Source organism: Triticum aestivum, chromosome 1A (genome assembly GCF_018294505.1).
Source record: "Triticum aestivum cultivar Chinese Spring chromosome 1A, IWGSC CS RefSeq v2.1, whole genome shotgun sequence".
Taxonomy (NCBI): Eukaryota; Viridiplantae; Streptophyta; class Magnoliopsida; order Poales; family Poaceae; genus Triticum; species Triticum aestivum.
In genome coordinates, this window is record NC_057794.1 from 571,127,739 (window position 1) to 571,197,237 (window position 69,499).

Genomic DNA, 69,499 nt, shown 5'->3' on the forward strand with positions numbered 1-69,499 from the left:
TAATGTTACTGTCTACAAAGCTTGACTTGTCGCAAAAGGTTTTCGACAAGTTCAAGGGGTTGACTACGATGAGACTTTCTCACCCGTAGCGATGCTTAAGTCTGTCCGAATCATGTTAGCGATTGCCGCATTTTATGATTATGAAATTTGGCAGATGGATGTCAAAACTGCATTCCTGAATGGATTTCTGGAAGAAGAGTTGTATATGATGCAACCGGAAGGTTTTGTCGATCCAAAGGGAGCTAACAAAGTATGCAAGCTCCAGCGATCCATTTATGGACTGGTGCAAGCCTCTCGGAGTTGGAATAAACGCTTTGATAGTGTGATCAAAGCATTTGGTTTTATACAGACTTTCGGAGAAACCTGTATTTACAAGAAAGTGAGTGGGAGCTCTGTAGCATTTCTGATATTATATGTGGATGACATATTACTGATTGGAAATGATATAGAATTTCTGGATAGCAGAAAGGGATACTTGAATAAGAGTTTTTCAATGAAATACTCAGGTTAAACTTGACGAGCCTAGCATATGCAGATATGGCCTCGGAACACGGAGACCGAAAGGTCGAGCGTGAATCATATAGTAGATATGATCAACATAACGATGTTCACCATTGAAAACTACTCAATCTCACGTGATGATCGGTTATGGTTTAGTTGATTTGGATCACGTGATCACTTAGAGGATTAGAGAGATGTCTATCTAAGTGGGAGTTCTTAAGTAATTTGATTAATTGAACTTAAACTTATCGTCAACTTAGTACCTGATAGTATCTTACTTGCTTATGTTGATTGTAGATAGATGGCTCGTGCTGTTGTTCCGTTGAATTCTAATGCGTTCCTTGAGAAAGCAAAGTTGAAAGATGATGGTAGCAATTACACGGACTGGGTCCGTAACTTGAGGATTATCCTCATTGCTGCTCAGAAGAATTACGTCCTGGAAGCACCGCTGGGTGCCAGGCCTGCTGCTGGAGCAACACCAGATGTTATGAACATCTGGCAGAGCAAAGCTGATGACTACTCGATAGTTCAGTGTGCCATGCTTTACGGCTTAGAATCGGGACTTCAACAAAGTTTTGAACGTCATGGAGCATATGAGATGTTCCAGGAGTTGAAGTTAATATTTCAAGCAAATGCCCGGATTGAGAGATATGAAGTCTCCAATAAGTTCTATAGCTGCAAGATGGAGGAGAACAGTTATGTCAGTGAGCATATACTCAAAATGTCTGGGTATAATAATCACTTGATTCAGATGGGAGTTAATCTTCCAGATGATTGCGTCATTGATAGAATTCTCCAATCACTGCCACCGAGCTACAAGAGCTTCGTGATGAACTATAATATGCAAGGGATGAACAAGACTATTCCCGAGCTCTTCGCAATGTTGAAAGCTGCGGAGGTAGAAATCAAGAAGGAGCATCAAGTGTTGATGGTTAACAAGACCACTAGTTTCAAGAAAAAGGGCAAAGGGAAGAAGAAGGGGAACTTCAAGAAGAATGGCAAGCAAGTTGTTGCTCAGGAGAAGAAACCCAAGTCTGGACCTAAGCCTGAAACTGAGTGCTTCTACTGCAAGCAGACTGGTCACTAGAAGCGGAACTGCCCCAAGTATTTGGCGGATAAGAAGGATGGCAAGGTGAACAAAGGTATATGTGATATACATGTTATTGATGTGTACCTTACTAGAGCTCGTAGTAGCACCTGGGTATTTGATACCGGTTCAGTTGCTAATATTTGCAACTCGAAACAGGGACTACGGATTAAGCGAACACTGGCAAAGGACGAGGTGACGATGCGCGTGGGAAACGGTTCCAAAGTCGATGTGATCGCGTTCGGCACGCTACCTCTACATCTACCTTCGGGATTAATATTAGACCTAAATAATTGTTATTTGGTGCCAGCGTTGAGCATGAACATTATATCTGGATCTTGTTTGATGCGAGACGGTTATTCATTTAAATCAGAGAATAATGGTTGTTCTATTTATATGAGTAATATCTTTTATGGTCATGCACCTTTGAAGAGTGGTCTATTTTTGATGAATCTCGATAGTAGTAACACACATATTCATAATGTTGAAGCCAAAAGATGCAGAGTTGATAATGATAGTGCAACTTATTTGTGGCACTACCGTTTAGGTCATATCGGTATAAAGCACATGAAGAAACTCCATACTGATGGACTTTTGGAACCACTTGATTATGAATCACTTGGTACTTGCGAACCATGCCTCATGGGCAAGATGACTAAAACGCCGTTCTCCGGTACTATGGAGAGAGCAACAGATTTATTGGAATTCATACATACCGATGTATGTGGTCCGATAAATATTGAGGCTCGTGGCGGATATCGTTATTTTCTCACCTTCACAGATGACTTAAGCAGATATGGGTATATCTACTTAATGAAACACAAGTCTGAAACATTTGAAAAGTTCAAAGAATTTCAGAGTGAAGTTGAAAATCATCGTAACAAGAAAATAAAGTTTCTACGATCTGATCGTGGAGGAGAATATTTGAGTTACGAGTTTGGTGTACATTTGAAACAATGCGGAATAGTTTCGCAACTCACGCCACCCGGAACACCACAGCGTAATGGTGTGTTCGAACGTCGTAATCGTACTTTACTAGATATGGTGCGATCTATGATGTCTCTTACTGATTTACCGCTATCGTTTTGGGGTTATGCTTTAGAGACGGCCGCATTCACGTTAAATAGGGCACCATCAAAATCCGTTGAGACGACGCCTTATGAACTATGGTTTGGCAAGAAACCAAAGTTGTCGTTTCTTAAATTTTGGGGCTGCGATGCTTATGTGAAAAAGCTTCAACCTGATAAGCTCGAGCCCAAATCGGAGAAATGTGTCTTCATAGGATACCCAAAGGAGACTGTTGGGTACACCTTCTATCACAGATCCGAAGGCAAGACTCGTTGCTAAGAATGGATCCTTTCTAAAGAAGGAGTTTCTCTCGAAAGAAGTAAGTGGGAGGAAAGTAGAACTTGACGAGGTAACTGTACCTGCTCCCTTATTGGAAAGTAGTACATCACAGAAAACTGTTTCTGCGACACCTATACCAATTAGTGAGGAAGCTAATGATGATGATCATGAAACTTCAGGACAAGATACTACTGAACCTCGTAGATCAACCAGAGCGAGATCTGCACCAGAGTGGTACGGTAATCCTGTTCTAGAAATCATGCTGCTAGATCATGATGAACCTACGAACTATGAAGAAGCGATGGTGAGCCCAGATTCCACAAAATGGCTTGAAGCCATGAAATCTGAGATGGGATCCATGTATGAGAACAAAGTATGGACTTTGGTTGACTTGCCCGATGATCGGCAAGCAATTGAGAATAAATGGATCTTCAAGAAGAAGACTGACGCTGATGGTAATGTTACTGTCTACAAAGCTTGACTTGTCGCAAAAGGTTTTCGACAAGTTCAAGGGGTTGACTACGATGAGACTTTCTCACCCGTAGCGATGCTTAAGTCTGTCCGAATCATGTTAGCGATTGCCGCATTTTATGATTATGAAATTTGGCAGATGGATGTCAAAACTGCATTCCTGAATGGATTTCTGGAAGAAGAGTTGTATATGATGCAACCGGAAGGTTTTGTCGATCCAAAGGGAGCTAACAAAGTATGCAAGCTCCAGCGATCCATTTATGGACTGGTGCAAGCCTCTCGGAGTTGGAATAAACGCTTTGATAGTGTTATCAAAGCATTTGGTTTTATACAGACTTTCGGAGAAGCCTGTATTTACAAGAAAGTGAGTGGGAGCTCTGTAGCATTTCTGATATTATATGTGGATGACATATTACTGATTGGAAATGATATAGAATTTCTGGATAGCGGAAAGGGATACTTGAATAAGAGTTTTTCAATGAAAGACCTCGGTGAAGCTGCTTACATGTTAGGCATAAAGATCTATAGAGATAGATCAAGGCGCTTAATTGGACTTTCACAAAGCACATATCTTGACAAGATTTTGAAGAAGTTCAAAATGGATCAAGCAAAGAAAGGGTTCTTGCCTGTGTTACAAGGTGTGAAGTTGAGTCAGACTCAATGCCCGACCACTGCAGAAGATAGAGAGAAAATGAAAGATGTTCCCTATGCTTCAGCAATAGGCTCTATCATGTATGCAATGCTGTGTACCAGACCTGATGTGTGCCTTGCTATAAGCTTAGCAGGGAGGTACCAAAGTAATCCAGGAGTGGATCACTGGACAGCGGTCAAGAACATCCTGAAATACCTGAAAAGGACTAAGGATATGTTTTTCGTATATGGAGGTGACAAAGAGCTCACCGTAAGAGGTTACGTTGATGCAAGCTTTAACACTGATCCGGACGATTCTAAATCGCAAACCGGATACATGTTTACATTAAACAGTGGAGCTGTCAGTTGGTGCAGTTCTAAACAAAGCGTCGTAGCGGGATCTACATGTGAAGCGGAGTACATAGCTGCTTCGGAAGCAGCGAACGAAGGAGTCTGGATGAAGGAGTTTATATCCGATCTAGGTGTCATACCTAGTGCATCGGGTTCAATGAAAATCTTTTGTGACAATACTGGTGCAATTGCCTTGGCAAAGGAATCCAGATTTCACAAGAGGACCAAGCACATCAAGAGACGCTTCAATTCCATCCGGGATCTAGTCCAGGTGGGAGACATAGAGATTTGCAAGATACATACGGATCTGAATGTTGCAGACCCGTTGACTAAGCCTCTTCCACGAGCAAAACATGATCAGCACCAAGGCTCCATGGGTGTTAGAATCATTACTGTGTAATCTTGATTATTGACTCTAGTGCAAGTGGGAGACTGAAGGAAATATGCCCTAGAGGCAATAATAAAGTTATTATTTATTTCCTTAAATCATGATAAATGTTTATTATTCATGCTAGAATTGTATTAACCGGAAACATAATACATGTGTGAATACATAGACAAACTTAGTGTCACTAGTATGCCTCTACTTGACTAGCTCGTTAATCAAAGATGGTTATGTTTCCTAACCATGAACAAAGTGTTGTTATTTGATTAACGAGGTCACATCATTAGTTGAATGATCTGATTGACATGACCCATTCCATTAGCTTAGCACCCGATCGTTTAGTATGTTGCTATTGCTTTCTTCATGACTTATACATGTTCCTATGACTATGAGATTATGCAACTCCCGTTTGCTGGAGGAACACTTTGTGTGCTACCAAACATCACAACGTAACTGGGTGATTATAAAGGAGCTCTACAGGTGTCTCCAATGGTAGATGTTGGGTTGGCGTATTTCGAGAATAGGATTTGTCACTCCGATTGTCAGAGAGGTATCTCTAGGCCCTCTCAGGTAATGCACATCACATAAGCCTTGCAAGCATTGCAACTAATGAGTTAGTTGCAGGATGATGTATTACGGAACGAGTAAAGAGACTTGCCGGTAACGAGATTGAACTAGGTATAGAATACCGACGATCGAATCTCGGGCAAGTAACATACCAATGACAAAGGGAACAACGTATGTTGTTATGCGGTCTGACCGATAAAGATCTTCGTAGAATATGTAGGAGCCAATATGGGCATCCAGGTCCCGCTATTGGTTATTGACCGGAGACGTGTCTCGGTCATGTCTACATTGTTCTCGAACCGTAGGGTCCGCACGCTTAACGTTACGATGACAGTTATTATGAGTTTATGCATTTTGATGTACTGAAGATTGTTCGGAGTCCCGGATGTGATCATGGACATGACGAGGAGTCTCGAAATGGTCGAGACATAAAGATTGATATATTGGAAGCCTATGTTTGGATATCGGAAGTGTTCCGGGTGAAATCGGGATTTTACCGGAGTACCGGGAGGTTACCGGAACCCCCCGGGAGCTATATGGGCCTTAGTGGGCTTTAGTGGAAAGGAGAAAGGGGCAGCCCAAGGTGGGCCGCGCGCCTCCCCCCTCCCCTAGTCCTATTAGGACAAGGAAAGGTGGCCGGCCCCCTCTCTCTCTTTCCCCCCTCGAGGAATCCTATTCCAACTAGGATTGGGAGGGGGGAATCCTACTCCCAGAGGGAGTAGGACTCCCTTGGCACGCCCTCCTTGGCCGGCCGCCCCTCCCCCTTGGCTCCTTTATATACGGAGGCAGGGGCACCCTAGGACACACAAGTTGATCCTTGAGATCGTTCCTTAGCCGTGTGCAGTGCCCCCTGCCACCATATTCCACCTCGATCATATTGTAGCGGTGCTTAGGCGAAGCCCTGCGACAGTAGAACATCAAGATCGTCACCACGCCGTCGTGCTAACGGAACTCCTCCCCGAAGCTTTGCTGGATGTTGTTGTATTTGGGGTCCTCTTGGCTTACCTCTGTATGTTCCCCAACAATTTGTATGCACATATCAAGTTTTTTCACGTTCGTGAGTAGTCTGTATGTTGTTGTATTTGGGGTCCTCTTGGCTTACCTCTCAAAAAAATGCCTCGTGTAAATTTTTTTGAACATAGTACAAGCGTAGACGCTCATGTATACGCACATACAATCACACTTATGAACACACGCACGCACACCCAACCCATATGAGCCTCTCTGAGAGACTGGGCCAGCACATCGTCTTAAGATTGAGAAAGTTCCCACAGGCACCTCGTAGTCGATGAGAACGTCTCCTCCCACTGAACGAATAAATTGAGGGTGAATAGCTCCTGTGCGACGTTTTTGATGTGAATTGGAAGGTGTGCGACGTTGTTGGAATGAATGGCTGTGATGTGACACATTTGAGCGTGTAAATAGCCCAGGGCCACATGGGGTGTTAAATGTGGTTAAATTGGTCGTCAACCAAGCCCGCCCGTTTATGTTAGGACATGTGGGTCCAACTTAATTATTCCTCAAAAAAGCTGACCGTGCCCTGCCGCCCGATCGTACCGGGCCCGCCACTCTGACCCCCTCCCTTCTTCTCCGGTGGCGGCGGATCTTGCGTTCTCGGTGGCGACGGCGGAGCCCTCGTTCTCAACGGTGGCGGAGCCTTCGTCCTTAGAAAATGGTGAGTGAATTCGAACCCTGGTCGCCCTCCCGTTCCTCTCTCGGGCCCGTTGATACGTCTCCAACGTATCTATAATTTTTGATTGCTTCATGCTATATTATCTACTATTTTGGACTATCTTCGGCTTTATTTTCCACTTTTATATTACTTTTGGGACTAACCTATTAACCGGAGGCCCAGCCCAGAATTGATGTTTTTTGTCTATTTCAGTGTTTCAAAGAAAAGGAATATCAAACGGAGTCCAAAAGACCTGAAACTCCACGGAACCTGTTTTTGGACCAGAAGAAGCCCATGGAGTACCGGAAGCTCACCAGGGGAGTCCCGGGCTGGCCACGAGGGTGGGGGCGTGCCCACCCCCCTGGGGCGCGCCCCCCTACCTCGTGGCCAGCCCGGAAGTCCACCGGCGTACCTCCTGCACCCATATATACTCTCATGACCTAAAACTTCCAGAACAGAGATTGGATCAGAAGTTCCTCCGCCGCAAGCCTCTGTAGCCACGAAAAACCAACCGGGGCCCTCTCCAGAACCCTGCCGGAGGGAGCCATCATCACCGGTGTCCATGGAGGAGTATCACGGAGGGGTCTTCATCACCATGAAGGCCAAGGACCAGAAGGTGGAGGCCATGGAGGAAGAAGCACAAGGGGGAGAACCTCTCCTCCTCTCTTCTGGTGGCGCCGGAGTGCCATCGGGAGGGGAATCATCGCCACGGTGATCGTCTTCATCAACATCAGCATCACCATCACCATCCTCATCTGTTTTACGCGGTCCACTCTCCCGCACACCGCTGTAATCCCCTACTTGAACATGGTGCTTTATGCCACATATTATGATCCAATGATGTGTTTCCATCCTATGATGTTTTGAGTAGACATCTTTTGTCTTTGGGTTGATTGATGATCTAGATTGGTATGACTTGTATGTTTTACTTTGGTGATGTCCTATGATGCCCTCCGTGTCGCGTAAGCGTGAGGGATTCCCGCTGTAGGGTGTTGCAATACGTTCATGATTCGCTTATGGTGGGTTGGTGAGTGACTGAAACACAAACCCGAGTAAGAGGGATTGTTGCGTATGGGAATAAAGAGGACTTGATGCTTTAATGCTATGGTTGGGTTTTACGTTAATGATCTTTAGTAGTTGCGGATGCTTGCTAGAGTTCCAATCATAAGTGCATATGATCCAAGTAGAGAAAGTATGTTAGCTTATGCCTCTCCCTCATATGAAACTGCAATAGTGATCACCGGTCTTGTTAACAATTGCCTAGGACAATTCCGCACACCGATCCACCATTATTCCACACTCGCTATTTATAATACTAAGTAATATATTCTAACTTTGTGATAACAGCACCTACTTTTATGTTCTAGCTCTCCGTTACCTTGCAAAGTTATCCCCTTCATACCCACAACGTAGTTTTATTTCTCGTTGCCAGTTGGAAGCAAACGTCCGGTGCACGTAGAGTCGTATCAGTGGCAGATAGGGCTTGAGAGAATATTGATCTTACCTTTAGCTCCTTGTGGGTTCGACACTCCATACTTATCACTTCACCTTTGGAAATTGCTACGATGATTCCTTGCACTTGGGGATTATCAAGCTCTTTTCTGGCGCCGTTGCCGAGGAGCAATAGCGTGGGGTTGATATTCTCGTGTGTGCTTATTTGCTTTCTTCACTTAGTAGATTTTGTTTTTCCTTTTTGTTTCTGTTTAGTTGTGGGTGAAACATACAAAAAAATTAAAAATGAAAATACAAAAAATTTATTACTTGCCTTTCATGCCTAAAAAGTTTTTCAAAAAGAGAAGTGATTGGAAGGTTTTGCATTGAAGAAGTGAGGGTCGACCTTGAGCACTTGTGCTCATGCTCACGGAAACAATGTAGAATTTTTCATGGAAGTTTCTCTGTAAATAATTATCCCCTTGTATATATTTTTAACTGGAAAGTCAAATGGTTCTGATTCTTTTTGCACATTACTTCTGTACAAATTGTTCAAATTGTAAAATGTATTTTATATTTTTAGGAGTTACAGAAGTTTGCCAAACTTCCAGATTACTACAGACTGTTCTGTTTTTAACAGATTCTATTTTGCATGTGTTGTTTGCTTATTTTGATGAATCTATGGCTAGTATCGGAGGGTATGAACCATAGAGAACTTGGAATACAGTAGGTTTAACACCAATACAAATAAAGAATGAGTTCATTACAGTACCTAAAGGTAGTGATTTGCTTTATTACACTAACGGATCTCACAAGTTTTTGTTACAGTTTTGTGTGTCCGAAGGTCGAGGAGCTATCAATATGAGAAGAATAAAGAGAGGCAAGAGTTCAAGCCTGGGGATGCCCAAGGCACCCCAAGTAAATATTTCAAAGTATACTCAAGCATCTAAGCTTGGGGATGCCCCGGTTGGCATCCCATCTTTCTTCTTCAACGATTATCGGTATACCTCGGTTTTTGTTTTGTTCACATGATTTGTGTCCTTTGTGTTTTTCTTTTTCTTCAAGAACCATGCTAGCATGAGATAGCCCTTCATTGGTTTATAGAATACTTCATGTGCTTCACTTAAATCTTTTAAGTATGATCTTATAGAATTGCTCCTTGTGCTTCACTTAAATCTTTTGAGTATAGTTTTATAGAATGCGTCATGTGCTTCACTTATATATTTTAAGCTTGAATATTAGTTAGTTGTAGAATGCTCCATGAACTTCACTTATATCTTTCGGAGTATGAATAATACTATCATTTAAAGTAGGTTGGAAGAGTGTCAACTTTAGGAATTAGTGATCCCACTATTTTGGAAGAGGTTGAATCTTAGTGTGATATTTATGAAAGTGGATTTGGAAGAGTGTCAACTTTAGCTAGTAATAATTCCACTATTTCGTAAGAGGTTCCAATTGAGTATGAGAACAAAGTTGCTATCCATGATGCCTCTGAAAATTATTATGAGGGAGGAATACATGCTTGTAGGAGTTGTATTAATATCAAGTTTCCTCCCTATGTGCTTAAAGTTTTAAAGTTATACTTGTGTTGCCTTCCTATGCTAGTTGATTCTTGCTCCCATAAGTGTGTACTCACAAAATCCCTAGGCATAGGAAGAAGGTTATATTTAAATGTGCTAGTCATATTCTTCAAGATGCTCTCTTTGTGTTGCAATTCTTATCTTTTATGTGAACATCATTGAAATCATCATGCCTAGCTAAAAGGCATTAAAGAAAAGCGCTTGTTGGGAGACAACCCAATATTTACCCTTACTGTTTTTGTGTGTATACATGATTAAGCTACTGTAGTAATCATGTTTTATAGCTTTTGTTTCAATAAAGTGCCAAGTAAGACCTTTGGGAAGACTTGGGTGAAACTTAATGTGATCTTGCTGTAAAAAACAGAAACTTTGCACTCACGAGAATAGATGTCATTTTTTACAGAAGAGTGATTTTGAGTTGATTCTTTTTGCAGAAGATTAATAGACAAATTCCTCACGTCCACCAATTTATTTCATAATTTTTGGAGTAGCAGAAGTACGGTTATTGTTCAGATCATTACAGATTGTTCTGTTTCTGACAGATTCTGTTTTCATTGCATAGTTTGCTTGTTTTCTAGTTTCTACGACTTATATTCCTCAATATAATTTGTAGAAATGATATGTTACAGTAGGCATTGTGTGAAAATAATTATGAACCTTGTCTTTGTCAGTACCAAAGTGAATGGTTTGCTCTTTATCATACTAACCTATCTCACGAAGTTTGGCTAAGTTTTGTGTGATTGAAGTTTTCAAGTTTTGGGTGAGATATCGATATGAGGAGAATAAGGAGTGGAAGGACCCTAAGCTTGGGGATGCCCAAGGAACCCCAAGGTAATATTAGAGGAAGACTCAAGCGCCTAAGCTTGGGGATTCCCCGGAAGGCATCCCCTCTTTCGTCTTCAAAACTATCGGTATACTTTACTCGGAGCTATATTTTTATTCATCACATGATATGTGTTTTGCTCGGAGCGTGTTTGAAATTTTAATTGCTGTTTGAATAAAATCATTGGATCTGAATTACTAAATGAAAAAATAATCCTCCCATGGCTAGTTAATTATTTGACTACTCAATGTTCTTCACTCATATCTTTTGGAGTAGTTTGTCATTCGCCCATGTGCTTCATGTATATCCTATGAGTAAATGGTTGAATAAATTGAATATCATAAATCTGAATTTTATAAGTTTCGTATGCTTATAACATGGGGAGTAATGGCTTCACACATAATAAGTATAGGTAGTAAACTTATTGGAAGTTAGCAAACGTAGAATTGGTTACTTTAACAATTCATGAAAGAATATTGAAGGAAGAGAGGTTTCACATATAGATATACTATTATTGACATCTTTTATGATTGGGAGCACTCATTAAAATATGACATGCTAAAGAGTTGATGTTGGACAAGGAAGACAACGTAATGAGTTATGTTTTCTTATATCTGAGATAAAGTATGTTGTCATGGATCCTCTAACGTGTTGAGCTTGCCTTTCCCCCTCATGCTAGCCAAAATTCTCAGTACCAAGTAGAGATACTACTTGTGCTTCCAAAATCCTTAAACTTGTTTTGCCATGAGAGTCCACCATATCTACCTATGGATTGAGTAAGATCCTTCAAGTAAGTTGTCATCGGCGCAAAGCAATAAAATTTGCTCTAAATATGTATGATTGATTGGTGTGGGAGAAAAAAGCTTTGTACGATCTTGTGATGTGGAAGTAATAAAAGCGATGACTGCATAATAAAGGTTCATATCACAAGGGGCAATATAAAGTGACATTCTTTCACATTGAGATTTTATGCATCCAACCATAAAAAGCGCATGGCAACCTCTGCTTCCCTCTGCGAAGGGCCTATCTTTTATTATTATCTTCTACCTTATGCAAGAGTCATGGTGATCTTCACCTTTCCTTTTTCATTTTATCCTTTGGCAAGCCCAGCATGTTGGAAAGAACATGATATCTAATTGGATGTAGGGGAGCATGAGTTATTATTGTTGACATTACCCTTGAGGTAAAAGGTTGTGGGGCCAAACTATAAGCCCCTATCTTTCTCTGTGTCCGATTAAAACTCCATAACCACAAGTATTGCGTGAGTGTTAGCAATTGTGAAAGATTAAATGATAGTTGAGTATGTGAAGTTTGCTGAATTAAAGCTCTGACATAGACTCTTCCCGAAAATAGGATGAATTGCAATTGTTTGATGATTGATAATATTGTTTGTTAGTTTTCAAGAAAGTTTATGATCCATACTTTAAACTTATGACTTGCTTGTTACTTGATCATGAAAAGTTTTATGAGATGAGCTATTGTTGTGATATGTAATGATGCTAGAAAAAGTGATGAGAATTATCATTGATCAAACTTAAGCACTTACTAGCATTCCACATCAAAAATTATCTTTTTTATCATTTACCTACTCGAGGATGAGCAGGAATTAAGCTTGGGGATGCGTGATATGTCTCCAATGTATCTATAATTTTTGATTGCTCCATGCTATATTATCTACTGTTTTGGACTATCTTTGGCTTTATTTTCCACTTTTATATTACTTTTGGGACTAACCTATTAACCGGAGGCCCAGCCCAGAATTGCTGTTTTTTGTCTATTTCAGTGTTTCGAAGAAAAGGAATATCAAATGGAGTCCAAAAGACTTGAAACTCCACGGAACCTATTTTTGGACCAGAAGAAGCCCATGGAGTACCGGAAGCTCACCAGGGGAGTCCCGGGCTGCCCACGAGGGTGGGGCCGCGCCCACCCCCTGGGGCGCGCTACCCTACCTTGTGGCCAGTCCGGAAGTCCACCGACGTACCTCCTGCACCCATATAAACTCTCGTGACCTAAAACTTCAAGAACAGAGATTGGATCAGAAGTTCCACCGCCGCAAGCCTCTGTAGCCATGAAAAACCAATCGGGGCCCTCTCCGGCACCCTGCCGGAGGGGGCCATCATCACCGGTGGCCATGGAGGAGTATCCCGGAGGGGTCTTCATCACCATGAAGGCCAAGGACCATAAGGTGGAGGCCATGGAGGAAGAAGCACAAGGGGAAGAACCTCTCATCCTCTCTTCCGGTGGCGCCGGAGTGCCATCGGGAGGGGAATCATCGCCACGGTGATCGTCTTCATCAACATCACCATCATCATCACCATCCTCATCTGTTTTACGCGGTCCACTCTCCCGCACACCGTTGTAATCCCCTACTTGAACATGGTGCTTTATGCCACATATTATGATCCAATGATGTGTTGCCATCCTATGATGTTTTGAGTAGACATCTTTTGTCTTTGGGTTGATTGATGATATAGATTGGTATGAGTTGTATGTTTTACTTTGGTGCTGTCCTATGGTGCCCTCCGTGTTGCGCAAGCGTGAGGGATTCCCACTGTAGGGTGTTGCAATACATTCATGATTCACTTATAGTGGGTTGGTGAGTGACTGAAACACAAACCCGAGTAAGAGGGATTGTTGCGTATGGGAATAAAGAGGAGTTGATGCTTTAATGCTATGGTTGGGTTTTACCTTAATGATCTTTAGTAGTTGCGGATGCTTGCTAGAGTTCCAAACATAAGTGCATATGATCCAAGTAGAGAAAGTATGTTAGCTTATGCCTCTCCCTCATATGAAACTGCAATAGTGATCACCGGTCTTGTTAACAATTGCCTAGGACAATTCCGCACACCGATCCACCATTATTCCACACTCGCTATTTATAATACTAAGTAATATATTCTAACTTTATGATAACTGCACCTACTTTTATGTTCTAGCTCTCCGTTACCTTGCAAAGTTATCCCCTTCATACCCACAACGTAGTTTTATTTCTCGTTGCTAGTTGGAAGCAAACGTCCGGTGCACGTAGAGTCGTATCAGTGGCAGATAGGGCTTGAGAGAATATTGATCTTACCTTTAGCTCCTTGTGGGTTCGACACTCCATACTTATCACTTCCACCTTTGGAAAGTGCTACGATGATTCCTTGCACTTGGGGATTATCATCCGTAGATCTCAGCTCGTTTCCTCTGTTTTCGCTTGTTGAATCGATAGGTTGTGAGGGGAGCCCGTGGGCATACTAAGATGGAGCCGCCAGATTCAACTTCGAATAGGTAATGCGCCTCTCTCCGATCCAATTTTGCATGCAATTAGGGCCTCTTCTGCTCTTTCTCACGGGCTCACACTGTCAGCCACTGACAGAGGGGATGCTGCCGCTCGGACCTTCGAATTGACAGTCAATTTCTTTCCATCAAAGGCAAAATTAGTTGATGGTAGCATACAGAACATTGAGAGAGACACAATTGTTAAATGGGAGGTTGAGTTTACAGAGATTGATCCACAAGTTCTACAGAACATGGGAGAGACGATAGTGAAGAAATGGGTGGAAAAAATTGGGGAGAATATTATTTGGGGTCCAGAGCAAGAAGTATCACTGTTGCGGTTTGATGATTGGAAAGGAGAGTATGTGAGAATAGAAGATGGTGAACAGATTGTTGAAGAAATCGATCGGCAAAACGGCTGGACAAGCAAACGGGCTAATTTTTTTGCTGAGCTCGTTGATCTGAACATTTTTTCGAAGGTTGGATATGTGCCATCACAATTGGCTGCTCAGATGGTAGATGATGATTGGGCTACACAGAGGCCATTGATTCCCATGTGTATTGAACTTACAGTAATAGCCGAAGAGGGACAGGTGACTGGAACTGAAACTAAAACTGCAGCAACTGTTGATTGGAATGTAGTTGAATTAGATGAACCTACTGATTTGGTCATTGCACCAATGCCTGACATTGAGATGGCCAAACTTTTTGGCATTCCAGTCGATGACAGAGATAAGCAGGAGAGGGCGAATCTAGTTTGCCTGCTAATGCTGATGAAGAAGTAGATGGACAGTTGATGGAACAAGCTACAGATGAAGTAGATGATGCACATGATGATGAGCTGATGTATGTGTATGACAAAGAAAACCCTGTCATTGAAGTAGGCAAGTTGTTCCCAAGCATGAAGGAGTTTAGGATGTGTTTCAAGACTTATGCAGTGAAACATGAGTTTGATGCCAAGACTGTTTGGACTGGTAGAAAGAAGTTTTATGCGAGGTGCTGAGGATTTGATGGTAGTGTGAAGCCTTGCAAGTGGTACATATCTGCTAGACTGCAACCTGATGGAAGTACTGTCAGGGTTAACCAAATCCCCAATCAACATACTTGTATTACAAGTTCACAGAGAGTATCAACCATGACATCACAACTTTGGGTTGCAGAAAAGATCACCCCAATTTTAGCCAAAACACCAAACACTACTGCCAAGAAACTCAAAGTAGACTTGGAAAAGATGTACCCCATTAAACTGAAATATACCACAGTGTGGAAGGCAAAACAAAGGGCAATGAAAAATTTATATGGTGATTGGGCAAATACATTTAGGATGCTTTACAACTTCAAAGCAGAGGTGGAAAAGAGGTCACCTGGCAGTGTTGTGGAGATAGATACAGAGGTATCAGCCGAAGGTGAAGTCAAGTTCTCCAAGTTTTTTATGGCTTTGAAGCCTTGCATCGATGGGTTCAAAGCAGGGTGCCGTCCATATTTGAGCATAGACTCATCATTTTTGACAGGCAAGTGGAATGGTCAGTTGGCAGCATGCAATGCTCTAGATGGACACAACTGGATGTTTCCTATTGTTGTTGGCTTGTTTCAGTCAGAAACAGAGGCTTCATGGACATGGTTCATGATCCAGTTGAAAAGATGCCTAGGGCCAGTGTCACCTTTGGCTATACACACAGATGCATGTAAGGGGCTTGAAAATTCAGTGAAAAATGTTTTCCCACATGCTGAGCAGAGGGAGTGCTTCGGTCATTTGTGGATGAATTTGATCAAAAAATTTAGAGGAGAAGAATTTGGGCGCATGTGGCCAGCAGCAAGATCTTACACTAGACAGACACACAAATATCATCTTGATAAGATAATGGCAACATGTGATGAGTTTGGTCCATGGCTGAACACCTACCATTCTTTGTTATGGTAAAGGTCAGCATTCAACACTGCCATCAAGTGTGACCACATCAACAACAATTTGGCAGAGAGTTTCAAACAAGGTGAAGGAGTTAAAAGATTTGCCTGTGCATGACATGGTTGACCAAATCAGGATCATGCTCATGCGGTTGTGGGAATTGAGAAGAAGGATAGGTGATTGTCTGCAAGGTGATAAGCTTCCAGTAGTGGTACAACAGGTGGTCAATAGGAGCAGATGTCTTTCACATTTGTTTGTTGAAAAATCTTCACCTTGGGGTGCTGAAGTTAGAGATAAAAAACTGGAAGGAGACATGTTGTTAACACTGAATTGCATGATTGCACTTGCCTCGAGTGGCAACACACTAGTAAACCATGTGAGCATGCCATTCTTTTCTTAGCATCCCAACCGAAGATAAACATGCACCCATATTTGCATGAATATTATTCGGTAGCAAGATTCAAAGCTGCATATGCTACTCCAATTCCAGCACTTACAGATCAGTCTCAGTGGCCTGAAGTGGACATTGAAGTTTCCACGTGTCCTCCCTTGACGAAAAGAAAGGCTGGCAGGCCTAAACAGAGTAGATTCAAGGCATGGTTTGAGAAAGGTGGGAGTAGTAAGAAGGGAAAGAAAGATGGAAATCCAAAAAAGGGCCCAAAAAGGTAACAAAAACAGATGCAAGTTGTGCCAGGAACTTGGGCATAGAGTGGGATCTGTCAAATACTGTTACACTCCTGATAAGCCAAAGTATGTTCTTATTTATTTGTCTGCGTTTTGATTTGGTGCTTTTTTCCAATTACTATATCTATAACATTTTCTCAATGGCCAGGAGGAAGCGAGCAAGTCAGCCCCTTGTTGTTGAACAGTGTTGGCCAACAAAAAAAGCAAGAGTCAATGGCGGTAGAAAGAAGAGAAGTGTGCCTGAGCCTGAGCAGACTGAAGAAAATCCTGCTGCAGTTAACATTCAGACTGAAGAAACTGATGTGGAGGTGCACACCGAAGAAACTGAAATTGCAGTCAACATTCAGACTGAAGAAACTGCTCTCGAGGTTGAAACTGAACCTGAGCGTGTCGAGGTTCAGACTGAAGAAACCCATGTTGAGGTACACACCGAAGAAACTGAAACTGCTGTCAACATTGAGACTGAAGACACTGATCACGAGGGTGTTGGTGAGGTGTTGAAAAGACCAGTGAAGAAAACCAAGATGATCAGTGAACTTGTGTGTGTAGTAGAACCAAAAACAAGAAGTGCTAAGGCGAAGAAGGGCACACGACGTGGTAGGAAGAGGTAGAACAGAGAACAGTTTGAAAATTTGGGGCATGTAATAATATTTGTAACTTGGTGCATACTAGTAGTCACTATGTATCCCCGTATTTCTATTCGAACTTGTTTGTTGGTACCTTGTCTAAACCAGCCAAATAAAATTCAAATTTAAATTCAAATTTGGGCTCAAATTTGAATTAGGGATGGGGTATTGATGTTTTAATGCTATATAAAGTACCTCAACTGAAATATGTTTGCTTGCTGATCATTCTGAGCCCTTTTGGTAAGTTGAACTCATAGTTATGAAAAGTGTGTCTCAAATGACCTGCAAAGGTAAGGTAAACGGCCTCATATTTAAGCAAGTTTTTTGGCACCTTGTCTAAACCAGCCAAATAATTTTTCTACACATCTATTCTACCTATATAGTGTAAATCTAAAGTCTCACTATTTATTGAATTAATTTTCTATTATTTTCTTTTCTTTTTGAAAAAATAAGGTTTAATAGAAAATTATATATATAACAAGTTTAAAACATGAAAATGAGCAAAGTAAGTTAAGATCTTTCTTAGTTAATCCAAAATAAAGTTTTGGTGAGGTTTTCACACTTCTCATTTTCAAAACCCCACCTACTCTCGGGTGCCCACTACTCTCTCCCTTGAACTCCATACTACATTGTTCGAGGAATGACAATTTTGTGAAGGATTTTTCGTAAAAATGTATGTAAACCATATTTATATTTTTTTCTCGTTACTATACGACATAATAAGACTGTGCGCAAGTTTTATAATTTTTTTTGATTTTTTTGAATTAGTTATGCTCAACCCTAATCAGTCAAAACCCCTCAAAACCTCTCAAAACCCCTCAAAACCCCGCACACTACCGGGTCGTCGATCGTTGTGCGTGGACAGTTGAGATCAGGCGCTAGGGTTAGCTACAGTGTGCATCGATCCGCATGAGACGCGCTGATTGGTTGAATCAGTGTGCATCGATCCGCATGAGACGCGCTGATTGGTTGAATCGGTGGGGTTTGGATCAGCCTCTCTCGTTGGGGCATCGGGACCATTCATTTGAATCCAAAGGCAAGAGTTGACGTGGTGCATGGACCAAACCTATGCAGTGCCCTTTCCATCGTTGCATGCGTGCCCGTGCCTACCCGCAGCATGCATGCCCACCCGCGGAACTGCGCCCGTGCGTTGCATGCATGCCCTCGACATAGCCCTGCTCCGCCACCCCTATCGATGCAGTAAGCTGTCGCATGCCTACCATTAGAACCGATGTAGCGTCGCATCAAAGCATGCACCCGGCCACAATGCAGCAGCCCGATGAAGACAACCAAAAAGTCAACGTTGCATGGCGTGTTGTACATGGTGTGCTCCTCTTTGAGGATGCAATACTGGCATGGGGTATCGATGTGGGTATTGATGCAGTTCAAATGGCGTGCTGCCCGTTACAAGATGGGCAAATGAAGGCGTCCATTATTGTCACGTCTCCCATCGACCGAACGTTGCCCTCTAGCCAGGCCCTAGCAAGATAGGCAAATTAATGGGCTACGGCATGAATGCACGGGCGGCACACGCATAGAACCCGGGGCATGCGTGTCCCCTTGACCCACGACGGCACAGACGCGTGCATGAGCCCGTCCCCCTTGACCCGCGACCGGTGGCACAGAAGGATCGCAGCCAGTTTCCTACGCTCGTGTACACACTTTCATGGGGCGCCACCAAACGCCGCCCGCCCCCTTAATTCTATGGGGTGAAACCATGTCGCACTTGGGCTATTTAAGCCGGGCACTATCGTCTTCCTCTCCCTCCTCATCCACACCCCATCCTCTGCCTCCTCTGCCCTTCTTCTTCCTTCTTCTCCATCAAACCCGATCGAGCCCTCGAGCCACCCCGCCACCATGCAGTACAACGCCCCCACCTGCCGCTTTCCCCCAACCGTACCGGAAAGTCTCTACCTGGCCGGAGTGTATGTAGAGAGAACCCTTAGGGTTTGGGCAATCTCGAGGTGGAGGGGCGCAAGGGAGTTAACGGAGTTCTTCCTTGCGGCCGGCTTTCGCCACCTCCCCCGCGGCTCTCCTCGGATGTACCATCTTGAGGAGGTCAACCACAACGGCATTGTGGTTGGGCTCCTCGCCACGTTCACTAACCCTTTTGATGCTTTCCATCTCCTCGGGCGAGCGTATTGGGTTGGTTGTGAGTTCATAGCTTTCACCACCTACAATATCTTCACCGACTTCAACAGCATCTTCCCCAACAATGGCGTTATGCACATGCTTCCGTACCCCATCAACAACGGGGAGGAGTGAAGGGCGGCGCCCGGAGGAGAGAGGGCCCGAGGAGCGAGGTGGCCCCGGAGGAGGAGGAGAAGAAGAACCCGAAGAAGAACCAGTGTTTGGTGCCCCCCGATCTATCTAGCTTGTTATAGATCTATCGTATTAGTTTTTTTAAGTTGTAATCATTATGCTACTATTATTAAGTTTTATTAGTACTTTAAGTTGTAAGGCTATCATGGAGTTGTAAGGCTATCGTGGAACTATGGGTTGCAAACATTATGCTTCTATATAATCGTTATGCTACTATATATATTGTGTGTTTCGTGCTATTATTTGTGGATTGCTATGGGTTGTTCTTGCTTATTATTCGTGTATTGCTATGGGTTGCTACGGGCCCGGGTTGCTACACCCCAATCACCACACACACCATCTTCAAAATATTGGCCAAACCATGGACATGCAACTAGGAGCCCCATGCAAACCCACTATGGACATGCAACTAGGAAATGCAAACTAATTTACTTTGGGCACTTCATGCAAGCATGTAGCTCATTTAGTTCATGGAACCGTAGACATGCATAAAAACAATTAACATTTAGTTTTAGTACATCAAAAAATGACCCATCACAAAATTTAGTGCAAGAAAAAGGCCAAAGTAAAAACAAGTAACATTTTATTGGGCTCCATTTTATTTGCGACGTTAGAGGTGGGCTGGTGCCCCTACGCGGGTGGGCTGGTCTTGGGCATGGTTATTTTCTCAGGGCCCATTTTCTCACGGCCCAACATCTATTCGGCAGCCCAGTTTTGTTTTTTACTAGAAACTGAATTTGGGTGTGTACTCTGTTAACTGAAGAACAAAAACAGAGGAAACAGAGCATGAACACTGAATAGGGCCCCTGAGAATATCATTACAATAATTCAAGCAAGTTTTGCTTCACACAAATTCAAATTCATCTAACAAATGATCCCTGGCTAACTCAAACTACTGGGCACCCCTGAAACTAGCTGACACACTAACTGAAACTCTAACAAATTCTAGCGATTGATGAACATCAAGTAAAATAAACCCATAGCAATGACACAACCATAAAATGCTCCAGCCATCATATTTGCTTGCTGCTTCAAATCGATCAGATGCTTTAGTTGCTTGCCAATTTTCTTCAATTCACACTTCAGTTCTGCACTGTGCATCATCGGATCGGCTCTGTCCGCCAAATTGGGGGCTTGTTCCACGGCAAGCCGCCCCCCAAAATTGAGCTCTTGGGTTCGGGTTGATCCCTCCAATTTCAACCTTTCAACATAGTCATCGAGCCACTCAAAATGCCCACATTTCTTCAGAACCTGAAAAACAGGGGGCCGGCGGCGCATGAATCCTAGATCCACCACCCAGATCCACCGCCCTAATTCGAGGAAAAAAGAAAGAAATCGGGAGAAATTAGACCATAGGATTGGTCAAGAACACAGATCTAACCTGCCCCGGCTGTGGCTTGCTCAAGCATTTCACAAACTCGCGCCCACGGTTGCCATTTTCTTCCCTCACACAAGTCAAACGCTTCAGAGGCTCCATGCGCGGGCAATCGGGGCATCTTGTCAACGGCGGTGGACCGTACTGCGTCCATGATTGGCGGGAGGCCGAAGTCGAGCTAGACATCACTCGTCGGCGGCGCGCTTCGTTGCCGGAGCAGAGGAAGAAGAAGGTGGGAAAGGAAAGGGGCAGGGCAAGCAATGGAGGGCGGGGGGGAGGGGGTGGGCTGGCTCGGGCTCGTGGCTGGCTCGGGTCGGGGCACGCTGATGAGCACGGGCATGCTTGCGTGGATAAGTTGTGGGTCCCACCCGCACGCGAGTAACTGCTAGGTCCCGCGTGTCATAACTCGAATCGCTAACCCCTCGTGTTTTTCATTTCATGGTTAAACAGAGCCATGTCGCATTGGAGCTATTGTTTGCTTCTAAAACGTCGCATCGCAACTATTCATTCCAACAACGTCGCACTCCTTCCAATTCGCATGAAAAACGTCGCACAGGAGCTATTGGCCCATAAATTAAGGAAAATGCGAGCACCAATGCTAAGTTTAGAACTTGGAACATCTGAGCAAGGCTCGGTTCACTCTTTTCTTCTAATTGAATGGAGCTCTTACCGGTTACTCAAAAGAAAAATCATGACCAGAAGTAGATACTTCTGGACACAAATTTAATTGTATTAATTTTATATCGGAAAAAGTATATTCTAATGTGTAACAATTGTTTTTTAACGCAATACAATTGCAAATGCCCACATACACTCACGATGTGTAATAATTGTTGAAAAGCTTGTCCTAAAAAAATACAAGAGAGAAGTGCATATTACACCCCTCAACTCTAGCCCTAGTCTAATATACACCCCCCAACTCCAATACCATCTACTTTACACCCCCAACTCTCAAAACCAGGCGGAATTCAACCCTCCCCTCCCCGTTGACCGGTTTTAACCCAGTTGACCGGTTTTGACATATTGACTGGGTGAACAGTAACAAAAAAATCAAAAAATATTTTGGTTTTTCCAATGAGTGAACAGTAAATTCAAAAAAAAGTTGGAAATAAAATTCAACAAGCAGTTTCGATTTTTTACCTGGTGAATAGTAAATTCCAAAAATACATTTTTCCAAAAAAACCGAATTATTTTTGCGTGGACGATTTTTCAGCGCGTGATGTCTGTGACAATTTTCAGCTTGTTTGGACATTTCAGTGGTCTCTCAACAAAAAAAATATATCAGCCTGAACTGTTAACTGTTTCATGCAAATATAATTCAGAAAAAAAATTCCCTTAATTTTTTTCCTGAAATTTATTGTTCACCTGGACAAAAAATCAACATTTTAAAAAATCAAAATTATTTTTAATTATTTATTTAGAACTTTTTAAAATTTTACTGTTCAGCCGGTGAAAAAATGTAAAAAAAATTAAAATATATTTCTTTTGAATTTACTGTTCACCCAGTCAACAGGTCAAAACCGGTCACCGGGGAGGGAAGGGTTGAATTCCGTCTGGTTTTGAGAGTTGGGGGGTGTAAAGTAGATGGTATTGGAGTTAGGGGTTATATATTAGACTAGGGCTAGAGTTGAGGGGTGTAATATGCACTTCTCTCAAAATACAATACGCCATGAATTTTGGGTTTTTGGCATAGAAAGTGACTTGGAGCTTGCCGAGGAATTAGCCCTCTTGGGACCGATCATGACGTCCATGCTGACGATCGTTGCAATTTTTCTTCTTCTTTTCTTAGATTGTCGATCGTTGTCACTTGACTTGTCGAATCGTTAATTTTTTTTTCCCTCTCTGACTGTGCTTTGTAATTTATCGTCAGCACGTTCCTGCTGGTTATAATATAATCCGAGAGGTTCAGACTTTGTGCAGCAGCCACCGTGGTCGTACCGGTGATGCTGGAAATGTAGCCCACGCCATAGGCCGTTGCCAGATGTTGGAGGCGTATTTTCCACAGCAGAGCTTTCGCTGAACTTTCTCGGGGAGGCTACAATATTACGTGAAAGAAGAACACCGTCGCAAACACTAGTTACCTTGCGACGTTTGCAGCCACGTTCGTCAAAATGGGATGCAATTCTTACCTGTATTTGCGAAACTACAGCAGCATTCATTCATCCAATACAAACCCATAAATAATCCCTCCGTCTCACCATCCCTCCCACCCTCCACAACGAGAAGAGACAGAGGCCCCGCCCGCGACCTGACCGCGCGAGACGCCGCCGCTGCTTCGAGTGAGACGCCGCCGCTTCTCCGTCTGACCTGCGGGCGAGGTGAGCTCCCCCGCCGCCCTCCCGCTGCCGCTGCGATATGCTTTTCTCGTTTGATTTTTCTAAGGTTTTCTCGGGGACTTGGGCTCTTCTGATTTTGTTGTGTCGCCCCTCGGGTAGTGGCGGTGCTACAAACAAAAAATTGGGCGAGCCAAGCTACAGAAAAGCACAAAGTTTGGAATTGATTTGGGATGATATTTTATGTTTCATCTCCATACGACAGGTTAATCCTATGTTTGTTATTAAGTACACTCTCCGTAACAAAACAAGTGTCTTAACTTTGTACCAGTGGCGGAGCAGGATCCGAGTATAGGGGGGGGGGGGGGGGGGGGGGGGGGGCGAGTATGTATATTTATCTAATCTCGTTGTTAATTACTCATCGCTGCTATTAAAATTGTCGATCGTTGACGGGGGCCAGGCCCCTGCTCGTCCCCCCTGGCTCCGCCCCTGCTTTGTACTAACTTTAATACAAAATTATACTAAAGTTGAGACACTTATTTCGAAAAGGAGGGAGTATTGACTAGGAAAAGAGCTCGTGTGTTGCAATGAAAAAAAAATATCACACACCCTTATCCAATAAACATGACTCAACACCTCGATAGGTCAACGTCATTTAGTTCAACATGACATTCCATCTATGTTTTCGCTCATTCTCCTTCCACCCTTGCTGAAGGTGCCTCAATGCCCACACAACAAAAACATTCTCTCTCTCGACATAAGATGATAAATTTGCCCCCCCCCCCACCCATCCACACACACGCGCGCATGAAGTTTTGCGAAGGCATGTATGCGTGGTTATTGATGATTTCTTTCCAACACACGTACGAAAGAAAGATGGATCATATGCCACTGATTAAGTTTGCATCTAAATGGCATTTTAAAAATGGTTAACGGGTAAAATAACATCGTATTCATATTTTAAATATTTTTTAATCTAATTTCATATATAAAATTGGATTTAGACTTTAAAATATATGAATATTTTTTAAAAACATTTGATATGGACTACAGGTTGATTATCTCAAATATCATGGAGTTCTCGGCAAACAACAGAACATTTTTTGTACTCACTTAAAACTAGACATAGGGTTTATTTAAAGAAACAATAGGGATTTTATGCAAAACCCGAAACATTTTTTCTGGACTCACTAAAACTTAAAAATCGTGGGTTGATTTCAAGAAATAGCAGGGGTTTCTAAAAAGCGTGATGGACCAGCAAAAGTGTTTCTCCATGATTAATGGGTAAAATACCATCACATTCAGATTTTACACATTTTTCTAATATAAATACATATATAACATGTTAAAATTGGAGTTGAGGTTTAAAAGATATGATTTTTTAAAGCATTTGATATGGACTACTGGTTTATTATCCCAAATATTTGGGAGCTTTCGGCAAACAGCACAACATTTTTGTACTCACTTAAAACTGGACCGCCATTTATTTCAGAAAATAGTAGGGCTTTTTTTATTGAAACCCCAAACTTTTTTCGTCGACTCACTAAAAGTTAAATTGTGGTTGATTTCAAGAAAAAGCAGGATTTCCTAAGATAGCGCGAAGGACGGGCATAAGTGTTTCTCCATGGTTAACGGGTAAAATAACAACACATTCAAATTTTACACAGCGCAAAGCCTAGTGCCATTCCTAGCAACCGACACCTAGAGAAACACAGCTACCCAGGGCCGCCACCCAACGTCCAACGTTCCAATGTGCCTTTCATGCTCTGCCAACACCGCCCTTCGGGGCCGCCGCCTCCACATCCCCAAGACGACTAGAGCCACAGCACCGCACAACCTGGACATCTCGCAGCCCACGCTACACACGACATCCGCTCCCAGACCATGACCCCCACGCTAATATCCGGGGACAACGCCCCCGTGTTCAAGTCATGCCGCGCCGGAAGGACATGACGCCCTGGTCGACAACCTCACAACCCGCACGACACCAAATTGCCACCCAAGCCATGCCAAGCCATAACCCTACTTCACGGGGCCATCGCAGCATCACAATCCGAGGCTACCACCTCTGCATAGCACCATCCTCACCGATGGAGCCGTGAAGCACGAATCACAGCTCCCGTGGGCACCACCAAGGTCTTGGTCTGCAAAAGGTGATGCCTCCAAGAAGGTGTAGTGACGTACCCACTGTTGTCGCCTACACTGGCAAAACTTGGGTTTTCACCCGGATCCAAGACCATCGCGGCCCATAGCTGAGATCGAGGGCCGCTAACGCCACCTTGGGGAGGAGCCACCCCCAGCACCGTCTGGCAGTGGCTCCTCTACCGCAACGCAGTGCCAACGGAAGCAACGGTGAGGGAGCACGAGAGAGGAAGGGGCTTTGACAGCGGGCAGTGGCGTACCCAGTGTTACGAAGATAACTCGGCGCAGAGAAAAGTTCCGTTTCTAAGCCTTTGGTTAGGTCTTAAAGCTGCAAAGGCTCGTGGGAATTTCTCGGAGTTTTGTACCGTCTGGACACGTTGAGTAAAATGCACAAAACTACCGTAGTAGCCGCGCGATTAGCACTTTGCGCAACATAAAAAAATGGCAATGACAAAATACACTGACGGCGAATACTGAACACTTTGATGACATCATTGACTGTTCAGGCCCGTCCGTCAGGCTAAGTTGGAAAAAGAGGTAATAGCACCGCAGGTCCTCAAACTTGTCTTACATGTGATGATTTGGTCCTCAAACTTGCAAAAGTAGATTATTTGATCCTCCAACTTGTCCTCAAGGTGCAAATTTGGTCCTGGGCCAATGAACAGCCGCCAAGTGGAGCCAGCTCGGCCGAGCCAGTCAGCGCACCCCATTTTGCATTCAGCCCCCTACTATATATGGAAATTAACCCGCAGGACGCCTTAATCGTGACGAGCGCCTGCTGCCCAGGTTGTGGCCAGAGTGGACGAGGGGGAGCACGCCGGCGCCCGGCGATGGTGGCCTGAAGCTGCCGGGGCAACCGAAGCTGACCTCGTTGCCGCCCACGAGGAATGGCACGGCGGCGTCCTGCTGTTGCTGCCGCTCCACCTGCGAAGTTCAGCAGCACAGAATTTTACATAACCTGACTAATGATGCTCAACTCTAGACAACAAATCGATCAGCAAGCAAGTAAAAAGTACTATAGGAAACTAGTTGCATTTGCATTGTTCAACTAGGAAACTACCTAGTATGTTGATACCTCTTAGGCTCTTAGCCCATCAACCAACTCTGGGAAACTGCTTAATCAGACACAACTCTAGGATACAAACTACCTAGTAAGTTGACAGAAACTATAGGAACCAATGCTGAAACACTGAAGCATCGATGAACAACCGACATTTCTGGCATACAACGGAATAAAAGTGAGGTAATCTCACGAGTAAACCAAAACCAAAAAGAAGGGCACAAATACAACAAGAAGTTGATCCATCACGTACACAAAATGATGACCGGAACAAACTGAAAAATACAAAGAACCCATTTCTGAGTTGGTGTGACAGTACGAATTACTCTACTTGTACATGTGTCATGTGTGTGTGCTCTACTGTACGAAATTCAGAGCTCGAATACAACACTACTCATATTCTCTGATTCACAAATTAATGACCCCAGGAAGGACATATACAGCAGAATTAGCAGTTTAAAACATGGTATAGAGGCAACGTTGCTGGGCAAAATGCAAAGTAGGGCTTGTGTACTTAACATGCATGTAATCTGAAACATGTTACTCTGCACCTCCTTTCACTGCCTTGTCTCCAAAAACAAATGCATTTAAACAAGAGTGGTAACACGATAAATAAAGACCATGTACGATGACAAGTTTATCAGTGCATAATTCTACAGAACCTGACCAACATTAAGTTGCATTTGCACAACTCTAGAAAACTGCTTGATCAGACACAACTAGGAAATTGCCTAGCAACCAACAGAAACTAACTTAGCCCAGCAACCAACTCTCCAAAAACTGTTTGATGGGACACAATTAAAGGTAACTTTAGTCAGGTTTCTGTAGTTGATCAATCCTAAGTACTGATAAAATCATGAAGCTTAGCGCAGCTACCAACATTCTGTCATAAGCTAGAATTTAACCATGGTGAGTTCATCAGTCAAAACCGAAAAGATGGGAATATCAAAGAGTTTCAGTAAGGCTGATCCTGTATCTGAATGACGTTCGTCCTACATGATCCACGGTGCAAAAACAGAACATGCAGTCGATCAATCATGCACACCTTAACAGATCAGAAACAAGATGAACACCGTAATTAAGTTCGAGCCATAACCGAAAGGGGATGCCAAAGACATTCAGTTAGCAATTTAGCATGATCCTATATAACATTCACGTTGTATAATCCATGGTGCAAAACACATAAATATGCAGTACTTCGGAGTATATCATAATAGAAGAACGAAATGATCATTGCAGTGAGTTTGTGGCATCCGGTCCTGTGCCTGATCATCAAACGCACACGCTTTTCAAACAGAATCCTAACAAGTGCACAACATTCCTTATATGCATAGGATGATTCAGAGTAAAACTGGAAGTGAATTGAGCAATCTAAACAGTAACTTATGCATGAATGAAAAAATTAGCACAAGCAACAACAGAAGTTGAACAAACAGTCGGAACAGAGCACAAGAAGATCAACCAAATTCGCACCAAAATTCATTCAAGTCGTACTGGATAAGCTAGACAACAACCATTCGGTGCCACAGAATGCAATCATAAGTACAGAACACAGTGCTCATCTCTCATCTGAACCTCTATTGAACTAAACGACTACCCAAATCACTCATCCAAACCACTACGCACTAATAGCAGTAAATCCTCCATGGCTAGAAACATAACAGAGCAAGACGACTCACGTACGCGTCACTCGGCGAGGCTGGCGAGCTTCTTGGGCTCCATGAAGTGGGAGAGGACGGAGACGGCGATGTCGATGCGCTTCACGGCGAGCGATCCTGCACGCGCAGTACATGTAGTCGAGCGACTTGCCCACGTCGCCGCCGCCGCCTCTGGCTGCCTGACGGGGCTTGCTGGAGCCGGACTTGGCGGTGGCGGTGGTGTCCGGGTCGTCGGAGAGGTCGACCTTGGCAAGGGCCTCAGTGGCGGCCACAACCGGGTCCGGGTCGTCCCTGTCGGGGCTGCTGTCCGGCGAGGAGGTGGAGGAGTCGGGGGTCTTTCCGGGGACGGGGGCCTTGCCTCTGGCGAGGCACTCAGCGCGGCGCGGGATGAGGTGCTCCTCCAACAACTTGATGGCCAGGACGGCGGCCATGACGCGGTCGAGGGCATGGGCCTGGGATCTGGGGCGGACCAGGAACTGTTGCGCGAGCATCGCATCGTGGCGTGGGCGTCGGCGTACGCGTCAGAGGTTGGAGGCGAGCTCGCCGAGAGTGGCGTCCGCGTCCGCAGGGGTGGCGGTGGGGGCGCCGTCGTCGGCTGGAGGTCCTGCATGCGGTGCTGGAGTTGCAGGAGGCGGTCGCGGGTGTCCTGCGGGTTGAAAACAAGTAATGGCAGGGGGCAAAATGCAAAACGTTCGGTGTTGCGCAGCTCGGCCGAGCTGGCTCCACTTGGCAGCTGTTGATTGGCTCAGGACCAAATTTGCATCTTGAGGATAAGTTGGAGGACCAAATAATCTACACCAAACCATCACATGCAAAACAAGTTGAAGGACCTGCAGTGCTATTACCTCTTGGAAAAATAACTGCCACATGGACATGTTGACTGGGTCTTCATCTTCCTTCTCCCCTCACTCTCTCTCTCTCTCTCACATTACATCAAACACTTCGTCGCACTGTCGCGAACCATGGTGCCCTCCCCGCGCCAGGTCACGGGAGCAGCCGGAAGCCCCCCATCCCGAAGGGCCCGTCCGTGCGCGCGCCGCCAGGACTACCTTCCACCTCGGCGCCGACAAGAGCAGCTCCATGGCGTTCTTGAGGAGGAGGAGCTCCATGGCGTCGGAGCAGCGGCGTCCCGAGCAGCTCCATGGCGACCTCTGTCAAGGCCTAGGTTGGAGAGGCCCCGAGCGAACCCTCGATCTAGCCATGGCCGTGGCGGATCTGGGACCAGCTCGCTCCCTTGATCTCCCTCCCTCTGCTACTGCTCCTGCCGCGACAGCACGCGGAACGCCGCGGCTGGACGGTGGGGGACCATGCCGCCGCTGCCTCTGCTCGCAGATGCACATGATGTGTTTGATGTAATGTGTGTTAGAGAGTGAGGGGAGGAGGAAGAAGTCCTGGTCAACATGCCCATGTGGCAGTTTTTTTTCTTCAACTCAGCCTGATGGGCGGGCCGAACAGTTCGTGACGTCAGCAAAGCGCTTAGCATTTACAGTTAGTGTTTTTTGCCACTGTTTTGGCCGGTGTAAAGTGGTGTTTTTCTGCTAATCGCGCCGTTATTATGGTGGTTCTGTGCATTTTACTCGGGCATGTTTGTAGGATATTGCAGGTCATTGGCTGAATTCTCTGCTTTCGTTTCATGAATTCAGGGGAAGATGAAGATCAGAACTGAGCGAGGACTGGGGGGTTGCTAAGAGAAGCGTTGAGATGGGGTTCAAACCACTGGAGTGGTACTGTCAGCCAGTGAAGGATGGGGCATGGTCTCATGCCGTCGAAAGCGCGTTTGGCGCATACACACCCTGCGGCATTGACACCATGGTGGTGTGCATCTCGTACCTCACACTTTTTGGCGTTTGCTTCTATCGGACATGGAGGACGACGAAAGACTACAAGGTGCAGAGGTACAAGTTACGCTCGCCGTACTTCAACTATCTGCTTGGGCTGCTTGTTGTGTACTGCATAGCAGAGCCGCTGTACAGGATTGCCACCGGTACCTCCATCACAAACTTGGATGGGCAGTCTGGCCTTGCTCCATTTGAGGTGAGAATCCTTCATATCACCGCTGTCAAATCTTTGCTTAATTTGTATGCTGAAATGGCAATTATATTTGTTGAGAACTGTGTAGCAATAGATTGCATTGGAGGGAATATATATTGTGTTTGGTATGCATCTCACAAGTCACTCGGAATGTGATTTTTTATTTTTCTGCTGCAAAATGATATGGGGTTTAGTTACGTGCCATCTGCAATATGCAGATAAAAGCTGAATGCGTAACCAATTATCTAAAGTTAAGCATTGACAATAGTTTTTCAGTGGCATTATATTATATGCTCTGCTTTCAGACCTTTACTTGTACCAAATACTTGTTCCCATTACCCTTTTTAGTTACTTGAAGCTCTCCCTGTGTACAGATTACTTCACTGGTCATCGAGTCTGCTGCCTGGTGCTGTATGCTTATAATGCTATTGCTGGAGACAAAAATTTACATCACCGAATTAAGATGGTACATCCGGTTTGTGGTCATATATGTATTGGTTGGGAAAGCTGCTATGTTCAATCTTGTGCTTCCAGTGAGGCAGTACTACAGTTCAAGGTATAGTAAGTACTTAATGAAGCTTATTGGGTGGTAACCCAAGGAGTTCCCCTGTTTAGATCTCTGTATATGTAGGCTAACTTTTTTACTTTGCTTATGCAGTTCAATATTCTACCTATACTGCAGCGAGATAATATGCCAGGTTTGCCTCTTGTGTTGTCTACTCTCTCAGTTCCTTCATGAAAGGCGTATTTTCTCTACCCAATTTCAAGCTTTGACCAATGGATGATCCATTAATATATGATTATGTTTGATACTGCTTGATTTGTCTCAGAAAGCACTACCTTATGATTGTGATTTTGTAACCATTAACAAAATATTTACAAGAAAATAACAGTAAAAAGAACTCATATAATATTTTACAAAAAAATCACGGTAAAACTCATACTTAGCCAAAATATGCCCTACCGGGATCTCTGCTGTTACTGAATGCATTTTGTGCAGTGCATTTTTGGAATTCTCATGCTGGTGTATCTGCCTAGCTTGGATCCCTACCCGGGTTATACTCCAATCAGGAGTGAGGTGCTTGTTGATAATACTGATTATGAACCTCTGCCAGGTGGAGAGCAGATTTGCCCCGAAAGGCATGCGAATATATTTTCCTGTGAGTGGATATAAATCATTGCACACTGTCAGATACTCACATTTTCTACTCTCATGACCTCTCTAGAAGTTTATTGATGTAAATTTGCTTGCCTTGTTGCTTTTCTACAGGGATATTCTTTTCATGGGTGACTCCTCTAATGCAACAAGGATACAGAAGGCCCATCACTGATAATGATATTTGGAAACTAGATAATTGGGATGAGACAGAAACATTGTATAGCCGGTATGTTCTACAACTGTTTTGGCTGAAATGAGTATACTTTTGTACATGCAAATCTGACATTGGGATCTTGTCTCAGATTTCAGAAATGCTGGAACGATGAACTTCAAAAACCAAAACCTTGGCTGCTACGAGCTCTCCATAGTAGCCTCGGTGGAAGGTAAATTTGTACATATGATACCTATATTTCTAAAAAATTCCGGGGTGCAGCTACTTGCTATTTGGTTTGTGCTAACATTTATTATTTTTCTTAACTTTCAAGGTTCTGGCTAGGAGGATTTTTTAAGGTTTGTACATAAATATCTAGGCTGTTATTTTAGAAGATCTGTCCTTCAGTTCAGTTTTTATATTAGTTTGAGTCGATCGCAATTATTGTGTGTTAATCTGGTAATCATCTCCCCTCCCAATTTGTAGATTGGCAATGATGCTTCTCAATTTGTTGGCCCAACCGTATTGAGCCTCTTGTTGGAGGTATGCTTCTCCTTTCATGACATTTCAGAGTCACTACGGCAAAATAATCTGTTTTATCAATTATTTATATCCATCATACTCAAACTACCACAGTTAGAACACACAAACCTTGCATATCTTAAATGCTACTCCCTCTATATCAAAATATAAGACCTTTTTTGACACTATGACAGTGTCAAAAAATGTCTTATATTTTGATATGGAGGGAGTACATCCAAATTTTTTATTCCCTTTGCTCTCACCTAGTAGAAATGCTATTATTAGTTCTGTGTGCCACTAAAGGTTGGTGATTTTGGCAATCTATGCAAAAAGGCAATCCTTCTTGGAATGGGTACATCTATGCTTTCTCAATCTTTGCTGGAGTGGTATGGACTATTTTGTCTCTTCCATACTGTACATTGCATTTCTTTGCTAATGACGTGCACTTGAACTCCAAGATGCTGCTTGTGACTTGAAAAAAAAAATCCTTTATAACTTTCTGTACCATTCTTCAGTTACTGGGAGTTCTTGCTGAAGCACAGTACTTTCAGAATGTCACGCGGGCTGGTTTCAGATTGAGGTCTACTTTGGTAAGTCTTATATATAAAAGCCTAAAAATTACATCACATGCTTTTTAGCTTTCTGTTAAGAGGCAGAGTCAACAGGCAATCACTGAATCCCTTGTCCAACTTTGTTTTGTTGTCACTCTCATTTCTACTTATGGTTGATATGTTGATATGGGGCTTGCACTTCCTGATTCATGTAACAAGACATGTCTTACCTCATGATTTACTAGTTTACTTTCCCTCAAATAAACTAGCTTAGCTGTCTCAGCTGCCCTAAAAGACGCATGGTTAGTTGTCATCCACTTATGACACACTAGACATGTGGACCTACTTACTCCCAATGATTCAACAATCATTTCATCAGTTTTATAGAAGTTTGTGGTTTCCTGATGTTCCGCAGATTGCTGCTGTTTTCCGTAAGTCCTTGCGACTGACAAATGATAGTCGCAAGAAGTTTGCTTCTGGAAGGATTACAAATTTGATTTCAACCGACGCGGAGTCCCTTCAGGTATGTCGTTTAGACTCAGTTATTGTTTCTATGTTAGGGAGGAGGGAGAAATTTAGTGCATACATACCATGCATGCTGGTAATTTGTCTCACTTTGCACACTTCTAATTTTATCTTCATATTTGCAGCAAGTATGCCAGCAACTTCACAATCTGTGGTCAGCTCCTTTTCGCATTGTTATTGCCATGGTCCTGCTATATGCACAACTAGGTCCTGCAGCACTTGTCGGTGCCATCATGCTGGCTCTTTTGTTCCCAATTCAGGTATATTTCTCTTTAGGGATGGGCAATTATGAAAACTCGTGTGTTACATATTGAAGGGTGTCTATGCCTTCTGTTCTAGTCCCAAGATTACTAAATATGTGATTCATGATGGCATTCGCTGCTACTTATGTTAGAGAAAGATGTTTTTCATATATAGATTCTTTTGCAGAGCCTAGAGTTCATATTATAGCCTTCATGTAATCATGTACTCTCTCCGTTCCTAAATATAAGTCTTTCTAAAGATTCCAATATGGACTACATACAAAGCAAATTGAGTGAATCTACACTTTAAACTACGTCTATATACATCTGTATGTAGTCCATAGTGAAATCTCTAGAAAGACTTATATTTACGAACGGAGGGAATAGCTGTGAACATGCTGAATTCCTATCTCAGAAACTCCTGGTTATGTTTTTTCTATGTATTTATCCCATATGTAGATTGGAGTTGACCAAAGCTGCAATAAGTAATATCCAGAATGAGTAGTGGTTGAAGCAGTTCTCTCACTTGGGGTCACAGTTGAACTCCTTAATCATGGTTCAATCATTTTACTACTTATATTTTCCCCTTTAAGCCAATAATGCCGTTTGGACAATTTGCAGTTGGATACCACTACCATATTCCATTTATAAAAATGATATATCTCCCTTAAATTATAGTAGTTTTACTCTTATCTCTTTCAATTTTAAATACACATTTTATGCTTTCAACATTGGTTGTTCTGGCTAAAATTTTTGTGTATTCATTTTATCAGACAGTTATCATAAGCAAAATGGAAAAACTTACCAAGGAAGGGTTGCAAAGGACTGACAGACGAATCAGTCTCATGAATGAAATATTAGCTGCGATGGATACAGTCAAGTATGCTTACATCTACTTACAGTTTCATTAGTATTAATACTTGTATAATATATTTTTGGTATAAACTGTCCCAACTGTTTCCCTGTCTAGATGTTACGCTTGGGAGCAAAGTTTCCAGTCAAAGGTGCAGGACATCCGTGACGATGAGCTTTCCTGGTTTCGCAGTGCTCAATTGCTTGATGCGGTATGTTCCTCTTTTACCTGCATAAGGTTCTTGGAGATAGGTTGTCTTTCACTTGTTTCAAGCTTCATTGTGCAGCGTATTTGTCCGTTCTTTTTTATGTTGGTTGTCACACGGACTTCTTTGTTGCCATATGAGAATCGGAGTTCCGTGCTATAGCACCAACTCTATTGGTGGTTCTTAATCCCACGGGGTTTACTTTAAATTAGTGCTGTTACTTGACTTCAAAATAGGACTGAGAGTTTTTACATTCACTAATCTTTGCCTGTTACCCTCTTTCCTTACTTTTCCTTGCTTGTTGCAGCTAAATAGCTTTATCCTCAACAGTATTCCTGTCGTTGTCACGGTGGTTTCGTTTGGTGTTTACTCTCTGATGGGGGGTGAGTTGACAGCAGCAAAGGCGTTTACCTCTCTTTCACTATTTGCAGTGTTAAGGTTCCCACTTTTTTTGCTGCCAAATCTGATAACTCAGGTGAGCAAAATGATGCAAATCTTGTTTTCATGAAGTAATTTTGCAAAATACTGACAAGTTAACAAGTAACTTTGGATTATTAGACATTTATGATTTTTCTATTCCTTCAATTTCATTCTTCTGTGGCAGACATAGATAGCTAATTGTTGTAGTTAGCATTTTTATTGAAACAAATGATGGCTTGACATGGTTTGCTAATTGTTTTTCATTTCAATTTAACAGGCTGTTAACAGTAAGATTTCATTGAAACGACTGGAAGATCTCCTCTTGGCTGATGAGAAGAATACTTCTGCCAAATCCACCTATTGATCCTGAGCTTCCAGCCATTTCTATCAAGAATGGAAACTTTTCATGGGAATTGCAGGTATATTAGGTCCAGATAACTTTTCGTACTTGTCAATGTTCTTATTTTACTATTGCACATGCAACTTTACATTGAACACGAATTTTCTGATTTTGTGGCCCAAATATTATCTATAGGAAAGCATTCACACAGCTTGACACGGGAATAGAGTCGTCATAGTCTAGCAGCCTAGCATGCTTTGTTAATGGGAATGACAACTGCGAAAAAGCAGCTAATTAATGGATAGGCGAGGAGATGTATTTTACTAGTTCATAAGGAATTGGTGGTTATTTTGAGGGGTGCTATTCCCCATCAGTTGTGATATGAAGATATTTCCATTTTCCTAGTTCTCCTATTATTCTATGATGTTGCTTGAGAACTAAATTTTCAAACATTGGCGGGCTGAGCGACCAACACTATCAAATATCAATCTGGACGTGCCTGTCGGCAGTTTAGTTGCAATAGTAGGAAGCACCGGGGAGGGGAAAACTTCTCTTATTTCTGCAATGCTTGGTGAAATACCACCAGTATCAGGGTCAGATACCTCAGTGGTCATTCATGGATCGGTGGCTTATGTTCCTCAAGTTTCATGGATCTTCAATGCTACCGTGAGATACAATATCCTTATTGCTATTGTTCTGCTAATCGAACCCTTTATGACTGTAAGGAGAATTTTTTGTGATGTCTACAGGTACGGGATAACATATTGTTTGGGTCTCCATTCCAACCTCCAAGCTATGGGAGAGCAATAGATGCTACTTCATTACGACATGACCTTGACCTACTCCCAGTAAGTTCCAAGTTCCAACTATCCCACTTTACAAAAATCAATGTGTGTAATTTTGGAAAATCTAGTTGTCATTTGGCGAAGTGACTTTGCTAGAGGACAACTTCCTAGTTTTTCATTTCGGCTGGTTATATCCAAATTGTGTCTTGGTACAGTCTACTTTGTTTCTTTTACCTGCCAACTGACAAATAATGGATTTTCTTGTCCTTGTTTCAGGGTGGTGATCTCACAGAGATTGGAGAAAGGGGAGTTAATATTAGTGGGGGGCAAAAACAACGAGTTCTAATGGCAAGAGCTGTTTATACTGATTCAGATGTTTACCTATTTGATGATCCACTGAGTGCATTAGATGCCCATGTTGGTCGACAGGTGCATTCATCTTGATTCCGCTGTGATGCTTTCTATTTTTTAATCTTTGCGTACTCACAGTCTCGACGATTAGGAGTTGGTGATGATGTTTCTTTGGTTGGGTTTATTCATCCTTTTGTCTTGATCTCTTCATACCTACTCCCTCCATCCCAAATTACTCGTCGTTGAAATGGACGTATCTAGAACTAAAATACATCTAGATACATCCATACGTGCGACAAGTAATTCGGAACGGAGGGAGTAGGTGCCAAAGGACATTATTGGGCATTTTAAACATAGCCAATCTTTCTTCAGAAATAGTTAAGACGTGCATTGTTGTATAACTTTTAACTTGTTTTCAACAGATACCCAAGATATAACATCCTAGCTTGATAATATATAATGGATACACTATTTATGTAGTTATTTGAACTCCCACTTTATAGTGTATAGAACTAAAGTCCGGAACGAGAGAAAAATGTTGGACAACTTACCCTAATTTATTCCATATTTTGGGTATGACAAATAAAATAAAACTATCAGAGACTTTTGTGGCATTGTTTTGGCATGTATCGGAGCCATGTTTTTGGTGCTTGTGTAGATATTCATCCATGGCCTTTCTTCCTTAGTGTTAATACTACTACATAATGTTATTAATTGCCCTTTATGAATGCAGGTATTTGATAAATGTATCAAAGAAGAGCTACGACATAAAACTCGGGTCCTTGTTACTAATCAGCTGCATTTTCTGCCATACGTGGATAAAATTCTGCTGATCCATGATGGAGTAATTAAAGAGGAGGGTACATTTGATGAACTTAGTAACTCTGGGGAGCAGTTCAAAAAACTTATGGAAAATGCTGGAAAGATGGAGGAACAAACAGAAGAGAAACAAGACGAAAGCAAATCACAGGACGAGATAAAACACACTGAAAATGGGGGCGTTGTAATAGCTGATGGTGGTCCGCAAAAGAGCCAGGATAGTTCAAGTAAAACAAAACAGGGAAAATCTGGTCTTATTAAGCAAGAGGAACATGAAACTGGAGTTGTCAGTACAAAGGTCCTTTCACGGTAAAAGCTACTACCATGCAATATCATATTTGATATATAATACAGAGTCGAAAAAAGGTGTAAAGTAGGCTGATGATTATGCATATATCTATATTAGCATTATCTATGTTGCCTGAAGCTCAGTATTTTTTAAATTATTTTTATCAATGTATAGATATCAATTAGGTTGGTAGCGTCTTTAGTACCTTTAAATATCCTATAAGACTTCATAATAGATCATAAAGCCCTCGAAAATATGCTTACTTACTATGTTTATTTTGCAGCTACAAAAATGCAATGGGGGGTATTTGGGCGGTGTCCGTTCTCTTCTTGTGCTATACACTGACTGAAACTCTACGGATTTCAAGTAGCACATGGTTGAGCATTTGGACTGATGTGGGTTCTCTGAAAATCCATGGCCCTGGTTACTACAACTTAATCTTTGGCATTCTTTCTTTTGGGCAGGTACTTATACCCATTGCCTTTTCTTTTTTCCACCTTGTGTGTGTGTGTGTGTGTGTGTGTGTTTGTGTGTGTGTCTGATTGATCACGTGCGAGCTGACGAACTGACAATATCTTGGTTTAGGTTTTAGTCACTCTCACGAATTCTTACTGGCTGATCACGTCAAGTCTTCGAGCAGCCAAGAGGTTGCATGACTACATGCTCCGGTCTATATTAAGAGCTCCCATGGTATTTTTTCATACCAATCCACTTGGACGGATCATCAACAGATTTTCGAAGGATTTGGGTGACATTGACAGGAATCTTGCTGTCTTTGTCAACTTGTTTATGGCACAAATATCTCAGTTGCTCTCAACATTTGTTTTCATTGGTGTTGTCGGCACTATGTCTCTTTGGGCTATCATGCCACTTCTCATTTTATTTTATGCAGCCTACCTTTATTACCAGGTAATTTCATGCAAGATGACAATTAAGCAACTGTATTTTTGTTTTTACGTGTACCTTCTTGACACTTTATAACCTTGTTTTCTCAGACTACATCATGTGAGGTAAAGCGCATGGATTCTATTACTAGGTCTCCTGTGTATGCCCAATTTTCAGAGGCATTAAATGGTCTGTCGACAATCCGTGCCTCAAAGCCTATGATAGAATGTCAAACATCAATGGGAAATCAATGGACAACAACATCAGGTTCACACTCGTGAACCTGAGTTCAAATAGATGGCTAGCCATCCGGCTGGAAACACTGGGTGGCATCATGATATGGTTCACCGCAACATTTGCTGTGATGCAAAACCAAAGAGCAGAGAATCAGAAGGCCTTTGCTTCCATGATGGGTCTTCTTCTTACTTATACCCTCAATATCACCAATCTGCTCACAGCTGTTCTTCGTCTTGCTAGTCTTGCTGAAAATAGTATGAATGCGGTTCAACGGGTAGGAACATACATCGAGTTGCCTTCTGAGGCTCCTCCTGTCATTGAGGATAACAGGCCACCTCCTGGTTGGCCATCATCTGGTATCATCAAGTTTGAAGATGTTGTGCTTCGGTACCGACCAGAACTTCCACCTGTTCTTCATGGAATATCATTCATTGTTAATGGAAGTGAGAAGGTAGGAATAGTTGGCAGAACAGGTGCTGGTAAATCTAGCATGCTTAATGCTCTGTTCCGCATCGTGGAACTGGAGCGTGGGAGAATATTGATTGATGATTGTGATACATCTAAGTTTGGAATTTGGGATCTGCGGAAAGTGTTAGGAATAATACCACAGGCACCAGTCCTGTTTTCAGGTTTGTTACTATACATATAAGATCTTCATATGTGTTTTTTGTAAATTAGTACAATAGTTCTGTACAGAAATCCAAATATGTGTTTCTAGCTTATTCTTCCGATGACTTCAATTATTTGTTTGAACGATTGTTTAATGTATGGCTATCCAGGTACTATTCGATTTAATCTGGATCCTTTCAGCGAGCATAATGATGCGGATCTCTGGGAGGCTCTTGAAAGGGCTCATCTAAAAGATGTCATAAGGAGGAATGCTCTAGGACTAGATGCTGAGGTAAGCTGTTAATATATTCTTTGGTATCCTATTAATATATTTATCTTATACTGTTAATATATTCTTTGATATCCTGTTCTTTATTTGTTTTACTGTCTGCCACTCGGTGACTGGAACTTGATTCATGTTTAATAATATGGCTGTATGCATCGTGTGATGCAGAGGCCGGGTAATCCCCTTTTTGAAGAAAAAAATCTGTTCTTTTGACAAATGATAAATTCTTGCACAGATTTATCAGTTTGTGGTGCCAGACTAACTGTGGCACATGGAACTGGTAAGCATTTGTCAATCTATGTAGTTCTAGGAGTTTATTTACAATGTTAGAAAGGGGTTGCTAAACAGTAAACAATAGACTACTGCTGTTTTTGACATGGTAGGGAATTTAATGCGGAATAAACATTTGGACCAGACATTGGTTCCTTTTACCACCTTTTACAATAGATCCCTTTTTCTTTCAAGAATAATCAATGTCGAAAGTTCTTACTGAGCATCACTCTGTTAACAGGTTTCTGAGGCCGGTGAAAATTTTAGCGTTGGACAGCGGCAGTTGCTGAGTTTAGCTTGTGCATTGCTACGAAGGGCAAAGATACTTGTTCTTGATGAGGCAACAGCAGCAGTTGATGTTCAAACTGATGCTCTTATACAGAAGACAATCAGAGAAGAATTCAAGAGTTGTACAATGCTTATAATCGCTCACCGTTTGAATACCATCATCGACTGTGACAGGTTGCTTATTCTAAGTTCTGGGAAGGTATGATACTGAATAGAGCTTTGCTCTTTCATTCTTGGGCATGTGTCTGTTTTTTCAAAAAGGGGAGTAACCCGGCCTCTGCATCCCAGGATGCACACAGCCGTAACTTGGGCATGTGCCTGTCTGCAGCTTTTGTTCTTTCACTCTTGGACATGCGTCTCATTTGAATTTGTATGCTAGTATATTCATGTCATTTTTATTTCATGCCAGTCAAAGCCAGGATTTGCTAGCTGGGGTGTGGACGTTTTTTGGGATCTAACAAGAGTTCAAGGGTGTATTATATACTTAAATATTTTACTAGCTGTGAGATAGATTGCTGCAAGTAGATCTGTTCACTTCACCTGAAGAAGTTTATATATACTGCTCTTTTTTCATATTCAGTCATACTTGCATGATTTATTCTGTTTGCCTCAACTGCACAACTCAAACTTAGTTTAAGGTAATACTTTTTGTTTCAGATTTCGGAATTTGACACCCCCGAGAATCTTGTGAGCAACGAGGGAAGTGCTTTCTCCAAGATGGTTCAGAGTACAGGACCTAGCAATGCAGAGTATCTTAAGGTAATCTGCAGATGCTACCATATTTATTTTCTATAATCTTGACATATGCACTTGTGCATAGAACAGAGCTAATAATGAGTATCGTCATTAACTTTCATTAACTTGGGCTACTGCACGCAATCCATTATCTATTCCTTGGCTCAAGTAGTATACATCGTTGGCCTACTTTCAGTGCAAACATTGATATGCATTTTGATTCAAATTTTCTGTGAAAAATCCAACAGTCTCTTGTGCTTGGCAATGGTGAAGAGCGGCTGCGAAAGGAAGAAAGTAAGTTGCAAGATATTCAGAGGGAATGGGCTGCGTCTAACCGATGGGCTGTCGCTGCCCAGTTTGCGCTTGCTGCTAGCCTCGCGTCATCCCACAGTGACCTCCTCTCATTGGAGGCTGCGGACGGAAACAACATCCTCAGGAAAACAAGGGATGCAGTAATCACCCTGCACAGCGTCCTTGAAGGGAAGCACAATACTGAAATCGAGGAATCACTCGCCGAGTATGAGGTTCCGCTTCCGCCTGATAGGTGGTGGTCGTCACTTTACAAAGTCATCCAAGGTAACTGCTTACTTTCACTTGCTGACAAGCTTTCACACATTTCCTTTTCACTAGTAATTTGAAGTACTACATAATGTCTTTTCAGTATTCAACGCCATGCATCCTCAAAATTTGTAATTTATTGCTTTCAGGCCTTGCCACGATGAGCAAACTGGGTCGCAACCGTCTACGGCAACCTGGTTACAGTTTTGAAAACCACGGCTCATCGTCTATTGACTGGGATCAAATTTAGGTGTAGGAAACTGCATTGCAGCACCACTGAATCCCTGGAACCTGCGTTCGTGGAATAGTTTGAAGGCGTGCAGTTATTAACCATCTTCTTACGAAACCTTTTATCCCAAACAAGTTGGGGTAGGCTAGATATGAAACCCTTTCACGAGGACTTCCCAGGAGGTCACCCATCCTAGTACTACTCTCGCCCAAATGGGTTTCATACCCAAAAGACTGGCTAGTTTTTACGTTGGCTCGCCAAGCCTATCACAACCCTTAGATATGAAACCCTTTCACGAGGACTTCCTAGGAGGTCACCCATCCTAGTACTATTCTCGCTCAAATGGGTTTCATACCTATGGGACTTGCTAGTTTTTACGTTGGCTCGTCAAGCCTATCACAACCCTCCTCCTTTACCCGGGCTTGGGACCGGCTATGCCTAGAAGACATAGGCGGAGTTTGCAGTTATTAACCATGGTCGGTTTAATTTTCTACAGTCTTGTAGAACGTTTTGTGTCCAGTACATTGTGTCCTTGTTAGAAACAATGGGCTAGGCCCATATAAAATTCCTGAAATCTCAAAAAAGAAGGCTCGTGGATAAAAGTTTAGTCTCACCCTGGAATTTGAGAAGACGTGAGACCTCTTTATATCACTAGTGCAGAAATGCCTACTAGCGGCGTTCGGAGAACATCGTTAGCGGTGCTTAGGTCCAACGCCACTAGTATGACGCAAGTGATGAGGGTTCACTAGCGGTGTCAAGACCCGACGCCACTAACTGACTGCACATTACCTTCGTCGGTACTCAACATCCTGCTAAATGCTATAGGTAAAGAAAATAGTAGTGGCGTTTATACTGTTCGAGCGCTGGTAATCAATGATTAAATAGTGGCATTCTGCTTCTTTCCGGCGCCGCTAGTAAATGCTGACGGTTTTACAAAAAAAGATGTTGCCCAGGCAATTTTTTCTGTAATTAGACACATGCTATTATACATAACCTAAAGCAATGACAAGTAAATCTTAGTTGTGCATCACATCAATTAGTAATTTTATATTAGGAGTAGTATTTGTTGCCAACAATTGCAAAAGATAATGGCATACAACTAATATGAAAACATCACTTAGTAGCATGGTATCCTTAGACTTGAGCTGCAACTTGTGCATTCTAGCAGTAATCTTCCTCTTCATTTTGAATCTTTTGTTTTCGGCCTCTTTATCTCTTAGTTTCTACTCAAGCATCAAATTCTGGCTGGAAAGCTCAGTGATAACACTTCTAGTCCTCCCCTCTTTCTTTGTCAACCCACTTGACATAAGAGAGTGGTTCTTCTACACCCACTCTCGATGCACCCACGTAAGAAAACATATCAAAACATTTCGAAAAAATCTGAAACTTCGTGGAAATGATCATCAACAAATGTTATGGGGGCTTGCAAAATTTGGCGGCCAAATAACATTCGAGGAGCTCTCTACAAAAAAGACAAAATCACTGAAAATTAGTCAAAATGTACGTGCACTGTTTGAGCAGATTTTGCAATTTTGTCTTTTTTGTAGAGCGCTTCTCGAATGTTATTTGACCACCAAACTTTGCAAGCCCTCATAACATTTGTTGATCATCATTTCCACGAAGTTTCATATTTTTTCGAAATGTTTTGATATGTTTTCTTGCGTGGGTGCATCGAGAGTGGGTGCAGCCACTACTTTCTACTTGACATAATCACATGCAGTGGAATAATCCTGCGAAGTGCAACAAATATACAAATTACTTTACACTCATAAATATAGGGGTTGTACGAAAATCAAGTAGGAATAAAATTAACCTCGTAAGGGCACCCCAAAAACCTCCTTCCAGAGTCACTTCCCTGGGTGCACACACGAAGAACACAATCTAGATGATGTTTACACTTTTGAACCTTATGCTGCACACGACTGACATTGCTACTGGGGTCACACTCTGGCAGCACATCATTGTCAACATCCTCGGGGGCTCATGGTCCTCAGGGGCCGAGGCTGAATTACATACATCCTGCCAATACAGTACGAAGGTAGTCTCCCATTGTTCCTCGTGACCGCCCATTGCACTACTGAAAAAGAAGACGGGTAACAAAAGATAAATGGTATATAGCTTAATTGCCAGGACTTCAAAATGATTAAAACAAACTCCATAATTAAAATTTTGACTTCAAGAAGAATATGACACGTTTTGCAGGTCAAAACGATCTACAGTAGTAATATACATTGCTCCGCTTCATGTGTACAACATAGATGAGCAAATCTAAGCCCATGAACTAAATTTTCGCTAACAATTTTGTCTAAGCGCCGACATTGACATACTCCGCCTGCAAGCATCAAGATAAACTCAGAAAAGCACACGGAATCATCGGAGACTCATGGTTTTTCTAAACATGGATAATTAACTTGGAACAACTCCATGTTATTCATATTTGAGAGAAGTGCATATTTCAACCCTGAACTTTTGGACTAGTCTAATTTACAACCCCGAACTCCAATACCGTCTAAACTACAACCCCCAACTCTCAAAACCGGTCAGTATTCAACCCGTCCCTCTTTGTTGACCGGTTTTGACCTGGTTGACCGGTTTTGACCAGTCAACAGGTCCAGTCAGCATGCCACATCAACAAAAAATGCAAAATTTCCAAGGAAACAACCTATAAAATCAAAGAAAATACAGGAAAAGAAATAAGAAATCCAATTTCCGAAAAACACGGAAAATAAAAAAACGAATTTCTAAAAAAAATCCAGAAAAAACCCAAAAACTCAAATTCCAGAAAAAAAATATTTCCAGAAAAAAATCATTTTTTATTTTCCCTAGCTTTTTTCGCGAACAATTTTTTCGGAATTTTGCTTTTTTATAATTTTTTTCCTGATCTTACAGATTTTTATTTTCTTTTTCTTGAAATTTTGAAAAAAAATCTCACGTGGCATGCTGATTGGACCCGTTGACTAGTCAAAACTGGTCACCCTAGGTCAAAACCGGTCAACAGAGAGGGGAGGATTGAATCCTGCCCGGTTGTAATTTAGACGGTATTAAAGTTCGGGGTTGTAAATTAAACTAGGACAAGAGTTCAGGGTTGAAATATGCACTTCTCTCTTCATATTTAGAAGAACGAGGAGTCACAGATGATTTATGTGAATTCTTTGATACCTATTCATGTTAGCTAGGGAGGGCAAATCAAATGCGGGAACTTAAAAAAAGTTTTAAACAAAATATAGAACAATGACTCGGAACTGCCCATCTGTGTTGTACTGATGAAAAAGAGCAACATATAGTGCTACTGATTACGACAAGTGCAGCTCTGCACGCAGCGGCAGCTGCACGCGCGGCATCAACGGCGGGAGGACCATCGCGATTCGCACCAAGCTGTCACCCTGTGCGTTCGGTTTATTCGGTTTACATGGTTCGGTTTATACGGTTTTTTGGTTTGTACGGTACTAATACTTCGGTAAATACGGTATGAAATTAAAATACGGTTCGGTTTCGATATATACCAAATTATTTCAGTATGGTTTCGGTATATACCATAAAAACCAAAGTTGACGCGAATTTGAAAATGACGTAATAATAATTTGCAAATTTATGACTCAAAACACATACTATTTTACACAAATAGTATATGACTATATATATAAGTATATATGCATGCATTAATTCATCTGTTGATGGTTATGGACGTGCTTAGCATTTTAAAAAGAGAAAAATGACTATGTTACAAGAAAATTTTACATGCTTATTAGTGAATTTGACTCATGCACAAGAAAAATGACAACTTGTATGGTTGTTCATCTCAAGAAATATAAATTTATTTTTACTTCGGTTTATTCGGTTAACCGTTCGGTTTTTCGGTATATACCATAAAAATCAAAGTTTAAATCGGTATGAAAAGTTCATACCATACCGAAACCAGAAACCATAAAAACCATAAAATCGGTTCGGTTCGGTTTATTTTCGGTATGGTTTTTCGGTTCGGTTTTGAAATGCACAGGGTGACCAAGCTGGCATGCTTCCTAGAGTATAGTCGTGCGGGGATGGAGAGTGCCGTTTTATGCGTATTTAGGAAGGGACCGGGCTGACAGTACTTACTGACACACTGGTTTGCGCAGCACGGCCATGGTACATGCGGAGCACTGCTATCGTCAGTGCCATCCCCATGTCCAGTGGTTAATAGATTTCACAGCCCTTGGCAAAAAAAATCACTGCCACAAAGCGATTCTTTTGCCGATAATGACACCACGACTTGGAATGGAGAAGGCTTGCAGTTCGCATCTAGTAATTCAATTATTGGATGAAAAACTCCACCTGTAACACTCCCATCCAGTCTGGTAAGCTCAAACTACCAAGGAAATACAAACGTAATTCGTAGAAAACAAATGGCTTTTATTAATGAACCAGAACATAAGTCTTTCGAATCCCAATCGAAAGCAAATAAACCAGTGCAAATACAGACCTTCAGGATCAAATAGGGATACAAAGACACAAGACAGATGACTAAAATCGGAGATACAGACCCCAAGTAACTAGTTTTCTTGCGCCCAGCGACACCACCGCTGCAGGTAGCCGCGGCGCCCAGTGAGCTGCCGCCTGCACGCCCGACGAATGTGTGCCAACCCCTATGTCCGCCGATGGCCAAGCGCCGCCGCCAGAGCTCAATGTCGTGCACACCCCCGATGACTCCACATCTGGCGCCGGTGTGCCCCCCAACACATGTGCTTCGGGGACCGGCGGCTCGACGCCGCACCCCGCGTGTGCACCCCCTACCACATCTGGAGCGCTCGCCGTGCGGGCCAATCTGCAAAAATTGGTTCGCAAAAGGCGACAGGACCATGGAGGAAGGAGGATAGCATAGACCAGCGCGGTCAACCGGCAAGAACAGAGCCACAGATTTTTACTAACATGTCGCCCAACGACGGCACCGCCCTGATCCGGCTGGCGCATATCAAGAGAGAACGCTCGCACGACCGAATTCGGCCGCCGCGGCGCCGCCACCGCCCGAAATGGACGCCCCCAAGCGTGCTCCTGGATCGTTGACCGCCGACATCGATCTGCAGTACCGGCGAGCGGAGCAAGCTCGTAAGTTATAGATTCCAACGACAAATGGTATGCAGGAGCAGAGTTCCACTCACCCAGATTCTGCACCAGTCGCCATGAGCAGAGCCTGACGAACCACGGGCGCCACCACTGCCTCCGGCTTGGCGTGGTCTTTGCCCCAGATGTGAAAAGGGTTCCCGTGGTCTTTGCCCCAACCTGGTTACACGCCACCAAGCCAGGGCCCGCCTGTCAAAATTAATAATGTACCCTCTGCACGCTCTGAGCGGACCGACCCTGCGTACGTCAAAACCTGTACCAGGCAAGCCCACCGGAGGCGATGTGTGCGGTGTATTTGCTTGTATCCAGCAATGTATGTCAGCTTTAGTTACTTTCACGTTTTCTTTTGCACACATCACATCGCGCAGCACGGCCATCGATGCGCTGCGTGCAGGAAGGCCGCTCTCTACTGATTACCAACTTCTCATCATTGGTCAATATATAGTCTAGTCCAACATCGATTCGTAGAAATCTATTTCAAAACAATTACAAGATAACCTCAGGCAATATTATGGACCTTATGTCATACCCAAATGTGCGCCCAACTTTCGACACATAGTTAGGAATTCAACTAATTCCTAGACAGGTTGCTTAATTCCTAGACAGGTCTAAAGTAGTGCTAACCATTAGTCTTCCTATCTGTACAACAAGATAGACAATTAATACTGCTCATTCCAACTTGTTGTACAGATAAAGAAGTTAATGATCGGTCCAGTGGAACATCATAGTGTACAAAGAGTTAATGATCGGTCTCTAAATATTCTTACTCTCATGGTTTGAAAGCTTGGTTTGCTCTCGCCCTTTGCGTCATCGGTGCAACGGGTCATCTAGTTACACTAACAAACAAGGGAGCCACATAATATATTGTTTTGATGGGAAAAAGCTAGTGTTGGACTGCACATTCTATAATGGATATATTTATGATATTATCCTCAAATATGAACCCGATATGAACCAGACTAAGTTGTCTGTGAGGGGGGGGGGGGCATTTGCACCATGATATCCTGGTTGGCATATTGTTTATATTGCACATTATCCATGTTACTGCATAAATAAAGGGAGGAAGCAGAGTGAGAGGATTCCACCGGACGAGCCAGTTGCATTTTTATGTTGAACAATGACCAGATTTCTAGCGAGGAAGGATCTCTGTTTAACTTCATCTCAAGTTGAGAGTTTTGTTTCCTGAAAGAAACATGCATTAGTTTTTAACTGAATAAGTTCAGATAAGACGTCAGAGCATTTTGGCGGGAGGCCAAGGCCACATACGTTCCAACAGCAAAGTTTGAATTTTGTATTAACCATAGGCAGACAATTGCACCGAATTGAGAGGAAAATGGGTAATGTAAGCAGCAAATCGAGATTGAAATTAAACGAGAGTACCGATTTTTTTACAGACTAAAGGGATGAAAGCAAATACTGAAACGAGTACTGGGAACCCAAAAGAGCATGGCATGGTCACCTGCAATGGTGCTAATTGTCTATGATTGACAACATAAAAAGATCGACTACCTGGATGGGCAGCGACGGATGGCGAAAGGCGCGATCGTCTAATATGCTGCAACTTGGCGATCATGCAGTTTAACTGAAACTGAATCAGTCAAACATATGATGCCAGGAAACAACAAAAGATGAAAAGATCATTAACGAATCAGCCTATTCTCCATGCCAAATCATTTGCTGACAAAGGACTGCAAAATATAAAAAAGGAAACAACCAAAAGTATATATATGCACCACTGATCTGTTCTACGTATCGACCATAGCATATTATTAGTATTTGAAATGAGCACTTGTAAAATGTAAGCTCAAATTGAATAATCAGTAGCAAGGAAGCTCTGAGTACTCATTTGGTTTAACTCAAAGTGCATCAGCCAAACACTTGAGGCAAAACCACAGCGTCAGAAAAGAACCAAATATTAACGAATCAAGCTGCCTGCTCTCAGAGTTCAGAAATCATCCTCACTCACAGTAGCTGCGCTTGTTGGCATGGGACAGTTCAACTCATGTAAATATGATAAACTGATAAATCAAGTAGTATAACATTTTCCCATTTTCACATTCTGTGTCAGAATGAGCTCAGGAAACCATTAAAAACAGATAAGTGTAGCTTTTAATGGCACCTAAATGTACACAGAAGAAACAACATGTAAAGTTTACATACTTTTCTTTATATGTCAATAGAATAAGTAGCGACAAGTGCAAGAAAACGAATTTCAATTGTGTGAAATAAATGGTTCTGACACAGAAGATACATTCTTGCCTAAACATGCAGAGACAGGGTTGCACATATTACTTGTGTGTTGCAATTTCAAATAGTGATCATACCTGCTGATAAAGTTGTAATAAATTGCATCCAAAGAAATAAACTCTGTACTGCATATTTCTAGACAAAAGTTACAAGGTTTCTAGACAAAAAAATACAAGGATGTGTTCTTTATTAAAGCAAGAGTAGATACACAGATAAATTAGCTACAGCCAGCAGGTGCTCCCAGTAACGACCCGACATAGAATAGGAGAGAAACAATGAGTATTAACCAAACAGAAGACACAATACTAGCAACATTCTGGCTGGGTCAGGCACCACCTCCTCAGTCCTGTTTTCCCCCACAGTGAGTTACAAAGCACTGCATTGTTGAATCGAGTAGAAGACCATTTTGCAGAGCTTCACAAGAACCATTATATAGACTGAAGAACAAGGGAGCCACATAATACCATTGCTTTGGACAGAGAGGGTGACGCCAGCATCAAAAAGGCTAACTATATCTAACACACTTACCACATCCACACGAGGAGTTGTCAAAGGGATCAGCCATTGACAAATCATGGGTATGCCCGTGGTTTGCTGGGATCGCCTTTCCATCCCTTTTTAGTTCAATTCGAGCATTTTGAGAAGCTCTGTTATCCAACTGAAGCGGCCTATGTTGATCACGCATCCATTTGTCACACATACATCTGTAGCTGCCGTCGTCAAGAACTCCGATTTCCATTTCCTCCAGCACTTTGGCATTCAAAATAAAGAAGTTTGCAAAGTCGACTGATGGACTCTTGTCAGCATTGTAATTCTTCAACACCACTTTTTTTAGATGGAGTTCAAGGCATTCAATTTGCTCGAGTGGGTCAAACTTCCGCACATTATTCATAGCCTTTTGGGGATGCGACTGGGAATAGCAAAAATAAACGATATAGTGTCAGGTGACAACAAATTAGCAACAAAATACTACTAGTTCACTAGATCATAAGTCTGAACCACTGCTAAATTTGACATTTGTAGCAACAGATATAAGCACTTACAATGACATGGAGCTTCTCCAAGCAGGGGAAGCACTTGAGAAAATCAATAACTGCATCCAGATTAGGGCCAATTGAGTCAAGAGCCAAAATCTTCATTGTGTACATCTTGGTTGTCAAGCTGACAGCAAACATTTTCTGAAGAAAAACAAAAAAGTGTGTGATATATAAGAAATCATAGCCTGAATATAGGTATGTTGAATGCGATATTGTCCTGGCTGCTACCTGAAATACTGTCGTTCCAAATTGGAGTGTGGATATGCCTTCCGACAAAAAACCCAATATCTGCAGTTTAGGAGCCCGAATCACTCGTATAGTCACGGGGCCATCATCTGGATAAATTGGCAGCAATCTATCAAGGCAAGGGGCATCCTCGATTACCAGCTCCTGGAAAGTGGTGACGCCTTGTGTGCGAGGAGCATAGAAGCCGATGCTCCGGAGGGTGGGCGACCTGATGCAAAGGCGACCAAAGCCCATGTTGTGCAGCGAGACGCTTTGCAGAACAAGGCAGCCCGAGATCACACTTTGCAGAGAGCTCTCCGAGATGCCGACATCGTATAGGATGAGCTGATTGAGGTGCGGGAAGCTCGGCGGCCGGGCAAGGTCAGGGAACCGGCAACCGCCGAGGCTGAGCACGCGCAGCGTCGGCGCGAAGCGGACCAGGGCGTGCTGCGGCAGCGGGTAGTAGCTATTCCGCAGGTTGGTGGCCTCGAGCTGGTGGAGGCCGGCGAGGGTCCCGGAGCGGAACCAGCCGTCGACCTCGTCGAAGCTCTCCGGGAGGAACATGAGCTGGATTGAGAAGCGGCGGGCCGGGCCGGGGTGATCGGCGAGGATCCTGGAGACCAGCGCCGCGCGCGAGTCCTTTTCGGAGAGGTGGTAGTCGGCGATGAGGTTGAGCGGCGCCATGGAGGAGCGCCAGAGCGGGCGCCAGCGGCGGGAGAGTAACTGCGTGCGCGCGCCGTCCTTGGTGGGGAGGAGCGAGACGACGGTGCCGAGCAGCTCGTCCGGGAGGCGGCTGATGAGGTCGAGGTCGAGATCGAGATCTTCGGCGCCGTCGCCCGGTGGCCCCTGCCGGTCGTCCTCCATGGCCTGCGGTCGGCGCGCGCGAGGGTTTCGGCCGAGGACTAGGGAATAGACAGGGATCGTCTTCGGGAGAGACGGAGGGCGTAAACGGACGGCGAGCCACGGCACGATGTGGCCCAGCCCAGGCCAAACGAGACGATCGCCTTACCATGTCCCAGTGGTGTCAGCCCGTACAAGAACGGCGGCCTTTTTTGCACTCTCGTGATTTTTGTTTTATTTAACCAGGCGCCGATTTGTGGGAGCTACTAGTTAACGAGGGCTCTTTCGAGAACCTCGCAACGATCAGCGCCACTTGGCGCGCTCTCAGCCATTCGCCACATGTCACGCTCTGGGCGCTCCCTCCGGATTTTTTTTATTTTTTGGCACACGTTTTCGGCTTTTTAAACGGTTTTTCCGGGTTTTTTGATGTTTTAGTTTTTCACCGGTCTTCCTTAGTTTTTCAATCAAATTTTTTTAAAAAAATACGTGAAAAAATGCATTTTATTTTTTTTCCTTTCGAGAGAGACATGATTTTGCTTTCGCGAGAGGCACGGTTTTACTTTCACGAGAGTCATGGCTGTGCCTCTTGAAAACGAAAAAAAAACGCGTTTTCTATTATTATTTTTGCGAGTCATGGTTTTTCTTCTGCGAGAGGCACGGGTGTGCTTTCGCGAGAGTCACGACCGTGCCTTTCGAAAACGAAAAAAATGTGTTTTTTGTTTTTTTTTCTTTCACGAGTAACGGCTTTGCTTCCGCGGGAGGCACGGTTGTGCTTTCGCGAGAGTCATGGCCGTGCCTCTCGGAAAGGGAAAAAACATGTTTTCTGTTTTTTTTTCTTTCATAAGAGTCACGGTTTTGCTTCCGCAAGAGGCACAGTTGTGCTTTCACGGGAGTCACGGGCGTGCCTCCTCGAAAATGGAAAAAACGTGTTTTCTCTTTTTTTTTCCTTCCGCGAGAGTCATGATTTTGCTTCCGCGAGAGGCACAGTTGTGATTTGTGAGAGGCATGGGTGTGCCTCTTTCGGAAAAGGAAAAAACCCGTGCTCCCGGTTTGGTTTTTTCATCCGGTTTTTTTTGTCCGTTTCGTCAAAACCTATCAACATAGCATCTAGTTTTGAAGATCTCGACGCGAGGAATCTTACCGGTTCAAGATTTGGACGCACGATTTGAGAAATAAAACATTTTGACAAAAGAGAAAACTCTCAGCTTACGACAAGTGGCGCGCTGCATGGGCGCCATTTGTCGCAATCAGGGAAATTAGAGTGATCTTTACAATGAATACTCTTTTTTTGGGTTGCAACGAATACTCCGGAATTAGTGATTTCGCCGATTTGGGAGTTGGCGCTCACGTGCATGCCAACGGCGGGCGGCCCAATCTCGCCCCCGGCTCACTCGGCTACTCGCTTCGCCCCACACTAGCCCGGGCACGCTGGCACGTTTTTAACGCTACTTACTTGTGTGACAAATTCCCTCAAAAAACATTGTGTAAAAAAAACTGGTAATGTTTTTTGTCCTTTTAGTTTTTTCTAAAAATTTGAATGAACTCAAAAAAATTCTGATTAAATGATTGCGGTTTTGGATTTTATCACAAATATGCAAACGTTCATGAATTTTGCTAAAAAAATCTAAATTCAAAAAAATGTGGATTTGAAAAAAAATCATGGATTTAAAATTCATGAATTTGTAGAAAGTTTGCGGATTTTAAAAAATCATGATTTCTAAAAACATGGATTTGAGAAACTTTAGGAAATTGGAAAATTATTCACCAATTTGAAAAAGTTCATGAATTCAAAAAATGTTCATGAATTTAGAAAAACTAGAAAACAGATAAAAAAGTACCAAAAATAAAAAGGGTAGATGAAAAAGGAAAGAACAAAAGAAAACCCAAGCAAAACACAAAGGAAAAAAACCTGAAAACACCGGGCCGAAAACTTGTAAAAATTTCTAAGAACCAGGCTCGAAAGAGCAAAACCGAGCAAAAAGTTGTGAAATCTTCTGGAAAACGAGAGCGTCCGAGACCTTTATATATAGGTCAGCCCATACAAGACGTTCAATTGGCGCCGTGTACAATTAATTCATTATTTGGCGGATCCCCTGGCGACCTCTTTCGGGCGCCAGTGGTGCACGCGCGCTGCTTTAGGCGAGCCTTGGAGACGACAGCCGGCGGCGGCGGCCCGTGGCGGCACAAGACGTACACGGCGGACCAGCGGCTTTGGCTTGGTGCCACTATCGGCGGGAACCACGGCAGGGACCGCCATGGGTTCGACGGGAGGAGCAGTGAGACCGGCTGGCGAATCGGCGGCGGGTGGGATGTGGACGGGGGGCGGAAAACTTCCGCGGGGCCGCTGGGTTTGCGCGTGGCCGAGTTTAGGCCTCCTTTGGTTTGTAGGAATTTTATAGGAATTCTATAGGATAGGATTTGCAAAGGAAAAATTTCTTTGGCGCCTTTGGTTTATAGGAATGAATTCCTATTCCTATGTAGGATAGGATTCAATCCTTCACATTTTGAAGGAAAAAAAACATTAGCCTAGACTCAATGAAAAAATTTCTATCCTATGCATCAAATGACATCTCTTCCTTTATAGAAATTTAGATGCATGTCATCTCACTTCCTATGATTTTTCTATTTCTTTAAATTTCTATCCTATGAACCAAAGAAGGCATATAGTTTTTGTGGCAGCTGCATGGTTGCTGCGAATATGCAGCAGCGGGGGCACTGTTTGGGCATGATGGAAAAAATCGAAAGATCCAGCTGATGGCTGGCTTGTATTTCATTGATAAGCAGGGAGCAGACGGGAAAAAAAGATACATACAGTTTCCACTAGTGGAGATAACTGCAGAAAACACACTCAAAACGTTGCACTGACTACTCCCTACTGTCCCCCATGGGGTGCTCAATGCAGATCGCTCCAGCTTGCCTCCAGAGCTCAACATCTCTCTTAAATAGCGGCTAGTATATCTTCATGGCTAGCGACAGCAGTTCTGAAAGTGCATGCGTCTCTGCTTCCAAATTTCCCAGAGTATGATCAAGATCATAGTCCGAATCCCTTTCCTATGTTCAGGTTTGGTGGTCCCGATCTTCTCTGTCACAATCTCCGTTGTGTTTTTCTTTGTATTCCATCTGGCCGGTTCAATCCAACCCAAGCCGTTGTTGCTCGCCATATAGCAAGGGAAACATTACATTTTCAGAACAAGTGAATCAACTTATTCAAAAGTCTGAATTGATGGAGAGAGATGGGCAATATATTTCAACACTCCCCCTCACGTCTAGACTATTTTAGTCCTTAGACGTGGGATCGATGTAACACCCATGATGCGGCTATATCTCCCACGTGTCAGAGCACGACTTAGAGGCATAACCGCATAGTAGGCATGTCGCAAGAGGGGTAATCTTTACACATCCCATGTACTGAATATGAAAGGGATAAAGAGTTGGCTTACAATCGCCACTTCACACAATACATGAATATAGCATTACAACATCCAGAATAAAATCAAGGTCCGACTACGGAATCAAAATAAAAGAAGACTACCCCTAATGCAAAAGATCCCCGATCGCCTCAACTGGGCGCCACTACTGATCAGCTGAAACGAAACAACACAATGAACGAGATCTTCATCGAGCTCCTCCTTGAGCTCGGTTGCGTCACCTGCACGAAATCATCGGCACCTGCAAGCTGGTTTTGGAAGTATCTGTGAGTCACGGGGGCTCAGTAATCTCACACCCTCGCGATCAAGACTATTTAAGCTTATAGGAAGGGTAAAAGGTTTGAGATGGAGCTGCAGCAAGCACTAGCATATATGGTGGCTAATATACGCAAATGAGAGCGAGAAGAGAAGGCAAATGCACGGTCGAGAAAACTATGATCAAGAAGTGATCCTAGAACAACCTACGATAAAGCATAACTCCAACACCGTGTTCACTTCCTGAACTCCGCCGGAAAGAGACTATCACGGCCACACACGCGGTTGACCCATTTTAATTAAGTTAAGTTTCAGGTTTTTTACAACCGGACGTTAACAAATTCCCATCTGCCCATAACCGCCGGCACGACTTTCGAAAGTTCAAAACCCTGCACGGGTGTCCCAACTTAGCCCATCACAAACTCTCACGGTCAACAAAGGATATTCCTTCTCCCAGGAAGACCCGATCAGACTCGGAATCCCGGTTACAAGACATCTCTACAATGGTAAAACAAGACCAGCAAAGCCACCCGGTGTGCCGACAAATCTCGATAGGAGCTACATATATCTCGTTCTTAGGGCACACCGGATAAGCTAAGTATACAGGAGCCGACATAACCCAAGTTGCCAAGGGATGGCCCTACACGGTGCTCTAGTTTGGACTAACACTCAGAGGAGCACTGGCCCGGGGGTTTAAATGAAGATGATCTTTGAGTCTGCAGAACCCAAGGAAAAAAAGGCTAGGTGGCAAATGGTAAAACCAATGTTAGGCCTTGCTGGAGGAGTTTTATTCAAGGCGAACTGTTAAGGGGTTCCCATTATAACCCAACCGCGTAAGGAACGCAAAATCAAGGAACATAACACCGGTATGACGGAAATTAGGACGGCAAGAGTGGAACAAAACACCAGGCATAAGGCCGAGCCTTCCACCCTTTACCAAGTATATAGATGCATTAATTAAATAAGAGATATTATGATATCCCAACAAATATCCATGTTCCAACATGGAACAAACTTCATCTTCACCTGCAACTAACAACGCTATAAGAGGGCTTAGCAAAGCGGTAACATGGCCAAACAACGGTTTGCTAGGACGAGGTGGGTTAGAGGCTTGACATGGCAATATGGGAGGCATGATATAGCAAATGGTAGGTATCGCAGCATAGCAATAGAGCGAGCAACTAGCAAACAAAGATAGAAGTGATTTCGAGGGTATGGTCATCTTGCCTGAGATCCCGCAAGGAAGAAGAACGAGTTCATGAAGAAGACAAACGGGCGTAGTCGAACAGATCTTCACAAACGCGACGTTATCGGAACCAACCCGAAGAAGCAACACCGGAAAGAAGCAAACAACATAGTAAACAACCATCACATAAGCATGGCATGATGCACAAACAATTATGATGCATGTCCGGTTTAATGAAGCGTGGCAAAGTGCAACAACCAAAACTACAAATTAAGTGGAGCTCAATATGCAACGGGTTGCATATTGACGAAACACCAAATCAATTATTTAGTTCTTTTCGGTTAGGTACTCAACAATATTAAATGTTGGTTAACATGGCAAGAGGTGAGGCATGACAAAACTACACCATTTAAACAATTTAAATGGGGCCGGATATAACAAATAACGAATCCAGTAAATCTCCATATGCCTTAGTAATTTATTACAACAACAATCTAAACATTTTAATTGTTGTTATCATGATGCGGATGACATGAACAAGTTTATGCAATTTTTATTAAAAGTTGACAAGAGCATCATGAAGCATTTGTCACCGTGGTGGAAAGGAAAGGGGTCCCACGGCAACGATAACGAAAATGGTGCCATGGCAGCGTTCCGGTTCCGGTAACTCGATTGAGATATCAATGCAAAGGAGAAGTGTGCGGATGAGTGCAAAAGATGGTGGGGCACTCCCGGATTCCGGGTGTCCCACGAGTTGGCGACAAGAAAACGAGTGACAATTTGGACACGGTGCAAACACGAGCATCTCAAACATCGCAAGCATTCGTTAACGCACGTCGTCAACTCAAGATCTCTTGGCTCTGATACCATATTGAATTCATGCTCCAACCAACTTATCCAAAAGTCCGAACTGATGGAGAGACGTGGGCAATATATTTCAACAAGCCGAACTCTCCAGGTTTCTGAAACAGAATTGATAGAAGTAGTTGTTGGGCCATCCCCTCCTTTGAAGGCCGTCATTGCACCATAGCCTGTCCCTATTAAGGATGGCAATTTTACCCATGGACAAGGATACCCATGGATATCCGACCCGTATGGACGGGGTTTGGATATGCTTTTGCGCCCATGGGCAGCGCCCAAACACGACCCGATTACTTGTGGGTAGGGCATGGATATAATCTGGTACCCATGGATATACCTAAACCCGATCCGGTAGTTTGACATAATGGGCAATATTCTGCTATCCCTACCCTAGAGTCACACGTCCTACTGTAATTTTTCCCATTATTATCTAAAACATGCAATACAAATTGCACAATCCACACCCTAACTTTCATTAGTTGACATTCAATCCCCACCTTAATATTACTTCAGCCCCCCTTCTCATCATTTTACCTCGTTGCTAAATGACTCATCATTAAGTATCAGCTCTGTCTCCTCTTCTTACTCCTCCTGCATCCCGAGAGATGGTCGGCGGTGTCAGCTGCTACCTCCATGTATGGTGGAGCACTGCAACAACCAGCACCACCGGCCTACGACAAAGCAACTCCGTATCCCCTCGACCCCTCTGTCTCTGCTTTTTCACACACGCATTGACGCATGGGTGTAATAGCTTATGTGCACATTGTGTTATGTCTTATGTATATGTCTTCAGAGGACCCGATGGACATCGAATGGGTATGGATATCCATCAGGTTTGGACATGGACACAAATTTTCGCCCATGAATTTTTTTATTGGTGGGCAGAGACTGTCTTCATGAATATGGATATGGATTTGATATTTTTTAACTCGATCCAAACCCGACCCATTGCCATCCTTAGTCCGTATGAAGCAGCCAGGCGAAAATCTTGATGTGTCCTGGCGCCCATGCTTTCGAGAAGATGTGCCTGTAGTCCGACAAGCTGAGGCCCTGAAACTGTATCTTGAATGCAGATGTTGTGGAGTACTGTCCCATGGACTGGTGTTTTTGCCCGTAGGTGCCTAAACGACAGTTTTTTATAACACAACGGTGTTTTTTCATGACCGCGGTGGTGCTTTTCATCACCTGTTGGAGATGCTCTGACTGCTCAACGTTGCCAAACAGGGGCAACAAGCCAACAATGACACTCCACACCGGTGCGGTGTTGGCAAGGAAGCAATCGCAGGTGGACACATGATTGACCAATCGTTTGGCCGATCGTTTGCTTGAGCCTTGCACGCACCATTTTCGTTTTGGACGTTTCCAGATCAATTCGCGTGCATGCATGCATGCCGATCGAGCGCAGTTGGTTCTGAGCCGTCGGTGAGTTGCGTGCCGCCGGAGAAAACAAAGACATGCGTACGAACGACGTAGCACGTACAGCGCACCGATGCTGATCAAGTGATCAGAGCTGGGAGAACGTACGTGCTCCGGCTCAGATCATCAGGAGCTGCAAAAACGTTCCACCAGCACAGTTCCTTGGCGTAGCAACAACGTGCATGCGCGCATGTTCGTTCATGGCAGTGGCACGTACGTACGGTGGAGCGGACCGGAGTTCCTGCTGGCAGGCACCGACTGACCATCTTCCCGATCGAGGAGCTTTTGTCGTCCACGCTTCAACTTGTCAGATTCATCTTGTGTCTAAAGAGATATCGGCCTTTTCCCGCAAAAAAAAAAGAGAGATATCGGCCTTCATCGTTTTTCCGGAGAAAACGGGTCAAGAAAGGACTGGACGGGATCGGGCTGATCTGAGGCCAGCCACGCAGCGCCGTTCATTGAGAAAGCGTCTGCGATCTTTTGCCGGAACCAAGTCGCCGGTCACGGTCAGTCGACGGCACTGCCCTTGGATCGCTCAGGGCATCCCACTTTCGGTGGATCTCCCAACAGTGGTACTCTTGGCCGAAAATGCGACCAAGTGCGCGCAGCGGTAGAAAAAAAAGGGCAAGCGAAAGGACGGGGAGAGCGACGAGACGTCGCATTGTAGATGGCTTGGGAAGAGGCGGCTAAGAAAAAGCATGTTTGGGAAGATCTGTTTTTATTTGACAAAACTTATATAAGCACAGGTTCTTTTTTGACACCCTATTTATGCATAAGTTCTCTATATATGGGTAAATGTTGAAATGTCGTCCGAGAATTGAGAATCGTTCCCTCATCTATTAATTATGGAGAAAAGGGTTATTCAGTTTTTTTGTGGAAAACTAAATGAAAACCATTACAAACTTGGTCATGAAAGTCAACCAAGCCAAAAGCCACAATCCCACGATGCAAACAGACTACTCCAAATTATGAGGCCACGAGACCACAATGATAAGACAGGCAAACGCCCCCGGCGCACTACCCCTACAACCCTCCTGCACATCAGACTCAACTTCACGAGTGAGCCCCCACAAACTCGTGGTAACTCGAGAAACAAACATCGACAGAGGCAACGGACACAAGCATAACGTGACGGCGGGGCAAAATACGAATAATCGTCCATCAAGCAACCACAGACACCTTTCTCATGTTATCACCTTCTTGCTTTTGCACTTGTCTGGTTTCTACTTCAAAATGATACCAGGAGGGCTAACACCACCTCTCTTCTTATTTTTTATGGCCTTGTCCTTCACGAGACAATCAATCATCTTGCTGGATCCAGGGTTAGCAGCGTCCAAAGTAGTGAGGAAACTGCAAATCTATTTGACGAAGAGAGCCTCGGGCACATATGCCAACCCTCTGGACGCAACAACCACATCACCTACGGGAACCACATGCCCAATGGTCTCGGGCGAGTGAGAGGTTGTAGTGGTGATGTTGAGCAATGTAAGCAATGTATGACCATTTTGAGAATTTGAGAATCAGGATATACTATATAGAATAAAGTCAGATAATCTATGGCCATTTTGAGAATTGGAGTAATGAGAATTTTGACTTTTCTTTTAGAAACATGGTACAAACGCATAAGCTCATACACACGCACACACACTCACCACTATGAGGTTATGACCACAAGACCTATTTTACGGGAATAAAAACACAAGAGGACTAGCTACAAGTTGACTTCCGTTGCCTCCCTCCAATAAAAAGAGAAGACAACGTTTGCTTTTTATAACACCACATTCACGCTCATTGCATAGTTAAATTGTCGGTGTGCGATACTGTCAATAAAAAAATTAGTGATCGTCGATGTGCGACAGATAATAATCCAAGAAGATACAGGGAGGGATAATAGTAATGTCAGTGTCGCAAGCATGCTTGCCAATTTTTATGCGAAACAAAGTAGTAGTGTTTCGTTTGGTTGAAAAATAAGTTTGGGGTAGCATTTGGTGTTCAATTTTTTTTCATAGGCCAAAACATTTAAACCTTTTACCTAAACTTTGCAGGTGGCATTTGGATGTGACTATGAATACATCAAAGTTTTGTTGGGACCTTTTTGACATTTTGAAATTCATTTTCACGTGCAGGAGCACGTGCTCCAAATTGGATTTCCGCACATTCACGCTAGCTGGTTTCATAGTTAAGTCGTCGGGGGGCGACACTCTCAATGCAAAAAAAAAATAGTAATAGTCGGTGTGCAACAATATAATCCAAGAAGATGCGGGGAGGGATAATTTTTCTGTCCGCCTTATCTGCCCAACAAAGCACAACAGATATTTACATAGGTTGGCCAATTGTTGCACGCAGTTGCTGCAACCTCACTTTTCTTTAGTTGCTCTGGATCTGCCTAGGGCATTCCACTTTTTTTTTTTTGAGGGAAAGGGCATTCCACTTTGGCGTCGCACCAGCGGTGGTGGGCCGAAAACACGGCAAGTGCGCAAGCGCCGCAGAAGATGGTCGTACACAGTCGATGGCTACGTGGTGCATCGACGATGAGCAGAAAACAACAGCCGAACAAGTGGACGGCGAAGAGGGCAACGCGACGGATTTGCTTTGGTCCTGATCGGCCTGTCGAGCGGGGTAAAATGGGAAGAGCTGCTTGTTTTTTTCACGTGCTGTGATAGGCATGGAGTCAAAGCATTCGGATAAATAAAATTTCTTTGGTTTCAGAAAAAAAAAACTTTGCGTGGCGAGCATTCAGATCATCAATGTCATTGTGTTTTCTTCGAAGGGGACAAGGTATATTCTACTCTGATTCGCAGCTTGTAGATATCATAGTTGTATACTAGTTGGACGGACGTGCACGGGTATTTGAATATTGAATATCAGCTCCTACAAGTTGACTCTCGCCTAGCCTTTATCCAATGCCAGAGAACGCCCGGTTTCTAACAGCTTGTATTTTTCTACTAGTATTGGCTAGGAGTACATAGTTAATGCTGATTCTTTGGTTCATCGCGAAATATATATATATATATAAGTGCTGGTTCATTTGGTGTGCGAATGTGCGATAAAGATATTCAGGCCGGAGCACGCATGATTTGTCCACCTTATCCATCTGCTCAAACAAAGTATAGTACATCCACTTTTTTTTATATACTAGAAAGTAGCAGACACCCCTTATCTACTACCACTATAAAAAAAAGAGGGTGGAGAACCAAATCATCCTATTCATCGAAACTTGCAATCTGATGGTCTATATCCCTCCAGAATACTAAATGTGTTTTACGCTTTAATTACCCACCATGCCATTACTTAATTAATTACCAATCATTGTCATTGGGTTAGCATTGTTCCCCGGCCACGTCGCTCCCCTCTCCCCTCTTTTTTAATTACCCACGTCGCTCCCCTCCGCCCCACCCCTCGCCCGCCCGCGCAGCGCCGTCCGCCTCGACCGCCGCCGCGCCGTCCGCCGCGCCGTCCGCCTAGACCGCCGCGCCGTCCGCCTCGACCGCCGCCCGTGCCACCCGCGCCACGCACCGCCGCGCCGTCCATGCTCGCCTGGACCGCCGCGTCGTCCGCCTCGACCGCCGCCCGTGCCACCCGCGCCACGCACCGCCGCGCCGTCCACGCTCGCCTGGACCGCCGCGCCGTCCGCGCCGCCGCGCAAGGCACCTGGACCGCCGCGGTAAGGACCATCTCGAGCTTTAATTAGCATCTTCGGAATGCTTCCGACCATCTCTACTGTCAGACATTTTTATTCTGCTCCATCTCGAGCTTTACTTTTGCTTGAGCACATGTCAGTCAGATGTCTCTTTCTAGAGGTGCTTCGTCAATGTTCTTTTCAATCAAAAAACATGTTTCACAATATAGCAAGAGGTACCCCATCTCCCTCAGTATAGTAGATATGACATAACCTAGATACCATTGAGATTTGCAAGGTTGACAATACAATTCAAAGAATGTGTGTATGTTTACTAGCTATATTTGTTGTCGTGTTCCAGGGTTACGTGCAAGATAGTGCATATGTCGTTGGGTTGCTCCTGGGCACATATCCTTGTAACCCCGAAACTGAAACTGCAATCAGAAATTACTATAATTGATATTCTGTGGGCTACCAGCACTGATATTAGACATTGAGTGGATCGAGATATTTGACGAAATGTAATACAAACCCTATTAGGTAAGCATGATGAAGTTTCTGAAGTACTCAACAATGTAGTACTCCGCACAGTTACATAGTTTCATATCCTTTCGGTTTTCTGTATCAGAAACTTCCATAGTTCCAACTTGAATTTTATTTTCTGTTCTCCATTTGAGTTTCACATCCTCTTTTCACTTACGATTCAGGCAAAGGCTGGAGCAGGCTCTGCAACTCTGTCAATGGTAGGTTATGCCGCCTACTTTGCATGATTAGTACGTGAATCAAGTTATATCCAACACATGCATAATTACTTGACATGTGTCAGCCCTTGTGCATAGTCTCTAATTTTGATCCGCCCAGTCAGACAAGGATTTGCAGAGTGTCTAATGAAGGTTCTTCCATTTACCAGCCTTTCTTTCCTGATTAAGAAGAAAAACATATTCTAATTACCTTTTCTGATAGTATCTTTGAGTTAGCTTGCATCCGAGAGTTAAGTGCTCCATGATTAGGCAACAAAAACTTACGAATATTGCATGTATGATCGGCTGGAGATGAGATTCTGGCTTTGAGGATGATTATACATTTTATAGGTTATCTTTTCTGGAGAAGCGGTGGTGCCTAGGTGTTGCAGATGGAAGAAGACTTGGGCATGAGCATGTTGCTATTAATCCATGTGTGCATCTTCTACGAAATGACAACCACTCCATAAGCGTGTGTCCACGGTCGCGTCTGCGGCTCCTCCACGGTCTCGCCTGAGATAGCCACGGCCGACAACGGCAGGAGGACGAGGTCGACGCAGAGAGGTCCGCCTGCTGCAGTATCTGCTCACCGAGAACACGCGTCACGTCAATGTTGGCAGCGAGTAGTACCCGCCACCTGGTAATTTTATACATGTGAATCCGTTCATTAGTTTTGGATGTGCTACCCTTCAGATTCGTGTTGTAGAACACATGATGAATCAATGGCTGTAGAACCAACGAATAGCCCGATCCTGGAATGAGGGATGGAGAAGATGGAGAAGGACCACGTTACCCTTCACAGAGCATATCATGGAAAGAACACAGAGGTACAGGGCATATCATGGAAAGAACACAGAGGTACGTAGGTGATATCTTTCTAATTAGTGTTTAATTGAGTACAAAGGGGTACTATATAGAAACATCATCATTCTAAGGGGTAGGGGTGCCGGGTACTATATATTTCTCAGAGTATAATTTTACCGACTGTGCACAAGATGTGATTAGTTGATGACGTGTATGTTTGTAGTGAAACAAAGGACTGGAATCGACAATTTCCTGGTTTAGTATAGTCATTAAATTATTCTTCGGTTTCTATTTGCCGGATCTTCCGTTGCTATGCTGAAAATTCCACTTTTGGAGTGTGTCAAAGTGGTTGTGATTGTATTTCTAAGGCTATATGTTGATTAACTTATCGGACAAGAACATTCGAGTGTACAGCATTGTCTCTTTGTGCATGTTGCCTGCCAAGTTTCTTTAGCATGAGGCAGATATACTGTATTGCTATTTGAGATGTGATTCTCTATCCTTAGAAGCATGTTCTTCGTCCAGATTTTCTGTATGCTCTCTGATCTTCAGAGATTATACTCATGCATCTCACAATCTCGGCGGGCAATGACGTCTCTCATTATGCTTATCTCATGAGAAATTTGGAAGGAGAGGAATGCTCGAGTCTTCCGCCACACCGCGGTGCATGTAGGGGTTCTTGTTGCTAGAATTAAAGATTAGTCGAAGTTGTGGTGTCTTGCGGAAGCTAATTTTTTTAGTAATGTGATGCCGCCAGAGTAATGTGTGTAATTTGGAGGCCAGAACATCTATACCTTCTTATTGAAGGAAAGTGGCAAATCTTTTGCCCGGTTTTAAGAAAAAAAAGTCTTGATTAAATTGATTATAATATGTTATCTTTGGAAATCTCCTCATCGAGAGAGAAGCACTTCAAGCTATATGTAAGATATTTGGTATATACTTCAATTGCACTTGTGATTTTTCATCAAAGGAAATTTGTTCGATGCAAAATAATTGTTATCTAGACAAATCTAAAACAAGTAATTGCCCTTATGCGATATGTGTCGCAAGCTTATTCTAAGGCAAATAATGTGTGAGCTTTTAGATTCTGTAATTTCGTTACTGTTACTAACCGAGCATGGATCCATAGATGTAAAGGGTTGCATGAATATTTTACAGGTCGGAATGGATCCATAGATTCTGCAATTTGTTACTTTATATTTTTTGCGAACCGGTGATCTTTTTTTACATTAAAACGGGGTTAATTTTCATGACAGCAAGTTGTTGGTAGCTCGAGAACAATGTTTAGGGCTTTGATTTTAGGGATTGAAACTTCAAGTTGGTATAATAGTATGCATACAAGTTCAAGGTTTAGAACAAAGTTAATGCAAACCTTTGTTCGAAGGTCACATGTGTGTTGCACGTGCACAATTACTAGTTATAATAATAACAACAAAAACCTCCAAATAGTCTAATCCATCGGTGGGTCAATTATTGGATGCCTTGCTTGTCCTCTCTGCCTTCCTTTCATTGCTGCCTTCACACCGGGATGGTGGACCATCACTCACCGGATGTGCTATCTGCCCTGCCGGATGAGCACGACGGGTAGGGGCCCCGCCTTCTGGCGTGCACGCGAGCGAGCGAGCGACGGGGTGCGCGGAGCAGAAGCAGCAACATATCTCTATCTCACTCCGCGCACACGCCATCGTGCCTCCTCATCCTTACCCCAAACGGTGCGGCTGCACCCGAGGCTGCAGGTCACTGGCGGGTGGGGCCGGCAGCCCACCTGGCCAGCAGCGGCTCGCGTTTGGCTCGGACGGGGAGGTTCCCACTTCCACGAGCAGCTCATGTGCGCGCCGTATCTACGCGGAGGTTGCAAAACATCCATCTCCGTCACCGTCAGACGGTGACTGATTGTGCACCATTGCTCTCTCATTCCAATTTCCCTTTTTTGCTATCATATCACGTTCCCACGAACGAATGCGAAAGCCCTGGACGCTAACAGCTGCATGAAAGACACGGCTGTGACCGGAGAAAGCGAAGATACCCCTGAAAAATCAGATCTTTTTTAACAATTGTTTCAAGATGCCATTTTGACTAGAGAGGTCATGAAGAAAAGAAAATGGCCTGGGAACCCTAGATGCTCATTTTGTAGGAGCATTGAAACATCTCAGCACCTGTTCTTTACTTGTCCAGTGGCTCAGATAGTCTGAAGGACGGTAGGCTGTGTGCTGGGCACAGACCTATGCCCAAATAACATCTGGCAATTTTTCTCCCGGTGCTATGTTTTTTTACCTGACAGGTTCTATACCTTTGGACTGGCATCCATATGTTGGGCTATTTGGAATAGCCGTAACCAAGCTACTTTTGAGCATAAACAACTTAAAACACCATTTAATGTGGTATACTCTGCATGTGGTTTTTTGACATACTGGGCAGGCTTGATGACTGGTGCTGATAGGGAGGCAATGGAGCGTGGTGCTAAGATGCTCAAGACGAACGCTTCGGCAATGATGAGGATTTGCGCAGCTCCAGCCAGGGCGATGATGGATTGAAGCTGGTGCTTTCTGGTGTTAAGACCTGCGTCCTGGTCCGACCTGCTGCCTTGTTCTTTTGAGTCTCTTTCACTCCTGTGTGGGTGTATGTTTGCTCAGCTGCGAGCCTTGTTGAAAGATCGTGGATGTCGCCTAGAGGGGGGTGAATAGGCGTTTTAAAATAATTATGGTTTAGGCTTGAACAAATGCGGAATAAACCTAGCGGTTAATTTGTCAAGCACAAAACCTAAAACAACCAGGCTCACCTATGTGCACCAACAACTTATGCTAAGAAAGATAAGCAACTATGTGATAGCAAGATATATGACAAGAAACAATAAGGCTATCACAAAGTAAAGTGCATAAGTAAAGGGCTCGGGTAAGAGATAACCGAGGCACGAGGAGACGACGATGTATCTCGAAGTTCACACCCTTGCGGATGCTAATCTCCGTTTGGAGCGGTGTGGAGGCACAATGCTCCCCAAGAAGCCACTAGGGCCACCGTAATCTCCTCACGCTCTCGCACAATGCAAGATGCCGTGATTCCACTAAGGGACCCTTGAGGGCGGTCACCGAACCCGTACAAATGGCAATCCTTGGGGGCGGTCACCGAACCCGTACACTTTGGTAACCCTTGGGGGCGGTCACCGGTACCCGTCAAATTGCTCGGGGCGATCTCCACAACCTAATTGGAGACCCGACGCTTGCCCGGAGCTTTGCACCATAATGATTGAGCTCCGAACACCAACAACCGTCTAGGGCGCCCAAGCACCCAAGAGGAACAAGCTCAAAGGTACCAAGCACCCAAGAGTAATAAGCTTCTCAACTTGTAACTTCCACGTATCACGTGGAGAACTCAAACCGATGCACCAAACGCAATAGCAAGGGCACACGGAGTGCCCAAGTCCCTCACTCTCAAATCCCACCAAAGCAACAAAACTATGGAGGAAAAAGAGAGGAAGAACAAGAAGGAGAACACCAAGAATTCCAAGATCTAGATCCAAGGGGTTCCCCTCACATAGAGGAGAAAGTGATTGGTGGAAATGTGGATCTAGATCTCCTCTCTCTTTTCCTCCAAAAATGAGCATGAATTCATGGAGGGGTTGAGAGATAGCAAGCTTGAAGAAGGTCAACAATGGGGGAAGAACACGAGCTCAAAGGATAAGGTTCAATGGGGAAGAAGACCCCCTTTTATAGGAGGGGGAAAATCCAACCGTTATGTGCTCAGCCCGCACACGAGCGGTACTACCGCTCAGGCGGAAGAAACAGGGAAAAGGAGCAACAAAACATGAACCTTGGGGCGGTAGTACCATAGGAGACAGCGGTACTACTGCTGGGTTAGGCGGTACTACCGCACCCTTCGGCGGTACTGCCGCACAGAACGAAGGGTAAAGGGAAAGAGGGAATCGGGCGGTACTACCGCGGAGGAAGGGCGGTACTGCCGCTAAGGAGCGGTACTGCCGCACTACTGCCGCAGCGAGGTACCGCACAATCCGACACAGAAAAAGACCCCTCGAATCGACGCGGTAGGGACCTGGTAAGCCAACGGTAGTACTGCTGCGGAGTCACCGTCGGTACTACCGCTGCGGAGCGGTACTGCCGCTTGTGACTCCTCAGTGGTACTACCGCTGGGTACCACGGTACTACCGCTGGGACCCTGACAAAAACCACACTCAAGAAAATCAGAACTGCCATAACTTCTGCATATGAACTCCGAATTGAGCAAACTCAAGCTTGTTGGAAATAAGACGACGAGTAGCATCAAAACAGCGACTGGTTATAGTAAGAAGAGGCAGGGGAGGTATGCCTAACAAAAAAAGGAGTGAAACCTCCAACCGAGAAGAACCGACAAAACCTCCAATATCGTAAACATCATAGAAGATGCAAGGGAACTCCGTTTTCAATGAACTCAAGCTTGTCAACAAGATGACGGTAAGCTCTAAGACTCACAAAGAGAACCAAACAAGAACCAAGAAAGATGATGCAAGGATGCAATGGTTTGAGCTCTCTACGAACGACACGATCAAGCTACTCATCGAGAGCCCCCCTTGATAGTACGGCAATCGATCCTATAACCCGGTCTCCCAACTACCATCATGAGACCGGTAAAATAGAAAACCTATCAAGGGCAAACCTTTGCCTTGCACATGGTCCACTTGAGCTAGATGATGACGGTCTTGACTTCCTCAAGTTGGACCACCTTTCTTGATTGTGTTGGCTCGATGAAGACTAGTTGATTGCTCCCCCATACTCCACTATGGGTGAGCCTTTCTTCCGCATATCTTCACAAGTCCATTGTCACCATAAAGGACGGCAAGCTTCAAGCATTTGATTTCTTCGTGATGCTTCACTTGAACTTGCACACCGCAACCTTACCCCACAAAGAACCCTCACAAAGACCATGGGTTAGTACACAAAGCGTAATTGACAATGCTTACCATACCATGGGATCACTTGATCCCTCTCGGTACATCTTCTACGCTTTGTGGGTTGATCAACTTGATTCACTCTTTAACTTAGTCTTGACCGACCTCTCACAAGACCAATCTTTAGGTAATTCCTTGAATAGCACCTTGGTCGACACAAACTCTCCTCGAAACCAACACATGTACTCCAAGAAAAGCCTATGGACAAAACTTTCAAATATAACTCAAGGCAACCATTAGTCCATAGAGATTGTCATCAATTACCAAAACCAAACATGGGGGCACCGCATGTTCTTTCACTTGTGTCCTCGGGGTTGATACTGTTGGTTCTTTTGTTGCGTGTGGTCTGAGGGTGGAGTTGGGTGTCACTGGGTTTTCGCCCCACAACGGGCTGCCCGATGACGGGTGCTCGTGGTGGTTTTCCCAGTGGTGCTTTGAGCTCGCGCTCCCTTTCCGGTTCCCTTATGTTTGTTGGTAGGGTCTTTGCATCTGTTTGAGTGGATCTAGGAGATTGTGTGGTGACTTGAACTTTGTATTTCCGTTATGATGAGTAATGGAAAGGGGTGGCGCCCGGCTAAAAAAAATCTCTTTTTTTTAGAAAATGCATACATCCGGCTGTATCTCTACAGATTGCAAACGGGTCGAAGAGTCTCATCGCCATCTTCGATTCGTGCAAGTCGATGGCGCGCCATGAGCCTAACTTGATGCCACACCTTTATTTTAAAACGGCAGGGTTACGAAATTGTCGTAACTACTAGGGCCAACAAGTAATTATATGTCATGAGAAGACGCCAACGGTGACAATCTAGAACATCAAGAGGTCAACCTAGAGAAATAGATGAAGGCGTTAAGGGTAGTCCCTTCGGTGTTGATGCCAAAAAGTGTTTGTCGCATGATCTTGTCGGTGCATAGATAGTATTTTGCGAAACCAACCCTCGCGCACCCGCCGGTCACAGAAGCAACTCTACCACGATATGGGACGAGATCGAATATGCTTCTTCCTCGTTGCATCACCGCCGGGGCAAATGGCACAAGGACATGAAAGAAAACCTAACAAACTAGGCCAAGACTTTACACTAATACGCACGATATGCATGCCGCCCTCACTCGTCGGCGTCGAAACCAACTAGGAAACATGAGGGAAGGGCTTTGTGGCGCCATATGGTAGTATTTTTTTAACGGGAGAGAATTACTGCATGGTTTTGACCGTCATCACCGGCGGGGCTACGTTGTAGCAAAAAGGGCCATGGCCCGCCCAAGTTTTTATGCAATTGGCTGGGCTAAGAGTAAATGTGGCTCATAATTATCAAAAATAA

At 43.7% G+C, this 69,499-nt stretch overlaps 2 protein-coding genes and 1 pseudogene across 3 annotated transcripts; 1 reads left to right on the forward strand and 2 right to left on the reverse strand.

Annotated features, from left to right (window-relative positions):
• Positions 1-26,053: 26,053 nt before the first annotated feature.
• On the reverse strand, positions 26,054-28,915 carry LOC123068697 (uncharacterized). Its single transcript, XM_044491322.1, has 2 exons — positions 28,171-28,915; positions 26,054-26,355 (listed from the first exon to the last, which is right to left on the reverse strand). Exons 1-2 carry the CDS (start codon positions 28,638-28,640, stop codon positions 26,190-26,192), a joined length of 636 nt encoding a protein of 211 aa, XP_044347257.1. The 5' UTR covers positions 28,641-28,915; the 3' UTR covers positions 26,054-26,189.
• Positions 28,916-29,081: 166 nt separating this feature from the next.
• LOC123068687 (ABC transporter C family member 2-like) lies at positions 29,082-41,674 on the forward strand (annotated as a pseudogene). The gene is made up of 28 exons (XR_006431956.1): positions 29,082-30,183; positions 30,555-30,736; positions 30,839-30,878; positions 31,181-31,340; positions 31,451-31,565; positions 31,642-31,722; positions 31,825-31,849; positions 31,977-32,033; positions 32,333-32,398; positions 32,528-32,602; positions 32,979-33,086; positions 33,214-33,348; positions 34,104-34,210; positions 34,301-34,394; positions 34,696-34,863; positions 35,086-35,227; positions 35,608-35,814; positions 35,898-35,996; positions 36,210-36,362; positions 37,018-37,412; positions 37,676-37,856; positions 37,978-38,301; positions 38,388-39,143; positions 39,294-39,415; positions 39,921-40,166; positions 40,625-40,726; positions 40,951-41,278; positions 41,410-41,674. The product of XR_006431956.1 is annotated as an ABC transporter C family member 2-like (transcript).
• A 4,183-nt stretch (positions 41,675-45,857) lies between these two features.
• On the reverse strand, positions 45,858-51,056 carry LOC123068707 (FBD-associated F-box protein At4g10400). The gene is made up of 4 exons (XM_044491332.1): positions 50,099-51,056; positions 49,877-50,011; positions 46,625-49,743; positions 45,858-46,543 (listed from the first exon to the last, which is right to left on the reverse strand). The coding sequence occupies exons 1-3, from the start codon at positions 50,957-50,959 to the stop codon at positions 49,339-49,341; spliced, it is 1,401 nt and encodes a 466-aa protein (XP_044347267.1). The 5' UTR covers positions 50,960-51,056; the 3' UTR covers positions 45,858-46,543; positions 46,625-49,338.
• Positions 51,057-69,499: the final 18,443 nt, after the last annotated feature.

Excerpts from the sequence above, each read along its gene's own strand:
- LOC123068697 (XM_044491322.1), bottom strand. The coding sequence starts at position 28,640 with ATGCTCGCGCAACAGTTCCTGGTCCGCCCCAGATCCCAGGCCCATGCC. Across the intron at positions 26,356-28,170 it reads CCTCGCCGAGTGACGCGTAC|GTGGAGCGGCAGCAACAGCA; the intron begins GTGAGTCGTCTT and ends TGAACTTCGCAG.
- LOC123068707 (XM_044491332.1), bottom strand. The coding sequence starts at position 50,959 with ATGGAGGACGACCGGCAGGGGCCACCGGGCGACGGCGCCGAAGATCTC. Across the intron at positions 50,012-50,098 it reads TTGGAACGACAGTATTTCAG|AAAATGTTTGCTGTCAGCTT; the intron begins GTAGCAGCCAGG and ends GTTTTTCTTCAG. Across the intron at positions 49,744-49,876 it reads TGGAGAAGCTCCATGTCATT|TCGCATCCCCAAAAGGCTAT; the intron begins GTAAGTGCTTAT and ends TGCTATTCCCAG.